Genomic DNA, 72,089 nt, shown 5'->3' on the forward strand with positions numbered 1-72,089 from the left:
GACAGCCCTGACACTGTAATGCTTACACGATGGCAGCAACGCGCGCTACCGCAGCAACAGTGTGGAAACTGCGGATCTCGTTCACATGCTACCAGAGCGCAGAATTGCCCCACGCGCGGCCAAGCCTGTCGCAATTGTGGAAAACAAAATCACTTTGCCAATGTCTGCCGCTCTGCCCCGGTTGCTACAAATGAACACTCTCAGTCCTCAAGCACTATAATTTACAACGTGAGCTCTGGGCCAGTAGTGGCTTTCAAGTCATGCACAATTAACCTGAATGATGTCTGCATCCCGCTGTTGTTGGATACCGGTGCCAGTGTCTCACTGCTGAATGTGGACATATTCAAACATTTTTTCAGCTCCCTGCCACTCTCTGCGCCCTCCACTGCCCTTTGCGGGTATGGTAATTCGAAAATTGGACTAGTGGGCTCAGTCAACCTCACTGTACGCTACGGAACAAAAGTTTTGCCAGATTTTCGTTTTCATGTGGCACGCCAAGGAGCTAACCTGATGGGACTGGATCTTTTCACTGACCTGGGTTTTTCTCTCTTGGACACCGGCGGGTCTGCGATTCTGCACGTCGCCTCACCGTGGCGCCAAACATGGCCAGCACTCTTCGAGGGTCTGGGCTGCCTGACAGTCTTCACCCACCAGCCCATGGTTGACTCCACCGTTACCCCTGTCATTCAGCCACTGCGTCGCATCCCACTTGCTCGCTGTGACGGGGTCACAGCTGAACTAAAGCAGCTACTGGAAGCTGGCATCATCGAACCAGTTGATGCCTCCCCATGGGTCTCCAACCTGGTGGTCGCAACGAAAAAGTCAGGTGGTCTACGCGTCTGTGTCGATCTTCGAGCAGTGAATAAGGCCGCAATCCCTGACAAATATCCACTGCCCACGTCAGAGGAACTCATAGCGCAGTTCTATGGTTCCATCCTTTTCTCAAAACTGGACCTTCGACAGGGCTATCTACAGGTTCCCCTCCACCCCAGCAGCAGGGACCTCACTGATTTTGTGACACATGCTGGCATCTTTTGGTACACCAGGATGCCATTTGGACTTAGCTCTGCACCCAGCTGCTTCCAAAAGGTGATGTCCTCTGTGCTAGCGGGCATTCCTGGGGTGGCCATCTAACTGGATGACATTGTCGTGCATGGGCCCTCGACCTCCACTCACGACGAACGCCTTCACAGAGTTTTCAAGGCTCTAGCAAAACACAAGCTCACACTGAATGGCGAAAAGTGTGCCATTGCTGTTTCAGAGATCGAATTTGTGGGGTTTCGGTTGTCGGCTGACGGTATATCCCCACTCCAGTCAAACGTGGATGCCATTCACAGCATCCCAGAACCCAGCTCTGCAGCACAGGTTGCCTCCTTCCTTGGCATGACTGGGTACTACCTGAAGTTTTTGCCCCAGTACTCAGCCACCACAGCCCCACTGCGCCAGCTCCTGCGAAAGGATGAGCCCTGGGTGTGGTCACAAGCCTATACGGAAGCTGTTCACCTCCTCAAATCACAGCTCACGTCGCCTCCAGTGTTGGCTCACTTTGACGTCGCCAGCCCCACCCTCGTCACCTGCGACGTGTCCGCTGCAGCTTTGGGGGCAGTGTTATCGCAGATACAGAATGGAGTGGAGAAACCAATTGCCTTTGCCTCCCGAGCCCTTAGCCCCACTGAACAGAAATACTCAGTAGGTGAGCGTGAGGCGCTGGCATGCGTCTGGGCATGTGAGCGGTGGCATCTGTACACTTATGGCCGTGCCTTCACCCTGCGAACCGATCACCAGGCTCTCACTGCCCTGCTGTCGACATCCGGCACGGGCCACAGACCACTGCGTCTACACTGCTGGTCTGACCGCCTCCGCCAATACAATTTCAGTCTCCAGTTCACACCAGGACGTGACAATGTTGTTGCAGATCTGCTCTCCTGCACTGTCTCTGCCCCAGCCCCACTCGTTGGGTCCGAACATGTGGAACAGGATATCGTCCAGATGCTGCACACGCCTCTCCAAACCACAGTCTCTCTCCAGGAGCTCAACGAGGCCTCTGAACAGGATCCGGCCCTCTCCCAGCTGTGCACCTTCATCAGAGATGGCTGGCCTCGCAAGGTGCCTGAGGAACTGTCTGCCTTCTCCAGAGTTAAAGAGGAGCTCTCCTGCTGGAATGACTCCTGTGTTGCACGTGGGCTCTGCACTGTGGTCCCAAGTGCCCTTCGTGCGCATGTTTTATCAATGGCGCACGAGGGCCACTTGGGCATAGTGAAGCTCAAACAACGATGCCGAGACCTAGTGTGGTGGCCGGGTATCGACAGGGAAACCGAGGCCCTGGTCAAGGACTGTGCAGCCTGCCTTGTAAGTGGCAAGACTGGCCACCAAGCTCCTCCACTCCTGCAACCCCTTGCCTGGCCCTTTCAGCCGTAGGAGCACCTGCAGCTGGACGTCTGTGGGGAGATCCATGGTGTCCCCCACCATCAACGGTTCCTAGTGGTGACCTATGACCTGCACTCAAAATGGCCAGAGGTCACTGCCGTGGGCTCCGTCACCTCTCGGGTCATCATCGATATCCTTGAGTCCCTCTTCTCCCGCTGGAGGCATCCAAAGGCCATCACCACAGACAATGGCCCCCAAATGGTCTCTTCGGAACTCTCCTCTTACCTTGAGAGCAAGGGCATCCGTCACATCGTACTACCACCCCGAGTCAAATGTGGGGGTGGAGCGTTTTAACCAGACACTGAAAAATGGCCTCAGGGCACACCTATCCCAGGGGTGTGCATTTGACAAGGCCCTCCTCCACACACTGCTGCACTACAGAGCCACCCAGCATTCCACTACAGGGGTCTCACCCGCATCCCTCATGCTAGGCTGTGAGCTCATGCTGCCCCTTGGCAGGCTCCGCCCCTTGCTAGCTCAGAGCCCTGCTCCACGGGCTCAAGCCACAGTCGCTAGACAGCAGGAGAAGATGAAACTCCGCTTCGACCAGTCGAAGAGGGCCAAGGCGCCCAACATCTCAGTCTCCGATTGGGTCAGAGTCCGCAGGCCTCACCGCAATAATAAGATGGCGTCATTCTGGTCCTCCCCTCTCCAAATCAGCCGCCAACTTGGACCAGCCACTTTCTGCCTCACTGACGGCTCTCGGTGGCATGCGAGCTGCCTTCGGAAGGTGCCAGCACCCCCTGATGCGGGATTATACGGACCTAATCCCCAAGCCTTACCCCCAGAGTGGCGGGATGCATATGTGGCTCAGCCAGCCAACCCTCAAGCAGATATTGTGCCTCAGCCTGCCCCTCACCAGTCCCCACTTCGGCCTGCTCTTCACCAGTCCGCACCTCGGCCTGTTCGTACACGTTCTCGTCCTGGCCACCTACAAGACTTTGTCACTACATTTCATGTTTGAAATTCTGTGAGTGGGGAGGAAATGTTATGTCTGACATTGGTGATAGGTACTCGATTGCCTTGGCCGGAGCCCATGGAGTTTGATAGTGCTGTTATTGTTGTATTGTGTCTGACATTGGATATAGGTATTCGATTGCTTTTGCCTGGGAGAGTGTGTTTGGATCAGCCATTAAAAGCAACATGAACTGAGCTCTGCATACGGCCTCTGGATTATCTTTGCAAACGCAACAAGTAGGCCATATGGCCCCTCGAGCCTGCTCTGCCATTCAATAAGATCATGGCTCATTATCGACCTCAACTTCACTTTCCTGCCCGATTCCCATATCACTTGATTCCCCTAGAGTCCAGAAATCTATCTATCTCAACATTAAATATACTCAAAGATTCAGCTTCCACAGCCCTTTGGGGTAGAGAATTCCAAAGATTCACAACCCTCTGAGTGAAGAAATTCCTCCTCATCTCAGTCTTAAATGGCCCACCCCTTATCCTGAAACCATGCCCCCCTAGTTCTAGATTCTCCAGCCAGGGGAAACAACCTCTCAGCATCTACCCTGTCAATCCCCCTCAGAATCTTATATGTTTCAATGAGATCACCTCTCATTCTTCTAAGGAAGTGGCCCTAGAAATAGTAGATGCATTGCTGGTCATCTTCCAAAATTTGATAGATTCTGGAACAGTACCCATGGATTGGCGGGTAGCTAATGTTACCCCACTGTTCAAAAAGGGTGGTAGAGAGAAAACTGGGAATAACAGACCAGTAAGCCTGACATCGGTAGTGGGGAAAATGCTAGAGTCCATTATAAAGGATGTAATAGCAGAGCACTTGGAAAAAAGTGACCGTATCGGACAAAGTCAACATGGCTTTACAAAAGGTAAATCATGCTTGACTAATCTACTGGAATTTTTTGAGGATGTAACTGGTAAAATAGATAAGGGAGAACCAGTGGATGTGGTGTATTTGGATTTTCAAAAGGCTTTCGATAAGGTCCCGCATAAGAGATTAGCGTGTAAAATTAAGGCACATGGGATTGGGGGCAAGGTATTGACTTGGATAGAGAACTGGTTGGCAGACAGAAAGCAAAGAGTTGGAATAAACGGCTCTTTTTCCGAGTGGCAGGCAGTGACTAGTGGGGTACCGCAGGGATCGCTCCTTGGACCCCAGCTATTCACAATATATATTAATGATCTGGACGAGGGAACTAGATGTAATATCTCCAAGTTTGCAGACGACACAAAGCTTGGTGGGCGTGTGTGCTGTGAGGAGGATGCCGAGAAACTCCAGTATGATTTGGACAGGTTGGGTGATTGGGCAGAAGCATGGCAGATGCAATATAACGTGGATAAATGCGAGGTTATCCACTTTGGTGTCAAAAAAAGGAAGGCAGATTATTATCTAAATGGCAATAGATTGGGAGAAGGGGAAGTGCAACGAGACCTGGGCGTCCTTGTGCACCAGTCACTGAAAGTAAGCATGCAGGTGCAGCAGGCGGTTAAGAAGGCAAATGGTATGTTGGCCTTCGTAGCGAGAGGGTTTGAGTACAGGAACAAGGATGTCTTGCTGCAGTTGTACAGGGCCTTGGTGAGGCCACATCTTGAGTATTGTGTGCAGTTTTGGTCGCCTTATCTGAGGAAGAATGTCCTTGCCAAGGAAGAAGTGCAGCCAAGATTCACCAGACTGATACCTGGGATGGCAGGAATGACGTATGAGGAGAGATTGGGTCGATTGGGCTTGTACTCGCTGGAGTTTAGAAGACTGAGAGGGGATCTCATCGAAACTTATAAAATTCTAACAGGACTAGACAGACTAGATGCTGGAAGGATGTTCCCAATGGCCGGGGAGTCCAGAACCAGGGGTCACAGTCTAAGGATAAGGGGTAAGCCATTTAGGACAGAGATGAGGAGGAATTTCTTCACCCAGAGAGTGGTGAACCTGTGGAATTCTCTGCCAGGGAGGGCAGTGGAGGCCAATTCATTGAATATATTCAAGAAGGAGTTGGATATATTTCTTAAGGCTAAAGGGATCAAGGGATATGGAGAGAAGGCAGGAACAGGTTACTGAATTTGGATGGTCAGCCATGATCTCATTGAATGGCGGAGCAGCCTCGAGGGGCTGAATGGCCTACTCCTGCTCTTATCTTCTATATTTCTATGTTTCTATGTAAACCGCAGGGAGTATAGGCCCAATATATACTCAATCTCTCCTCATAGGACAACCCTCTCATCCCAGGGATCAACCTAGTGAACCTTCGTTGCACCGCATCCAAGGAATATATATCCTTTCTCAGATAAGGAGACCAAATCTGTGCACCGAATTCCAGTTGCGGTCTCACTTCACTATTCCAATGTTCTCCTTGCTGACCTTTTGAATCTCATGGTGCAACTCATTCAAAACTCTGCTGCCCGCATCCTCTCTCAAACTAACTCCACCTCCTCTATTATCTCTATCCCTGCTGACCTCCACCAGCTCCCCATTCCTCAATACATTGAATTCAAAATCCTTGTCTACTTGTACAAGTCCCTTTATGACCTCATCTCTTTCTACCTCTGCAACTTCCTCCAGTCCTGTGTGCTAGCATGTGCTTTCTGCTCTTCTGACCCTGACCTCCTTTAATTCCCCAGCCTCAGGTCTACTTTTGGTCACAGAGCCATCTTGGCCTCACACGTTGGAACATCCTGTCTAAACCCCTTCAGCCTTGCTAACTCTCTCTCCTGTTTCAAAAGCCTCTTCAGTACCCACCTCTCTGCTTATGCCTTCAGTCACCTTCCCCTAACTCTCCTCCCTTCACCGCTCAATGCACCTTGGGATATTTTATTACATTAAAGTTGTAATCTAAATGCAAGTATAAAACTAGGTGGTTTGAATGCATATAGAATGTCGCAACATGGAGCAACGAGAGCAGCGCCTCATCTCATCAGCTTGTTAGCAAAAAACAAGAGTTCGAATATTTGATTGAAAGGCGGTTTGTTTATGCCTAAAATAATACTGATTTATGTTAAACTGTTGATTTAAAAAATCTTCGTTACTGATGAAATTACAAAGCCTAGCTACATGAGCAGTTTTAGAAAGGCCATCATTTCTTGATGGACCATTAAAGAATAGGCTGCCATGAAAATGTCTCGCACTCCATAGATTTTTCTTTTGCTCAATTGATTTTCAATGCAATTCATTTGAGCAAAATGCTAGACTCAAGCTTAAATGCACTAACAGCAACATCGTTTAAAAAATAATTCACAGAGTTTTGGCAACTAGTGCTATTATTCTGCATTTGCATAAGTGACGAGTTTTGTCTTTCTAATGTACTACATAGTATATTCAACAGGATAATAGTAATTAGCTTTCAATAAGTGAATTCCTCCTGGATTACTCTTGATACCAGACCTTTTAGTGATGAACTATACACTTAGATCAGTTATCCTTAGGTAGATGAAGGAAAATGGTGGGGAGGCGAGGGGGGGGGAGGTGAGGGGGTGGGATGAAAGGATATGGGAAGAGGGTGAGTAAATATGATTCAGGATCTTTGCTCGTGTGGAGTGTAAATTCTATTACGGACTGGTTGGGGTGAATAGCCTGTGTCCGTATTGTAATTTCTATGTATTTCTTTGAGGGAACCATTATCCACTGTACACTTAGAATCCATTACCAAGACAAGTCACTAATAAATAAAACTCATACACAACTTCCATCAGTCATTCCAAAGCAAAAACTATGGGTTTGTTACAGGAAATAGACTTAATTCTTGTTAACACATTAATCAGAGGTTTTAACATTTATTAACAAATCAATTCCCAGGAACATAAATTTTTAAGTGTTGTTAAGTACACTGAGTTATGTGTCGTAAATCAATGTAAAACTTGTGTCGGTTTTTAAATTTAATTTCATGCTCTCTATATAACAGACAGCAGGGCTCCTGCAATCACTACATCACCTATAACGAATGCACCATAAATTAGGCTGGGGGTCATTTATGCTGGATACCAACCTTAAGTTGTAATTTTCTTTGGCCATTTTGGGGGACGAAACCTCCGCCCGCCCTAAACAGCGGTTACTGATATGGTAAGAGGCAGGCTCAGGTGTTCCTGCACCCCCGGCTCACAAAGGGACCCGGGTGAACCAGGCTGCCAACCTCCAGATGTGAGCTACACTTGAGGGTACAGGGTAGGAGCACGGCCCGGATCCCTGAGGGAAAATAAAAATGATTATGGGCGAGAAATTCGGTATCACCCCGCTTGGGGCGCTAAATTTTGAAAGCTGGAAAAATTAGCGCCAGGCGCTAATCATTCTCAGCTTTCGGTTTTTCAGTGTTAGCGCTTCAGGAAGGATGTGGAGCACTAAATCAAGCGCTGCCACTTCCCCTCTGGAGCGCTAAACCAAGCAGGGGGTGCGGTAGAGGTGCAGCGCTGCACAATGCCCACTGCAACGCTGCCGGGATTCGAGGGCTGCTTCCCTCCCTTAAAGGGAAGGGCCATTGCTGCAGGCTCTACATTTGAACGATCTCCCTCTTCACCGACGACAGCTGGGATCCTCGCCGATCAGCCCCAAGCACTCGAACAGAGTGCAGCGCTGATCAATCGCGCCATTTAAAAATTTTCAAAATGCACCCTAAAGGAAGGAAACACATTTCGACCGAAGACCAGCGGCCTTACCTTTAATGAGCACTCCCGAAGTGCCCGGCCTCCCGAAGCTGTCGGTGTTATCGGCCAGCGATGCTGCAGGGCACAGGAAACAAATTTTGGGTCCTGGACGCTACCGGGGCGCTGTGCAGTTGGATGACGTCACAGTCTCTGGGCGCAGGAGAGCGTGACACTAGAGGTTGTCGCCGCCGCAAACCGCCAGGTGAATTTCGCGGGCGGCGGTACTATCGCCACGCCCGGGCGGTAAGTCATTAGTGCCCTGTTATTGCCCCTCGGAGGCGACAACAGGAGGCGCAGCAGAGGCGAATTTCTATCCCTATATTTTTAAAAGATGCTGTTAATCTGGCCCCTTTTACAAAAGGGGGCCAATGGAGGCACTTGTGGTGACATTATGGCTGGGGTTATGCTCCCCAAAACTGGATGGAGGATGATCGAATTAATACCTGTGGGAGCTGTCAGCTGGCCTAATTGCATTCCTGCTAGTGCAGCCATCTGTCTTTTGATGTTAATTAAGGGACCTCTCCCTGGCCCAGTGAACTTTGGCAGAGTAAGCAGCAGAGGTCCTGTGTGGGTGTAGCCCAGCATTAATACCCCCCACTGCAGAGTGTCAGCCCCACGCAGTGCTGTGATCCTGCTTTTTAATGGAGTTTGATTTCTACCTTTTGACATGTAGATACACTGGTCTAGATTTTCTTCCACCCATCAGTGTGACCTTGTCAAATTTTTCTTGGTCAACCTTATTTTAATATTGCCTGCAGTTTCCGGGGGTAATTGGACTTTGGGCGATAGTGTAAAAAGGGCGATATCGATCCAGCTGCCCGTAATACATCTCTTCCAATCGTCTGAAAACAGGGGCCTCATTTTAATGTTAAAATCAATGCTGTGCTCCCTACAGGTGGCTGCCAGGACTGCCTAAGGAAATCTCAGGACAAATTTATCAGTGCTCTCGGTGGACACGTAAATTGGACGTGGGCTGTGACACTACTAAATTTATCATTGTTGTGTCTGTTTCATGCCTGAATTGCTAAATTTAGACCCCAATCTGTGTTGCAGGTTTTGGCTGAGGGCGAGGAGCCAGGGCACCTTCCTTGCTCTTCCTTCAAATTGTGCCGTGGGATCATTAGCATCTACCTGACCAGGCAGACAGGGCTAGGATTAACATCTTAGCCAAAAGACAGCATTCCCTTGAAGTGCCACCCTAGACTATGGACTCAAATCTTGGTGTGAGCTTGAACCTACAACCTTCTGACTCAGAGGTGAGAGTGCTAAAGATCGAGCCAAGCTGATGCTCGAGTCGAGTATCATTACTTTACATATTACATAGAGATTACAGCGCAAAAACTGGCTGATGTAAGAAAACTACTAAGCACTTGGTTTGAGTATAAAACAAGGCTTTAATCAACTGTTTCACAACCATGAGCTCTCGTTACATCACTAGTTCCTGGTTACAAAAACGTCCTGAGCAAGCTGGGCCCACGCCCGAGTATTTATGCTTTCCTTGTACGGCGCCACCAGCTGGCCACCCAGTGTTATCTCATGAGTCATTTCTACATGAATGGTAAGATTCATGACAATCTTCCCGCCTGAAAGATTTGGAAGTCCCGCGACTTCCTTCTAGCAGATATAATGGACCACGAAGAGCTGCAGTCGTTTCGATTTCTGTTTGTGGCCGGAAGGCACATCTCCTTGGACCGTGTCTTGGTCCCTGGGTCACTTGGTTCGTACCGGTAGGTTGACAGGGCCCGTGTCGCCTTGATCAACCTGAGGGAGACTGGGGAGATTGTGACTCCGGGTGTGGATCCTCACAGGTGCAGAGCTGGCTTCATCTTGCTCGGTAGCCGGTGATTGACCGGCGTCCTGGCTTCGCGTGGCCATCCTGTGGGGAGCACTCTGCTCCCCGAGTTGATTCAGCGGAGTAGCCAGCAGATCCCTTGATGTGCCGGGTAGGGCATCATCCTCAAAGGAGCGCAGAGTATCGGCATCATTACGATGGATCCCTCTATCGGTGGGGTCCGTGGGACCGGTTGGACAGGGAGCCAGATCTCGAGTGAAACGGTGGACTCCCGGCCATCCGGGTACCGCACGTGCGCGTATGTGGGATTAACGTCTGTTAGGTCCACCTCATCGATGAGGGGATCATTCTTGGAAGATCGGATGAATCTTCAGAGCAGCACAGGGCTGGGAGCTGCCAACCATGATGGTAGGGACGTCCCATGAGTGGAGCGACGCTGGAACCCGAAGAATCGTTCAGAAGTGTAACGTTGGTGGATGTGGAAAGAAGAGACCTGATGGAATGCTACACGTCAGGGAGCACCGTTTCCCACTGCTGGTCTGGTAGGTTGCGTGACCTCAGCGCAAGACGAACAGTGTTCCAAATAATAGCGTTGTATCTCTCAACCTGTCCGTTACCAATAGGATGATATGGTGTCATTTTACTTGTGGCGATTCCCCGTTGGGAAAGATAACTTTTGAGTTCGCTTGACATGAAGGAGGGACCCCGATCAGAGTGGATGAAATTGGCCGTACCGCAAAGGGAAAGACCTGATTGAGGCATTTGATCACTGTGGAAGTAAACATATTGGGACAGGGGAAAGCAAAGGGAAGGCATGAATATTCATCCATCATAGTAAGCAAGCAGGTGTTTCGCGTTGAGGAAGGCAATGGCCCTTTAAAGTCAATGCTGAATCACTGCATAGGCTGTATAGCGTGTATGAGCGAGCCATCCGTCGGACGGAAGAATTGCGGTTTTAATTCCGCTCAAATTCTACAAGTGGAGCATGTTCTTTTCACGTCTTCTGTAGAAAATGGGAGATTTTTAGATCGCACAAAGTACAACATACGGGTAACGCCAGGATGGCATAAGTCAGTGGCCTAGAAATTGGGTATAGCCCCGCTTGAGGCGTTAGAAATGGCGCTGCGCAAAGTTTATAGCCAGATGAAACTTATCGCCGCCTGGCGCGATATTGGGTTGCATCGCCCCCAAAGGGGATTGAGGCACGAATTCAGACATTGCACGGGCCTCCTAAGGCGCAAAACTTCCGGCACTACCCAATATCGGCGCGGACGGGCGCAGCGCAGGTGATCTCAATTATCGATAACCACGAGACTTCCAGGCGCCGGCCGGCTCTTAAAGGGGTGGGTCAGTCAGCCTCAGCTTCCACACTCATTGCCCTGTAGGCCTCAGAATCGGCGCTCGCACTTCTCTGGTGCAAAAAACTTGGTCAAGATGGAGAAGGTGAGACAGAGAGCAGAGCGCTTCAGCACTGAGGCTCTGGAGCAGTTGGTGTCCGCAGTGGAGCGCCGTCGAGATGTTCTCTATCCTGACAATGGCAGGAGGCCGAATCAAAAGGAGTACCGCCGAGCTTGGAGGGATGTTTGTCAGAGGGTCAACTCCAGCAGCATGGCGACCAGGAGCCCTGTTCAGTGCAGGAAGAAATTCAACAACCTCACTCGGGTCGTTAGGGTGAGTGTTGTTTATGCAAACTTCTGATTCCCTCCATCTGCACCTGACTTCGCGCACCCTGTAGCCATGATGCCCCAATGGCCATCTGTCAGCAAGCACCCATGGCCCTTTCTGGGCACACACATGCACATTTGACTCAAGGCATCATGTAAGGGCTCTTGCACCTTGGGGGGCATGAGTTGATCACTCAAGGCATCATGTAAGGGCTCTTGCACCATGGGGGGCATGAGATGATCACTCAAGGCATCATGTAAGGGCTCTTGCAACATGGGGGGCATGAGATGCTCTCTCAAGGCATCATGTAATGGCTCTTGCACCATGGGGGGCATGAGATGATCACTCAGGGCATCATGTAACAGAACTTCCCCTTCTTTCCCCTGCAGTCCAAGCTGGCGACGATCCGCAAAGACCAGCTTCGAACCAGTGGAGGACCTCCACAAGTGGTCACTCTCACGGATCTCGAGGAGAGAGTGCACCAGATTCTTGGAGGACGTCTGAGTGGTCCTGTTACCACTGCAGCTGCCGACCCCATTGTCGACAGCGAGGGTAAGGCTCTCACCTTTTTCAGCTGTCTCCTTCCACTTGGTCCCCCCGCCAGCATGCTTTCTCAGTGTGGAGCCATGTCAGAGCCTTGCCGCAATCTGGCATGCCTTGCCGCCAACCTGTCCTTTTGCTAAAGCCACTCTTCCACCTCCCTGCTTTCAGATGCTGCATCACCAACTCGGGATCTGCGCCCTGAAGCTGCCAGTGCCAGCACCTCCGGAGGCGAGGATCAGGAGGAAGCCGGAGCATCCGTTCCAGCCTCAGGGGAGCATACACATCTGCAGACTGGGGATAGTAGTTCCCTGGAGGGGAGGGGTGGGGCTCTGATGAGGAGCCAGTTGCAGGAACAAGCGGCCTGCAGCAACGCGAGGTGGGTAGGCAAGTTCGGCCACCGGCTCCCCGGAGGGCGAGGCAGGGAGCGATGACTGCTGCACAGAGTGCAGAGGAGGTGCGTAGCCTGGCTGAAATGAGCACCCAGGCCCGGCTCAGGCACGCTGAGCTGATGGCTGCAGTGGGGAGGATGCCTCAGTCGATAGAAACACTGGCAAAGAGTGTGCTGGACTTTGGAGCAGCAATGGAGAGGACTGTCCAGGGCTTCGGGGCAGCAATGGAGGGGACTGTCCAGGGCTTCGAGGCTGCTATGGAAAGGACTGTTCAGAACTTCGGACAATCCCTGGAAATGTCTGTCCAGGGCTTGTCCGAGGCAGTGGAATGGACTGCTCCGGCCTTGTCCGAAGCAATGGAAAGAACTGTCCAGGGCTTCTCCGAAGCACTGGCACCTGCCACACAGGTCCTCACTGCTGCCACGCAGTCACTTGCTGGCCTCGTTCACACCCAGATTGAGGCAACGCAAACTCTCACTGCAGCCACCCTATCTGCATCAGCTAGGATCGCCCTGGGCCCTTCCAGTACCATACGAGGCCAGGAATCAGTGGAGCAGTCGATTGTGGCGGATGAGCCGAACCGGTCCCCTCAGAGAGCCAGTGTGTCGTCCGACCATGGTGCAGGTGTCCTCTCTCGGCAGTGACCATTGCTCATGCCACCGCTGGTACGTCTGCAGTGCAGCTGACACCACCTGCAGGGCACACTGCTTCCAGCCATGCCCAGATCAAGCAGCCAGCCTCTGCACCCTCCAAGACCAGAGGTCGTCCAGGCCGTCCCTCAGGGGCTTCTGCGCTTCCACACAGTCAGCAGGCGTCCCCCAGCCTTGACCCCGCCACTGGGGTTCAATTACGTAGGAGCAGCAGGGAGGGAAGGGGCCAACCGCGAAAGAGAAGTCATTCTCCATCAAGGGGCCAGCAGTAGAGGGAGGTGCTGAGACGTTTCTTTGGCCAAATTCAAGGACTCCCTCACCTGTTGTGATTGTTGGAAATGGTTTGTTTAGTTTCGCGGCTTTGCCGAAGAGTTAACTGTTATTTTGTTAGTTATGGTTTCTGTTGTCATGACGTTGTTATGCTGGAAGGAAGGACTTTTTTGATAATAAAGAAAAGTTTTAATTTGCAATGGTACACGTTACTATTTACAGCCATGCTGGCCTTCAGAGGCTTTGAAAGATCCGAAGTGCGCAGGACGAATGACACCCATCATTCCGTCAGAGGGGCCTGGAACCGAGTCCTGATGAGCCTCTGACGGATTGCCCTTCCACTTGCAGGAGCCCTCCCATCTTCCTCCTCCTCCTCCTCCTCCTCGTCCGCATGCTCCTCCTCCTCCTCCTCGTCCGCCTGCTCATCCTCCTCCTCCTCTTCCTCGTCCGCCTGCTCTGCTGGACCTTGAGGGACAGCTGGCATTGGCTGGGTGCGTCGAATGGCCAAGTTGTGGAGCATGCAGCAGACGACGACGATGTGACCCACTTGCTCCGGCAAGTACTGCAGGACTTCCCCCCGAATGGTCTAGACAGTGGAAACGCTGTTTGGGAACACCAATAGTCTGCTCCACAATGTTCCTGGTCGCCTGATGGCTGCTGTTGTACAGCTCTTCTGCTGGGGTGGCGGCCAAACGGAGTGGTGTCATGAGCCATGGGCAGAGAGGATAGCCCTTGTCCCCAAGAAGCCAGCCTCGTGGGTGAGCCGGCCCCTCAAAAAGGTCACAAACTGAGGTCTGCCGCAGGATGAACGCATCGTGGCTGCTCCCTGGGAATTGGGCGTTGACTGCCATGATCATTTGGCGGTGGTCACAGACCAGCTGCACATTGAGGGAGTGGAACCCCTTGCGGTTGCGGAAGTCCTCAGGATTCAGTAATGGCGCCCGCAAAGCCACGTGTGTGCAATCAATCGCCCCCTGCACCATGGGGAAGTCCGCAAAAGCAGCGAAGCCCTGCGCGCGCTCTGCCTGCTTCTCCAGGGTCAGAGGGAAGGTGATGAATTGACGCCTTCTTCTATAAAGGGCAGCTGTCACTTGCCAGATGCAACAATGCACTGCAAACTGAGAGATATTCGCAATGTCCCCAGTGGCTGACTGAAAGGATCCGCTGGCATAGAAATTGAGGGCAACAGTCACTTTGACGGCCACCGACAGAGAGGTCCTGCACCGTAGACGCGGCTGCAGATCCTCAGCAAGCAGGTGGCACAGCTCAGTTACAACCTCCTTACCGAATCGGAGCCTTCGAACACACTGCTCCTCTGACATGGCAAGGTATGACACCTGCTGCCTGAATACCCTCGCAGCATACCCTCCAAAGCAGCTCCCATTCCAGTGCCAGTCGGGCAAAACGCTGTTAGGTGTAGCGCTCCAACTGCTCCGGACAGGTCTGAAGGTCCCAAGTATTCTAAGGCTAAATCCAAAAAAATCTGCTCAACAGTAGCTCACCAACTCTCTCCAGCAACGATCACAATGAACAGGCCAAGTGGCTGCAGCTTTTATACTAGAGCTGTCCCCTTTAAATAGCGCCCCCCGACTCCGAGAAGGGCCTGGTAATGTTCCATCGAACTGTCACTAATAGCGCTAGGCGGAAAGGTTCCGGGCGCCACCGAATATCCGGTCAGGGGGTGCCTAAAAGGCATTGCACACTGAAATGACGTCATGATCTGCCTGCGCATGCGGGCGCGCATTAACAGTTAGCGCAGGCGTTAAATGTACAGTCAATATGGGAGGTGTCGCTATCTTCATTGCGCCCGCCCGAACATTGGGTAAAGCCCCACATTTCGGACTCATTAGGCGCTAATCGCCGGCGCTAACAACCGAATTTCTAGGCCTGTATGAAGATCCACAAGAGCCGAAGTTGACATGGAAGAGCAGAATGCACGAGTGAGGGTATCCGGGGCCACATTCTCTTTGCTGGGTCGATAATGTATGGTGTAGCCAAAGGCGGCCAGTTCCATCCTCCAGAGCTGTATTTTGTTATTCTTGATCTTAGTGCATTTCCGGTTACCCAGCATAAAGGCCACGGAGCGCTGATCGGTTATAAGCGTGAAATGGCGACGAGAGAGAAAATGACTCCATTTACGTACTGCTTCGATGATAGCCGTAGTCTCCTTCTCGACAGGAGGATAATGGAGCTCGCTACCCTGTAAAGTTCTGGACAGAAATGCAACGGGTCGACCACCTTGATTCAAGGTAGCCGAGATCGCCACATCCGATGTATCGCACACCACCATGAAAGGGAGATTTTCATCGATGGAACGAAGCGTGGCTTTTTCTAGTTGTCACTTGAGAAGGTTGAAAGCTGAAATAGCCGTTGCCTCCAACGGAAATGACTTCGCGTGAAGCAGGGGCTGGATCTTATCGGAGAAGTGGGGTATCCACTTTGCATAATAGGCGAACATGCCGAGTGCCCGACGAAGAGAACCGAGATTCGTAGGGGGAGGAAGTTCCTGAAGCGGACGAAGTCACTCTGGATCCAGTTTGATGACACCATTGTCCACCCAGTAGCCAAGGATGTTGACTGATGGTACTGATTTCACAGATTTGGACTCATTTAAGGTTAAGTTGCAACGACGGAGAACGTCAAAAAATTTCTGGAGGTTGGCATCATGCTCCTTCTGGTCACGACCAGCAATGGTGATATTATCCAGATATGGAAAAGTGACGGTTAAGTTCTCCTGTTTGACTAGGCTGTCCATTGCCCATTGAAAGACGGCCACCCCATTGGTGACCCCAAATGGAAGGCGACAAAACTGGTAAAGCTGACCATTATCCTCAAAGGCCGTATACTTTTTGTCAGAGTCTTTTAACGGTAGTTGATGGTACGCGCTCTTTGGGGCCGATTTTCCTGGAGCTGTCAGGCGGACTTTCAGGCGTGTATGGGGGGGAAAAATCGCAAAAATAGGTGGTCGCGAACCCCCCCGCCGCCTGATTCCCCGCCCCGTCCAATTTTCACCCAGGCGTTTCTGTCCGACCCGAATTAGTCCCGCCCGCAGCAGGCGGGAGTGGTCTTCAGGCACCTTAATCACCAATAATTAGCATCTATAATGCCATTTTAAGGGGCCCTTGCTGTTTTCAGCCTTTTCCCACGTTAAACACGTCTGGTGGGAACCCTGCTGATGAAACCTGGCGTGAACAATATCGGATTGCTGACTATCAGCTGCAGGCCAATCAGGAAAGAAGAGATTTAATCAGACATCATTTGTAGGTTGCAGGACCTTGTTGTTTCAGGCTTGGGGTAACTTGTTCCAGGCTTAGGCACAGCTGTGGAAGGTTGGAGCCTCACACACTTCTCCAGTGTGAGCTCCTGGGAAGCCCCTCTCGCCACTCTCACTCAGCGCTTCCTCAACTGAGGCACCTACCAGAAGCATGGGAGGCCTTTTTTTCCTTCCCCTCTTGGCATTAGAGGACCTCCAGCCCCATTCACGAAATGACACATGCCACAACTGCAGAAGTTGCCATTTGAAATTTTATTTACAATAACCAGCTGATGGCATTTTTCAAATAAACACAACATTTCACCCAAGTGACTACCCTTGTGACTATTAGTGCTTTATTTTCCTCTTACGCATGCTCCTATGTAGTGGTTCCCCTGTGGCTTCAGCAGATGTGGAGGCCCCTTGCTCACTTTCCTGCTGCTCCTGTCTCGGCACCTTTGGCGGTCGTCATCTGGGAAGGCGAGCCTGTGAGGGCTCGCCAGCAGTCTGCTGCTCCTGTGGCTGTGCAGGGGTTGAGACCTCTATCTCCGTTGGGTGTGGAGTCTGGCAGGGCTCTGACCGAGGGCTCTGCAGTGGCATGGAAGTGTGAGCGCTTGGAGAGGAGCCCCCACTTCCTTGAGGTCTGCCACCAACCTCTCTCTCATGGGTCAGATCCCCCTCAGTGCCTGCAAGTGGCTTGACAGCAGCTTGCTGCACATCAGGGGGGCCATGGGGACCCGTTTCTACAATGGCAGTCCTACTCAGAGGGCCTGCCATGAAGGTCTGGTTTCTCTGCTCAATAGCTGACCATCGCTCCTCCAGAGATGTCAGTCTATTCTGAACACTCACCATATTTTCAACACTCTGGCGGCTTAGCTCCTCCATGGCCGTAGCCATCCTCTCCTCTACTGTAGCCATCCTTTGCATGGAGGTTGCCATCCTTTCCGTGGTGATGCGTTCATGCGCCAATGACTTCACAAAGGCTCTGCTCATGTTCGCTATGGACTCCTCCATTCGCTCCACACTCGCAGCGACCCTGGAGACAAAACCCGCCAGAGACTCATGCATCTGTGCATGGAGATCCATCACCTCTTTTCTTGCGGATAGACCCAGAGGCAGAGGGTCGACATGCAGCTGAGCTGAGCTGGCAGAGTCCTGCGCCCTCCGACGAGGACTCTCCACTGCTGTCCCTGTCTCCACCATCTGCTGATGTTCACTTGTGAGCTGTGATACACCAGGTGACAACAGTACTCTATCTCGCGATGGTCCCACCGAGGTGTGAGTGTCTGCCCTGGGTGCTGGGTGCGCTGAATTCTGCTGACGCTGTGCCCTCAGAGGTTGAAGCTTCCTCTGAGGCATCTGGCTGCTTAGCCTCTTCCTCCTCCGCAGTGGGGATGGGGGCTCTGGATAGTCCTGTGGGGGAGTAAAGGAAAGAGTTAGAGATGTGATGCCAAGGTTACGTGCACATTGGATTTTGCAGATGGTCATAAGTCCAAATGATGTAGCTTCAGAATCATAACAGTGACTCATATTATGTCAGTGAGAGAGACGGAAAAGTATTCTGTCGCCAGCTTGCGGTACTGCCCCTGTCTCTCCTTCCCCAGCATCCACAGCCACATCAGCCCCGACAATTTCCAGCACTCCTTCCTCCCAGGGGGTCAGGTGAGCTATTGAGGGTGGGCCTCCTCCAGTCCTGGCTCGCTCTCTGTTGTTGTGAGCTCTCTTTTCCTGCAATGAGGGAGACAAGTGGAGTTTGAGTGAGAATGAAGGAGTGAGTGTAGAGATTGCATAGCATAGATACTTAGAGGGAGACAAAGATGGTGTGAGGCTGCAAGACCAAGGGCCCTCCCTGTGTGTTGTCAGTTGTTTTCAAAGCATCAGAGTGAGAGGGAGTGTGAGGGCTGCATGGTGGAATAGTTATGTGACTGTGAGCATAGAGAGAGAGGGAATGGTTAAGGGTGCATGGATGTGACTGTGAAGTGGGATGTGGAGGAAGAGAGTGCTAAAGCTGAGTGCTGGTTGGGAAAGGCAATGGGGATCAGTTTGAGGGTGATGGAAACTTCATACTTACTTTTCCTGTACGGTGAAGGTCATGGAATCGCTTCCAACACTGTATCCAGGTTCTTCTGGTGACACCCAGCGAGTTGACATCTGCTGTCACCTGCATCCATGCAGCCTTGGCCTCAGTGGGAGGCCTCTTCCTCCCTGACCAATAATGCCTGCAGTGAAGCCTCATCGAATTTGAAGGCAGCTCGGGGATCCTGTGTGGTTCATTTGGAAGCCTGCAGAGGTAGCAATGCTTGCTGTGGACCTTAAAAGCACTACGAATGATGACATCATACTGTGTGACTTTCTGACTGGAAATAGTCAATTAGTAAGGGTTCCCACACGTTGGAAATGAATTGGCCAATTGAGGGATGTGGTAAACCACGTTCACTATCGTATCACTGTTAGTAGTTAGCACTGTTCACCACTGTTCGTTATAACTGTATCACTGACCACTATTGTATCACGGTACGAGGTCGCCTCTTGCCACACTGCTATACCTGGGATGACCACTGCCGACTCCGCCTTGGCTCCACCCACCAGGCCAGGTATAAAGGTGAGCGACTGGCTGGTATTCCTCCTGCTTGGATCGGATCACCCACGAGAGTGGGCTCTGTTATTTAGTCAATAAAAACCTTTAGTCACCTTCGTAACTCTTCGCCTTTTATTGGAGGAATTGATAGGTATATCAATTTTATTGACTAAATTTAATGATGTCCGACAACGAGTCACAACCGACGGAGGAGCCACCAGCGCAGCTCCCAGGAGCACAGCCACACCAGCCAGCTTGGCTGCGAGCCCTCAGACCGCCGTACCTGGACCTGAACCCACGAGCAGCAAACTCAGCCGCAGACTTTAAACACTGGCTGGTCTGCTTCGAATCATACCTGAGAGAATCCAGCGTCCCTCAGGCATCCAAACTAAGTGTCCTGCAGGCACAACTGAGCCCGAGAGTATACACTCTCATCGAGGACATGACTACCTACGAGACCGCCATCAACCTGCTGAAACAGAAGTACCGGACCCCGGTAAACTACATGTACGCTAGGCACCTCCTAAGATCACGGCCGCAACAGCCAGGAGAATCAGTAGCCGAATTCTCACAGGCGCTATATGCACTCGCCAGGAACTGTGACTTTAAATCGGTGTCGGCAGCCGAAAATACTGAAGATAATATCCGCGACGCATTCCTGAAAGGCCTACGGTCCGAGTACTCACGGCAAAGACTGCTGGAAGCTAAAGACCTCAGCATGGAAAAAGCTGAAGCCCTCGCTATCTCCCTGGAAGTGGCCCACCAAGATCAGGAAGCATTCACCAGGTACTGCTTGCGACCCTGGGACTCGGGCCCGACCCCTACCACAGCACCCTTCCCAGCGCCGCCCCCGGGACCTACCTCTGCGTCGGCGTCCCGGACCCGACCGGCCCCGCCACCCCCGGCACCGGCCCCGACATCGGGCATCCGCGATCGGGCCGCCGGCTGTTTTTTTTGTGGCCAGGAGAAGCACCCGAGGTCGCGCTGCCCAGCCAAGAACTCCATATGCAAAACCTGCCTGAAGAAAGGCCACTTCTCCAAGGCCTGCAGGAGCGGATCCTCAGAGGCCAGCAGTGCCGCATGCGAACTATGGGGGCGGCCATCTTCGTTTAGGGCAACTGAGGCCAGCATCCCCACACATGAGTCATGGGGGCGGCCATCTTTGTTTAGGGCAACTGAGGCCAGCATCCCCACACATGAGTCATGGGGGTGGCCATCTTTGATTAAGGCAACCGACCCCAATAGTGCCTCATGTGAGCTACGGGGGCAGCCATCTTCTCCGTCATTTTGCCCTACCTCGTGGGAGACGCCATTTTACTCACCACGCCCGACCGCCTCGCCCGCAGATGACAACGACTCGCTCAGCTACACACTAGCTTCCGTCACCCTGGACCAAGCCCGCCCGCACCATCTGTCCAAGTCAATGATGGACATCAAAGTGAACGGCCATGCCACGACCTGCCTGTTCGACAGCGGAAGCACGGAGAGCTTCATCCACCCAGACACGGTGAGCCACTACTCCCTCTCTGTCCTACCAACGCGCAGCCGAATCTCGATGGCATCGAGGTCCCACGCCACGGACATCAGCGGCTACTGTGTCGTGACCCTGTCGGTTAAGGGCACGGAGTATAAAAACTTTAAACTCCTCGTCCTCCCCCATCTCTGCGCTGCCGTCCTACTAGGGCTGGACTTCCAATCCCACCTCCAAAGCGTAACCCTAGCATACGGTGGACCCCTCCCCCCACTCACAGTCAACAACCAGCAAACGTTAAACCGCCCACCGCGTAACACCTGCAGCCTCTCCACCCTCAAGGTCCCGCCACCCTCTCTGTTTGCTAACCTTACCCCTGACTGCAAACCCGTCGCTACCAAGAGCAGGCGGTATAGCGCCGGGGACAGAGCCTTCATTAGCTCTGAGGTGCGGCGCCTCCTGAAAGAGGGCATTATCGAGGGGAGCAGCAGCCCCTGGCGTGCCCAGGTCGTAGTCGTAAAGACCGGCGATAAAAACCGCCTGGTCATCGACTACAGCCAGACCATGAACAGATATACCCAGCTGGACGCATACCCCCTCCCCCGCATATCTGACATGGTCAATCAGATTGCACAGTATAAAGTATTCTCGACCATCGACCTGAAGTCGGCCTACCACCAACTCCCTATCCACCCTGAGGACCGCCAGTATACCGCCTTCGAGGCGAATGGGCGCCTATACCACTTCCTTAGGGTCCCCTTCGGTGTCACTAATGGGGTCTCGGTCTTCCAAAGGGAGATGGACCAGATGGTTGACCAGAACGAACTGCAGGCTACATTCCCCTACCTAGATAACGTCACTATCTGCGGCCACGACCGGCAGGAACATGACGCGAATCTGGAGAAATTCCTCCGTACGGCCCAACGGCTGAACCTCACCTACAATAAGGAGAAATGCGTGTTTAACACCACGCGCCTTGCCATCCTCGGCTGCGTAGTGGAGAACGGAATCATCGGCCCCGACCCAGAAAGAATGCGCCCCCTCATGGAGCTACCCCTCCCCCACTGCCCTAAAGCACTTAGGAGAACCCTGGGGCTTTTCGCCTACTATGCCCAATGGGTACCCAATTACGCGGACAAAGCCAGACCCCTCCTGAAAGCCACTTCCTTCCCCCTCACGGAGGAGGCGTGCGCGGCCTTCTCCCTCATTAAGGGAGACATAGCCAAGGCCACGATGCACGCAGTGGACGAGTCCATCCCCTTCCAGGTGGAGAGCGACACATCCGACTTCGCCTTAGCCGCCACCCTAAACCAGGAGGGGAGGCCAGTGGCCTTCTTCTCAAGGACCCTACAGGGCCCCGAGATCCGACATTCGTCGGTCGAGAAAGAGGCCCAGGCGATCGTGGAGGCAGTACGGCGCTGGAGGCACTACCTGGCAGGCAAACGATTTACCCTCCTCACTGACCAGCGTTCGGTGGCTTTCGTGTTTAATAACAAGCTGAAGGGCAAAATCAAGAATGACAAGATTTTGAGATGGAGAATCGAGCTCTCCACCTACGATTATGAGATCTTGTACCGGCCAGGCAAGCTGAACGAATCCCCTGATGCCCTTTCACGAATGACATGCGCCAGCGCGCATATCGATAGGCTTCAGACCCTCCACGACCAGCTCTGCCACCCCGGAGTCACCAGACTCTACCATTTCATTAAGGCCCGCAACCTGACCTACTCCATCGAGGAGGTCAGGACCATGACCAGGAACTGCCAGACCTGTGCGGAGTGCAAACCGCACTTCTATAGGCCGGACCGAGCAAGCCTGATCAAGGCCACCCGCCCCTTCGAGCGCCTGAGCATCGACTTTAAGGGGCCCCTCCCGTCCTCTGACCGTAATGTGTACTTCCTCAACATCGTTGATGAGTACTCCCGTTTCCCCTTTGCCTTCCCCTGCCCCGACATGACCAGTAGCACGGTCATTAAGTGCCTGAATGCCCTCTTCGCCTTGTTCGGGTTCCCGAACTATATACACAGCGACCGGGGCTCCTCCTTCATGAGCGAGGAACTCCGGCAATACCTCCAAGAGAGAGGTATTGCAGCAAGCAGGACCACCAGCTACAACCCCAGAGGTAACGGTCAGGTGGAAAGAGAGAACGCGACGGTATGGAAGGCCGTCCTCTTAGCCTTAAAGTCTAAGGGCCTCCCAACCTCCCGCTGGCAAGAAGTCCTCCCGACAGCGCTGCACTCCATCCGGTCATTACTTTGCACGGCCACTAACACCACCCCCCATGAACGAATGTTCGTTTTCCCCAGGAAGTCGACTACGGGAACCACTCTACCAACCTGGCTGACCGCCCCGGGGCCGGTCTGGCTGCGGAAACACGTGAGGGCCCATAAAACGGACCCCCTGGTCGAGAGGGTGAACCTCCTGCACGCCAACCCCCAGTACGCCTACGTGGCGTACCCAGACGGGCGGGAGGACACTGTCTCCCTACGAGACCTCGCACCCTCAGCCGATCCGGAAACACCGCCACCACCCCCCCCAACCTCAGCCCGGGTAGACGGCATGCCGGAACCCCACGAGCCCTCGCCGACCACGCAAACACCAGCATCAACACCGGATAAGGCACCAGCACCGGATAAGGCAACACCACCGCTGCGGCGATCGGAGAGGCTTACGAAGCCTCCGGACAGACTGACCTACCAGAATTGGTAGTACACTTCACCCCGCCGGACTTAATTCTAAACAAGGGGTGAATGTGGTAAACCACGTTCACTATCGTATCACTGTTAGTAGTTAGCACTGTTCACCACTGTTCGTTATAACTGTATCACTGACCACTATTGTATCACGGTACGAGGTCGCCTCTTGCCACACTGCTATACCTGGGATGACCACTGCCGACTCCGCCTTGGCTCCACCCACCAGGCCAGGTATAAAGGTGAGCGACTGGCTGGTATTCCTCCTGCTTGGATCGGATCACCCACGAGAGTGGGCTCTGTTATTTAGTCAATAAAAACCTTTAGTCACCTTCGTAACTCTTCGCCTTTTATTGGAGGAATTGATAGGTATATCAAGGGAAAATTGCATCATTCTGGCAGACCCATTTACATTCGTATGGGATCCCCGACATTCGGGGAATCTGACAATTCCCCACACCTGCAGGAAAATCGGCCCCTTTAAGTCAAAAGTTGAAAATACCTTATAGTTGGCAAGGTTATTGACCATGTCATCGATGCGTGGTAGTGGGTAGGCATCCAGGTCGGTATAATGGTTAATAGTTTGCGAGTAATCGATGCAAAGGCATTTCTTGTGTTGCTTCAGAGGATTTTTGACAATGACGACTTGAGCCCGCCAGGGATTTAACATGGCTCAATGATACTGTCAGCTAGAAGGCGAGAGATCTCTGCCTCGATAAAGGATAGATCATCTTGGCTGAAACGTCGTGATTTAGTGACTGTGGGCTTACATCGGGGGGAAAGATTGGCAAACAAGGAGGGCTCGTCGAGCGAAGCCGCCGAAAGCTTACTTACATAAAACGGTTCTTTGGAAATAGTAAGCTCCGGCTTTGACCCTCCAAACTCGAAAGTGAGTCTTATGTGTTGTTTCTGGAAATCCTGACCCAGGAGCACATCACTGCATAGGTTTTTGAGCACCCCGAGCCAGGTGGAGAAGTAAGTGCGGCCATTGAGAATAAGGTCGACAAGACAAAAGCCGAAAGACTTGGTGGTCAGTGTCGTCAGAGCCATTGCAATTTCCCTGTTCGAGGGGTAAATATGCAGTTTTAACTTACTGACAGCCCGCTCACTAATGAAGCTGTCAGAGCTGCATGAGTCGATTAGTGCACTCAAAATGTGTCCATTTACCAAAACCTTCATGGCTGCATGGGACAGACTTTGGGGAAAAACAGCTGTGATGGGAGGAGGAGCAGTTTTACCCTTGACAGCTGTAATCTTAGTAATGGTTCTTGGGGGAGGAGCAGTTTTATCGATAGCAGCTGCAAAACTAACAGGGGCTCTCGACCAGTATACCTTAGAAAAGTGGCCTTACTTACTAGCAGAGGCTCTTGACTGGCATACCTTAGAAAAGTGACCTTTCTTGCTGCAATGATTGCAGGTTGCGTTACGAGCAGGACAAAATTTCCTAAAGTGGAATGCACCTCCACAGAAGAAACACTTCGTTCCAGATTGCCAAGATACCGCTATGGCAGGGTCATCATCAGTGAAGGCTTCAAGGGTAGGGTTGTCATCAGCTAGGTTAGAATCATCATCAGTGAGGGCTTCCGCCCGACGCCTATCGAAGGAGTCACTAAAAGTGATAGCAGCAGCCCATGCACATGGTAAAAGATAGGTATCGGCATTCCTCTTTGCTAAGTCCAGAGAACATGCCTGGTCATAGGCAGCCTGTAACTCGAGGGTTTTATTTTCCAACAGATGCTGGCATATGAAGGGAGATGCAATTCTGTTAATAAAAGAATCATGAATTAACTCCTCCCGGTTCTGCTCAGCTGTGACAGCTTTAAGATTGCAATCCTTTATGAGCCTGCGAAGCTTTTGAAGTAATTTGTCAAGTGATTCCCTTGGTTGTTGTCGAGTTGTGGCCAGTGGATGCCGAGCAAAAATTCCGTTTGGGGCCTTAACATATAGTCACTGTAATATTAGGATAGCGGAGTCATAGTCTACACAGTCTTCGATATAGTCAAACACATGAGGAGATACATAATTGGCAAATATCTCTAATTTATCAGGAACATTCTCACCACACACCCTGAGGAAGTTGCTGAAGGTACGATACCAGTGTTTCCATACCCTAGCAGTTGTAGGTGAATTCAGGTCCAGGTCAAGACGGGCGGGTCTGAGTAGTTTGTCCATGATGGATTGATTACTATGTCAGAGTTCCCTTCTACAGTTGAAGTCGTAGCTGGCTGTTCCCAAAATCACTCAGAGCTTGGAGCCGATACGCAGTTGATTAAATTGACATAAGAAAACTACTAAGCACTTGGTTTGAGTATAAAGCAAGGCTTTAATCAACTGTGTCACAACCAAGAGTTCTAGTTACATCACTAGTTCCTGGTTACAAAAACGTCCTGAGCAAGCTAAGCTGGGCCCACGCCTGAGTATTTATACTTTCCTTGGACGGCGCCACCAGCTGGCCACCCAGTGTTATCTCATGAGTCATTTCTACATGAATGGTAAGATTCATGACATTGGCCATTCAGTCCTATGCCAGAGTTTATGCTCCACATGAGCTTCCTTCCACTCGATTCACCCTATCAACATATCCTTCTATTCTTTTCTCCCTCATGTACTTAACTAGCTTCCTCTTAATGCGTCTATGCTATTCGTCTTAACTATTCCGTGTGGCAGCGAGTTCCACATTCTCACCACTCTGAGTAAAGCAGTTTCTCCTGAATACCCTATTGGATTTATTAGTGACTATTTTATACTTATGGCCCCTAATTTTGGACTCTCCACATTTACTTCATGAAGTTATAATTTCATTTAGAACTACAATTTTAGCTCGTAGCAGTTTGGTATCTCTTCTATGTAATTATTCTTCATATGCGAGCCCAGATAGTGATTACTGGCCGGCTATTTGATTATGGGGGCATTACAGCTAACCTCAATGCTGTTCTCACCCAACATCCACATATGTGCATTTTCCAGATGGGGGTCACTGGATAACAATCAGGAGAGGAAACACTGGCTGATTTTTACCTTACTTAGCCCAAAAGCACTGAGACTGAGCTTCGTGCTCCAGCTGAGATCAACTAACACAGCACACAATTAAATGGGATGTATTGCTTAGTGCTACACCAAACATTGCTTTTACCCATGACATCATCAAGAGAGCTCAAGCCATCCTTTTAGACCAACATGACAGCTGAAATTGTCATAGTGGGCAGAACCAAGTCAAGAGGAAGCAAAATCAGGATGTGAGACCAAGGGCACAAATAGACCAGAATAGGATTTTCAAGGCAAATTTATTTTGAAAATCCAGCAGAATTAATTAACCTTTGAGGCTTTATGACTTAATTAGATCTCTGATAGAATGCTGATTAATGCTATTTTTAGTTATGTTTGGATTTGACCACATAGAGATAGCAGATTGACAATAAGAATAGTGATGATGAGTTCAGATTGCTTAAAATTAATGGATGATGACGCTGGTTGGAATTGAATGCCTGACAGTTGAATAAATAATAACATGTGATCTAATCGGCTTTAAGATGTCCTCTCTATGCATTAGGTATCGACCCAAGGTGTCAAGAATATTAAAAGAAAGACTTGCATTTATATAGCTCCTTTCAAGACCTCCCAAAGTGCTTTACAGGCAATGAAGTATTGTTGAAGTGTAGTCACTGTTGTAATGTAGGAAACGCGACAGCCAATTGCACGCAGCAAGCTCCCAGAAACAGCAATATGATAATGATCAGATTATCTGTCTTTGTTATGTTGGTTGAGGGATAAATATTGGCCAGGGCACTGGGGATAACTCCCTGCTCTTCTTCAAAATAGTGCAATGGGATCTTTTACATCCACCTGAGAGAGCAGACGGTGCCTCAGTTTAACGTCTCATCCAAAAGACGGAACCTCCGACAGTGCAGCACTCCCTCAGACACTGCACTGGCGTGTCAGCCTAATTTTTGTTCTCAAGTCTCTGGAGTGGGACTTGAACCCACAACCTTCTGACTCAGAAGCGAGAAGAAAATGTTTTTTCTAATTGGTACTCTGTATTAACTGCAGTGCTAAGTTCTTTGTTTGCTACTCAGAACTGTTGACATTTCCAAAATTATTTGGTCTACAAGTTAATCTTTATTTTTGATGGTATTGGCCTGGAAATCAGGAGAATCATCTGATCTTCTTCAAATAGTGTCGCGAGATCATTTGCAAAGGTGGGCTTTCAACAGATGAAAGTTCATGAAGGTTTTAACAGCATTTTTATAGATGGTAATATCCTATTAATATTAAAATTAAGCTAATGAATATTTCTTGAATTTTTACTATTAAAATTCTGACTCTCTGTTGGATATCACAGATGGAGAGACTTGAAATAAATGTTTCATTAGAACAGAGGAGATCATGGGGTGGTTTGATAGAAAAGTTTAAAATTATAAAGAGATGAGACAAACAGATTGAAATAAACAGTAGAAGAGGATAGCATGCCAAAAATCCCAAAGAAACTAATATTGAATAGAGGACAGGGACTAAATAAAATTAACATAAGTAAAATAACAATAAAGAAGAAAAAAATGGCACTAAAGATTGACAAATCCCTAGGACCAAATGGTTTTCATCCCAGGGTTTTAAAGGAAGTAGGTGAGCACATTGCAGATATCCTAACTATAATCTTCCAAAGTTCTCTAGATTCAGGAAGCATCCCTTTTGATTGGAAAATTGTGCATGTCACTCCATTATTTAGGAATGGCAAGAGAGGGAAACCAAGGAATTATAGATCAGTTAGCCTAACATGTTGTCGGGAAATTGCTAGAGTCTATAATTACAGATAGGGTGACTGAACACCTCAAAAATTTCCAGTTGATCAGAGAGAGCCAGCATGGATTTGAGAAAGGTAGGGTGAGTATGGCCAGGGAGTATTTATACTACTCTATAGTTTGACAGTTAAGGTTCATAGTTTATAAAGTTTAGAAGGTCTTAATATTTTTGTGGTTATAGTTTCTAGTACTAGTAAACAAGGGCACTTGAGTATATCATTTAATTGTAGTGTATATGGTGGTATTGATTTGATTTAAATTAATTTAAATTAATTGAAGGGTAAGTCATGGCAGGACAGCTCTGTGCTCCTCCTGCACTATGTGGGAAATCAGGGACACCTCCTGTGTCTCTGACGACCATGTGTGCGGGAAGTGTATCCAGCTGCAGCTACTTGCAGACCGCATTGCGGCGCTGGAGCTGTGAATGGATACATACTGGAGCATTTGCAAGGCTGAGGACGTCATGGATAGCACGTTTAGGGAGCTGGTCACACCGCAGGTAAAGGCTGCACAGGCAGGAAGGGAATGGGTGACCGCCAGGCAGTGTAGTAGGCGCAGGCAGGTAGTGCAGGGGTCCCCTGTGGCCATCCCCCTCTCAAACAGATATACCGCTTTGGATATTGTTGGGGGGGGGATGGCTTATCGGGAGAAGACAACAGCAGCCAACTTCCTGGCACCGTGGGTGGTTCTGCTGCACAGGATAGGAGGAAAAAGAGTGGGAGAGCTATAGTAATAGGGGATTCTATTGTAAGGGGAATAGATAGGCATGTCTGCGGCTGCAAACGAGACTCCAGGATGGTATGTTGCCTCCCTGGTGCAAGGGTCAAGGATGTCTCGGAGCAGCTGCAGAGCATTCTGGAGGGGGAGGGTGAGCAGACAGTTATCATGGTGCATATAGGTACCAATGATATAGGTAAAAACTGGGACGAGGTCCTAAAAGCTGAATATAGAGAGTTAGGAGGTACATTAAAAAATAGGACCTCAAAGGTAGTAATCTCAGGATTGCTACCAGTGCCACGTGCTAGTCCGAGTAGAAATATAAGGATATTTCAGATGAATACATGGCTAGAGGAATGGTGCAAGGGGGAGAGATTCAAATTCCTGGGACATTGGAACCGGTTCAGGGGAAGGTGGGACCAGTACAAACTGGACGGTTTGCACCTGGGCAGGACCGGGACCGATGTCCTAGGGGGAGTGTTTGCTAGTGCTGTTGGGGAGGGTTTAAACTAAAATGGCAGGGGGTTGGGAACCTGTGCAGGGAGACACAGGAATGGGAAACAATGATAGAAGCAAAAGACAGGAAGGAGGAAAGCAAAAGTGGCAGGCAGAGAAGTCAAGGGTTTAAAGCAAACATGGCCACAGTAAATAATAGTTCTAAAAGATCTAAGAGTGTTAAAAAAACAAGCCTGAAGGCTTTGTGTCTTAATACGAGGAGCATTCGTAATAAGGTGGATGAATTAGCTGCACAAATAGATGTAAATGGATAAGATATGATTGGGATTACGGAAACATGGCTCCAGGGTGACCAAGGCTGGGAACTCAACATCCAGCGGTATTCAATACTCAGGAAAGACAGGCAAAAATGAAAAGGAGGTGGGGTAGCATCACTGGTTAAAGAGGAGATTAACACAATAGTAAGGAAGGATATTAGCTCTGATAATGTAGAATCTGTATGGGTAGAGCTGAGAAATACCAAGGGACAGAAAACGTTAGTGGGAGTTATATACAGACCCCCAAACAGTAATGCTGAGGTTGGGGATTGCATTAAATGGGAAATTAGAGACACATGCAATAAGGGCACAGCAGTTATCATGGGTGACTTTAATCTACATATAGATTGGGCTAACCAAATAAGTAACAGTACTGTGGAGGAGGAATTCCTGGAGTGTATACGGGATGGTTTCCTGGACCAATATGTCGAGGAACCAACCAGTGATCAGGCCATCTTAGACTGGGTATTATGTAATGAGAAAGGATTAATTAGCAATCTTGTTGTGTGAGGCCCCTTGGGGCGGAGTGATCATAATATGATAGAATTCTTCATTAAGATGGAGAGTGAAGTATTTGACTCAGAGACTAGGGTCCTGAATTTAAATAAAGGAAACTATGATGGTATGAAGCGCGAGTTGGGTAGGATGGATTGGGGAATGTTACTTAAAGGGTTGACGGTGGATAGGCAATGGCAAACATTTAGAGATCGCATTGATGAACTACAGAATTTGTTCATCCCTGTTTGGCATGAAAATAAAACAAAAAAGGTGACTCAACCATGGCTAACAAGGGAAATTAGGGATAGCATAAGATCCAAGGAGAGTACTAATAAATTGTTCTGAAAAAGCAGCAAACCTGAGGATTGGGAGCAGTTTAGGATTCAACAAAGGAGGACAAAGGGATTATTTAAGAGGGGGGAAATAGAATATGAGAGTAAACTTGCAGGGAACATAAAAGCTGACTGTAAAAGCTTCTATAGATATGTGAAGAGAAAAAGATTGGTGAAGTCAAGCATAGGTCCCTTGCAGTCAGAATCAGGGGAATTTATAATGGGGAACAAAGAAATGGCAGACCAATTAAATACATAGTTTGGTTCTGTCTTCACGAAGGAGGACACAAATAACCTCCCAGAGATGTCGGGGAACATAGGGTCTACTGAGAGGGAGGAACTGAATGAAATCAATATTTGTAGGGAAATGCTGTTAAGGAAATTGACGGGATTGAAGGCCGATAAATCCTGAGGGCCTGATAATCTACATCCTAGGGTACTTAAGGAAGTGGCCCTAGAAATAATAGATGCATTGCTGGTCATCTTCCAAAATTCTATAGATTCTGGAACAGTTCCCATGGATTGGAGGGTAGCTAATGTTACCCCACAATTCAAAAAAGGTGGTAGAGAGAAACAAGGGAATTATAGACCGGTAAGCCTCACATCGGTAGTGGCAAAAATGCTAGAGTCCATTATAAAAGATGTAATAGCAGAGCACTTGGAAAACAATGACAGGATCGGACAAAGTCAACATGGATTTACAAAAGGTAAATCATGCTTGACTAACCTTCTGGAACTTTTTGAGGATGTAACTGGTAGAATAGATAAGGGAGAACCAGTGGATGTGGTGTATTTGGACTTTCAGAAGGCTTTCGATAAGGTCCCGCATAAGAGATTAATGTGTAAAGTTAAAGCACTCGGGATTGTGGGCAAGGTACTAACTTGGATAGAGACCTGGCTGGCAGACAGGAAGCAAAGAGTTGGAATAAACGGCTCTTTTTCCGAGTGGCAGGCAGTGACTAGTGGGGTACTGCAGGGATCGGTGCCAGGACCCCAGCTATTCACAATATATATTAATGATCTTGACGAGGGAACTAGATGTAATATCTCCAAGTTTGCAGACGACACAAAGCTGGATGGGCGTGTGTGCTATGAGAAGGATGCCGAGAAACTCCAGTATGATTTGGACAGGTTGGGTGATTGGGCAGATGTATGGCAGATGCAGTATAATGTGGATAAATGCGGGGTTATCCACTTTGGTGGCAAAAACAGGAAGGCAGATTAATATCTGAATGGCAATAGATTGGAAGAAGGAGAAGTGCAACGAGACCTGGGTGTCCTTGTGCACCAGTCACTGAATGTAAGCATGCAGGTGCAGCAGGTGGTTAAGAAGGCAAATGGTATGTTGGCCTTCGTAGCGAGAGGATTCGAGTACAGGGACAAGGATGTCTTGCTGCAGTTGTACAGGGCCTTGGTGAGACCACACCTTGAGTATTGTGTGCAATTTTGGTTGCCTTATCGGATATTCTTGCCATGGAGGGAGTGCAGTAAAGATTCACCAGACTGATACCTGGGATGGTAGGAATGACGTATGAGGAGAGATTGGGTCAATTGGGCTTATACTCGCTGGAGTTTAGACGATTGAGAGGGGATCTCATTGAAACTTGTAAAATTCTAACAGGACTTGACAGACTAGATGCAGGAAGGATGTTCCCAATGGTGGGGGAGTCCAGAACCAAGCGGGCTCAACAAGGTCAATCAAGTGAAAATCGCGTGGGTTGGCTAGAACTCGACGGAGGCGGGACTACAACCCCAAAAGTTGCAGTCCCTCCTCCTACCCGACTTCTCAATGAAAATCCAGCCCTTTGACTCCGTGTTCTAGATTCCTCAGCCAGGGGAAACAATTTCTCAGCATTAACCCTGTCAAGCCCCTTAAGAATTTTGTATATTTTAATTAGATCAGCTCTCATTCTTCTAAACTCTAGGGAATATAGGCCTTGTCTACTCAATCTCTCCTCATAAGGCAATCCCCTCATCCCAGGAACCAGTCCAGTGAACCTTGGTTGTATTCCCTCTAAGGCAAGTATGTCTTTCCTTATGTAAGGAGACCAGAACTGTACACAGTACTCCAGGCGTGACCTCACCAATGCCCTGTATAATTGTAGTAAGACTTCTTTACTCTTCTACTCTAATCCCTTTGTAACAAAAGCTAACATACCATTTGCTTTCCTAATTCTTGCTATACCTGCATGCTAACTTTCTGTGATTCATGTACAAGGACACCCAGGTCCCTCTGAATGCAAACATTTCCCAGTCTCTCACCATTCAAAACATATTCTGCTTTTTTGTTTTTCCTACAAAAGTGGATAACTTCACATTTCTCCACATTATATTCCATTTGCCACATTCTTGCCCACTCAGTCAACCTGTCTATATCTCTCTGCAGGCCCTTTGCATCCTCCTCACAGCTTACTTTCCCACCTAACTTTGTATCATCAGCAAACTTGGATATGTTACACTCAGCCCCTTCATCTAAGTCATTAATATAGATTGTAAGTAGCTGAGGCCCAAGCACCGATCCTTGCGGTACCCCCACTAGTTAAAGCCTGTCAACTCGAAAACGTCCTATTTATTCCTACTCTCTGTTTTCTGTCCATTAACCAATCCTCAATCCATGCTAATATATTACCCCCAATCTCATGAGTCCTAATTTTGTGTAATAATCTCTTGTGTGGCACCTTATCAAATGCTTTTTGAAAATCCAAATACATTACATTCACTGGTTCCCCCTTATCCATTCAACTAGTTACATCTTCAAAAATCTCTAACAGATTTGTCACACACAATTTCCCTTTCATAAAACCATGTTGACGCTACCTAATCATATTATGCTTTTCTAAGTGTCCTGTTACCACGTCCCTAATAATAGGTTCTAGCATTTTGCCTACTACTGATGTCAGGCTAACTGGCCTATAGTTACCCGTTTTTTCTCTTCCTCCTTTCTTAAATAGCGAGGTTATGTTTGCTACCTTCCAATCCTTGGGGACTGTTCTAGAACCTAAGGAATTCTAGAAGATTAATACCAATTCATCCACTATCTCTGCAGCTACCTCTTTTAAAACCCTAGGATGTAGGTCGTCATGTCCAGGGGATTTGTCGCCACTTAGTCCCATTAATTTCTCCAGTACTATGTCTTTACTCATACTGATTTCTTTAAGTTCCTCATTCTCTCTAGACCCTTGGTTCCACATTATTTCCGGAATGTTTTTTGTGTCTTCTACCGTGAAGACAGATTCAAAGGCCGCAATTTTATCAATGGAGGCTGGTTGGGTGCGAATCAGGTGGTTTCTGGCTTCCTGTCCTGCTCCCAACTGCATCCGGCCCACAGACGGGATTTTGCCTTGATTAATTTGGTAAGCCCGCCCTGACGGTCAGATGACATCATTTGATGACACGTCATCTGCTGGTTTCCTTAAAGGGACCACGCACAATTTTTTTTTGACAGTTGATTTCTCAGTGCTTGACAGCATTGAGGTGCTGCAAACACTAACAATCACTGCACATAGGTGACCTCTTGCACCCAGGCTGTCTAATGACTCTCTCCATAGCTGGAATAGATGGCAGCTGCAGGTGAGGTGACAGAAGCGATCTGTCACTAATGCGAGAGGTTCTCCCAATGAGGTGGCACTGAACATGGATTTAAAAACTTGTAACGTAAAGAAAAGTGTAAGGGGGAAAAATTCAGTTGCTTTGTGCCTCGCGTTAGCACCCTAAGAGGGTGCTAATGGGGCAAAAAGTAACTAGAACCCAGGCGCGGCGATGTTTGCGTCGTTCGTGAAATTGACCAGACATTTTGCAGCAGTGCTAACCACTACCACCACGATCTCCTGCGCCCGCAGATCATGATGGCAGTTGAGCATGCAACGCCCCGGTAGCGCCACAGACCGGATATTGCGCGGCGCCACCTGCCTTACTGCCGGCTGCTAGCAACGACAGGTTGAGGGGAGCGTTTTGCAGTCAGGAAGGGACTGGGGGAGTGCTATTTAAAGGCGGCCGTTTCCTGAGTTTTTTTGTCACCGGCATTTTTGCACCACGCATTCTGAGAGAGAGAGAGACTTCTGGAGAGATTCAATGCTGTGTGAAGGCATTTTGGGTACTGAGCAGCACTCTGCAGGTTCATTTTGATTTGACCTTCCTTGTATCAATTTAGAAGAGACTGTGGGGGCTGCACTCTGAGCTCTTTCCCTGGGCCTCTCCATTGTTCTTTCCAGCAGAATTGATGTACAGGTCTCTCCAGGCCGAGATTCAAGGCTGCAAATTGCAGGGTGTGTATGGAAAGCAAGATTGACCCTCCCCTTTAAGAACTGGCTGGTGCCAGTGTGTCTGTGTTCCATTGCTTCGATGGAGCTTCGCCAGCGCTCTGAGGTAACAGCTCGCTCCTCGGCGTTAGTGCCTTAAGAGAGGTGTGTAGCGCCTGATTTAGCGCTCCAATCACCGCATAGGGCGATAGAAGTAAAGTGTGCTGTCGTGAAGGGTTAATTACTGTCCTAGTCCTTTTGGGCTAACCCAGATCAGGCATATTCCCCAGACGTTCACCCTCAACTTAAGTTAGAGATAGCCGAATTCCATAAAATGCTTAAATGGGTCTAAAGGTTCAGGCTATCTCTCCCTAAAGGAAAGGAATGACTAAAGATGTTACCGTCCTCCAGATAGTACTTTTAATAAGTTGAACTAGACTCTAAGCTTCCAGATATTATGAGGGTCTGGAATACCCCCCAGAATTCTGCAACTCCTTACATAAGAGTGTACAGAATTTGTGGGTTTGCGAGTTTATACAGATTTTCTCTTTGAGACAATTCTAAAAATATATCGTTTTATTTAAGAGCCGACATTCAGTTGACATCTGTTGAATCTGTCTCAACATTAACAATTCAAAATACAATTAGCTTACATTTCTTATTTCTCAGAGATCCTTATTCTCCAATCTTTACTTCGTTACATTTCTTATTTCTTACTTATTTCTAAATCCAGAACATCCACCATAATCATTCACTTTGACTTCCCGAGACTCATAGTTAAAGACTTACAGAGATGCCTCTGAAGAGCTGAGAAACGCTTTGCCCATTCAGCGAGTTCTGACTTTTCTGTTAAAAAGGTCTTATTTTTATACCCTTTTGGCAGTGGTTTCTTCTTTGATGTTCTCTGCTGATGTCAGCTAATTGTCTTTATTGATACCTCTTTCAAATGCTTTCTATCTTAGTATCAATTCAACTATTGCATGCATAATTATTTCTCTACATTTAGGTGTCCCAAAGCCATCATAAAAACAATGACAGCTATGGTTTCTGTTTGATGTCATTCCTACCGAAGATTCTTTATTCAATTCTTAATATTGGCTTTACTGGTTTTTAGCAGACACTTTGACTCCGTGGTGATCCAAGTTTAATACAAACACAATGCAATTGCTTAGTGTCTCTATTGAAGTCATATTTTCAATGCCTTCTTGTTGGTAATATATTTACAATATGTAAATCAAAACCATTTTAACTGTGTCTTTACTTGTTTTCTAGCTATCTCAATTGGTTGCATATTTAATCTTATGGTTCCTGTTTTCCAAGTTTAACATAAAACTATTTGACCAGCAGGTATCTTTACTTGATGTCATGTTTCAAAGGCACATGCCTCTTTTAATGTTTGTATTTCTGTTTTATGTGTTAGCTCTTCACACTTTAAACTGGGCATTTTCATTGTGTTCGTTGCAAACCATAGACTTTTCGGAAGCGCCAATGTTTTGCTTCAATCTTTCATTGTTTTAGTATATTTAACTAATTCCCATTTCAAAGCTTGTTTACAGCTTTGTTATCAACTGATCTTTTCTCAGAAGCCTGTATTCTGTTTGGAGCCTTGTCTGCTGAGACTTGTGTTTATGGAGACATTTTAAAAAAGATGCTTGCCATTCGGCTGGTTAATATGTATTTGAACTGTTCTTTCGTTAATAACAGACTATATTTGAACAGGTTTTTTCCACTTCAGTCTTAAACCAGGTTTCTGCTCGAACTTCTTTTCCTGTACCCATTCTCTTACTATGGGTTGCCATACGTTATTTCAATTTTTTCTGCCTATTTGCTTCCCTTATCCTCTGATCAATTCGATGAATCTCCTTTCTTACTTTTTTTTTCTAACTGTCACTGTCGGGTCAAGGACTCAGTGTGTGTAGAGGCAATAAAAGAACTATGGGTAAGCAATGTATGCATCTCAGCCCCATACATCAGATAATATGGAGTTTGTTAGGAGACACTGTCCCTGATGCAGATGTAGGCATATTATTGAGTGATAGCTGTACTTGCGGAATGCTGGCGGTCCACTTATTTCCCTGATTCTCAACAGTTTGACCAATAACTTTATTACTTCCCGATTTTTTATATTCCACCAGCCCCGCTGATTGCGGATGACGTGCGTGCTGTGCTCTAACCCAATCCCCCTTTGTAGCAATAGTCTTTGAAGACCTTAGAAACAAAGGCTCCGCCTTTAAGAATGTAAGATTTTGAGTGCACCAGCTACAGTATTTATATCAGAAATAGCCCTGGTGAATGTGTTTTCCAAAACAGTTTGTGGGGACCAGTCAGCAAAAGGAAGTGCATCCATCCACATAAACGAGAACATGTCTATATCCCAAAAATGGGGGAAGTGGTCAAATAAAGTTAATAAGGAATTTTCCCATTTGCTCATTAGCTTTCACAGGAGCCAATGGTGGTGCTTTAATTTAGTGATGACTTATTGGTAGAATAGCATGGCTCACAATTTGCCACCTATGTTTAAACATGCCTGGCCACCAATATAAGAGGGTCAATTTGCAGAATGTTATTCTGGCACTACAATATGATTGACTTATGCCCTTGTGAACTTTTTTTACAAGCTGTTCTCGTTTGTGGTTCGGGGGTACTTCTTGGTTTCCTTTGGGCAACTTAACTAGTACAATACCTGTCGGGGCTTCCGAGTAAAAGTACCTTGGTGGACATTCTGGTGGATTCTCTGTTATTGGGTCTAATAGCTGAATCAGTTCCTCATCCTGATTAGCTGCCCATTCTGCCCTAGTGATTACACTAACATTAGCAGGCCCCTCTTGAGGGGGTGTCATGCAGACCGAACATTTTGCTTGTTCATCTGTAAGGCTGTTTCCTTTTGAGTGCACTGTTCCAGTGGTATGCCCGTTTATATGAATCACCTGACACTTCTTTTTCTCCATTCTCGAATGGAGAATTTCTTCCCACAGTGTGGGTTTAATAAAATCTGCTTTCTTTAAAACATACCATAATGCTGTGGCTTCAGCTTATTGTGCTGTCTTATGGCCAAAGGGTATAGACTGTAATTCTTTTGGATATAAAGAATAGGAATTTCAAAGTCCCTACTACTATCCCCATCCTAGCTGAGGATTGTTGGGGTGTCTCTTTTTTAATCGTCATTGATGTTCCATCAACTTGATGGTATTCTGTAAGCGGTCTCATAAGTATTTGTCTGATTCTCTCTTCCGCATTATCATCCTCCATGATGGAGAGATATTCTATCTTTCCACATTAATTTTGGATGGCTTGTAGTTAAAGATAGTGGCCTAGAAATTCATTATAGCCACTTTTGGGGCGGTAAAGTTGGGCGGCCGCTAAAGTTTGCGCCTGGCGCAAATTCGAGGCCACTTCTCCGATATTCATTAGCTTCGCCCTAAGAGTTTGCTCGAGCGCTAAAACTGGCGATGCACGCCTCTCTTTAGGCGCTAAGCCGGCGGCCCGGGCGCTAACACCGGAAGTTGGGCACAGGGCAGGTGCGGCGAGCTGCTGATTGACGGCAGACACTCTGGCTCCGGTGAGCTCTTAAAGGGGGAGGGTGGATTTGGTTTTTTGAAAGGCCGAGACTGCTGTATTTGTGTTGTTGGGGAGGGCTTCTCTCCATCAGTTTGTTATGTGGTACCTGTGGTGTATGTAACCGTTCCACCTTTAAGAGAACTATTTTAAGAGATGCACTACTTTATCTTGGCTGCTGTATACTGTAATACCGGTGGTGGCCACACCGGTATGTAAGTGCTGTGTAATGATTTATTGGGCAGTTCAGCCTGACCTCCGACTAGTAAAGACCTGTTGAATTTACTCTTGTGGTCTGTGTGCAGTGATTCTTATTAACAATAACTAGAACACACAGACTTAACAGTGGCGACGATGACGATCTTACCCTGCGGCAGAGATATATCCAAGGCAGTTTAACAGGCGTCGAGAAGAGGCATCCGCCCTCATCATCCTGCTGAGAAAAGACTCGGGTCTGAAGAGCAAGGAAGAATCCTGACACGAAGCCTTCCATCAGCAACAGGCAGTGACCATCCCTTCTATCACGGTGGTGGATAAGCCGATCAGCGACGAGCAGCAAGTCGGCCACGTTGGCTGTGAAGTAGGGGAGGGAAAAACGGAGGATATAAGGGCGGAGAACTCGACCACGGCCGGGGAAAAGAGCCGGACAGAAGTCGGGGCCAGAGGCGCTGAGACTGGGGCAGCGTAAGGCACGGGAGCCTCGGTGAATGCAAACGCAGCTGGTGTAAAAGACCGGGCTGCAAGCGGGCTGGGAGACGCAACAGCGTCGAGAGAGAGCTCGACCGCGACCGGGGAAAAAGGCCGGGCAGCTACCGAGGCCGCGAGGCGCGGGATAAAATTAAAAAAAAAAAAAAACGCGGAGAACTCAGCCGCAGCCGGGGAAAAGGACCGGACTGCAAGAGGGGCTGGGAGGCACGATTTGAGAACCGCTGGGGAGGGCGAATGCAGCAATACGGCAATCGCCATTACAGCCAGCGGGGGAGAAAGGCAAACGTGGGAAGCCACCATTTTTGTAGGCGGGGGAAGAAGACAAGCGCAGGAAACCGACATTTTGAAAAAAAAAAAAAAAAAATTCTTTTTGTTTCTCAAGAAGATTGCGAGGATGCCTAAGCGTGGTAACATCAACGATTTCGATCCTGATGTTGAACATTGGGCCACGTATGTCGAACGCATAGAGATTTATTGTAAGGCAAATAAAATATCAGATGAAGATAAAGCACTAACCTTACTAAACTCAATGGGTGCGAAGACATACGGGCTATTGAAGCATCTTCTATCACCAGCTAAACCGGCGGATCAGGCTTTCGCTAATATTGTTGCTGTCCTGAGAAATCATTTGAACCCCACACCGCTGATGTTAGCGGAACGATTTAAATTTTATGCGAGAACGCAACTGAAAGAGGAAAGCAACGCGGAGTATTTAATTGAACTGCGTAAGCTAGCGAAATACTGTCAGTTTGGGGAAAGACTGACAGAGGCACTGAGAGACAAATTCGTGTGTGGATTGTCGAAAGAAGGAACACAAAAGCGGCTGCTTGAAGAGAATGATCTTACACTTGATAAGGCTGTCACTATTGCAGCATCGCACGAAGCCGCAGCGAGAGGCACTGCGGAAATGCAGCTGAAGGCAGCGGTACTCAGCGTAGATCAAATGGCTTTGGGTACAGCGAAATGTTATCGTTGTGGAAAGACAACACACGATCAGAACCAATGCTGGTTTAAAAATCAGGAATGTAGAAAATGTGGCAAGCTTGGTCACATAGCTAAAGTATGCCGGTCAGGAAAGAAGACCAGCAACAAAAAGTCACCGCAGGAAAAGTGCAGAAAGGTACATAAGGTGGCTGAGAAGAGTTCGGATGAACAGAATTCGGATTCAGACTCCAACAGCAAGGAACTGGGTAGTCTGAGAATTCACAATGTGAGTAAGGAAGCTGACCTACAAACTATCTGGGTCACACTTCAGATAGCAGGAGTCCAAGTGAAGATGGAATTGAACACCGGATCGGCGTTGACGGTCATGAATAAGCAAGATTACAAAAGGTTATTCACACATATTCCCCTACGGGATACGGAGATAGTATTGCAGACATACACGGGGCAAAGAGTATACCCCATCGGAAAGATAAAAGTCAAGGTGGTACACAAGGGCAAAGAACACCAAGGAATGGACTTATATGTACTACCTGAGGGAGGTCCACCACTTCTGGGACGGGAGTGGATCAGGAAAATAAATATGGACTGGCACTCCCTAAAAGCAATAACGGTAGATTCCGGAAAAAAAGATGTCAAACCTGAACGATTGTCCAGAATATTGGATGAGGTTAAAGAGGTGTTCCAACAGGGACTGGGAACACTGAGAGGAATTACGGCAAAAATCAAGATTGCAGAACATGCAAACCCAAAATTTTTCAAAGCCAGACCGGTACCTTATGCGATACGACCTGCTGTGGAAGCTGAGCTGGAAGGGCTAGAATGTTCAGGAGTACTGTCTAAGGTGGACTGGAGTGAGTGGGCCACGCCCATTGTTCCCGTCATGAAGCGTTCATCGAGTAACAAGCCAGGGGAACCGGGGAAGGTCCGCATCTGTGGAGACTTCAAGATCACGGTTAATCCGGTGCTTCACACGGTGCAATATCCGCTTCCGCGGATTGAGGATATCTTTGCTTCATTGTCTGGTGGGAAACACTTCACCAAGATAGACCTGGCGCAAGCGTACTTACAGATGGAAGTTGAGGAAGAGTCGCGCCAGTATCTCACAATCAACACGCACAGAGGCTTGTATCGATATAATAGACTGGTTTTTGGAGTGGCTTCGGCTCCAGCAATTTGGCAGAGGGCCATGGAGCAGGTATTACAGGGAATTCCAAGCGCTCAATGTTACTTGGATGATATCCTGATTACAGGAAATGACGATGAGGAACACCTTGCAAATTTGAAACTGGTGCTCACCAGATTGAAGGAATATGGACTTCGAGTTAATCACCAGAAATGTGAGTTCTTTCAGAAACGGATCTCGTACTGTGGTCATGTCATTGACCAGGAGGGGCTGCACAAGTCACCTGACAAGATCGAAGCTGTTGTGAAGGCTCCCGCTCCGGAAAATGTATCCCAGTTGAGGTCGTTCCTAGGGTTGATTAACTATTACCATAAGTTTCTGCCAAATCTATCCACGGTGCTGCACCCGCTGAAGGCTCTTTTGCAGAAAGAAGTACCATGGAAGTGGAGCGAGGACTGTAAGAAGGCCTTTCGCAAAAGCAAGGCATTGATCACCTCAGAGGAAGTGTTGGCTCACTTCAACCCAACGCTACCTATTCGTGTAGCTTGTGATGCTTCTCCTTATGGTATTGGAGCAGTACTCTCACACAAGTTGCCAAATGGCTTGGAAAGGCCAGTCGCATTTGCATCCAGATCATTGACCTCCGCTGAGCGCAACTATGCTCAGATAGATAGGGAGGCTCTCAGCCTTGTGTGGGGAGTAAAAAAGTTTAATCATTACCTGCAGGGCCAGAAGTTTACACTGCTGACAGACCACCAGCCGTTGGTATCCATTTTTAACCCTAAGAAGGGTGTTTCGGTGATGACAGCACAGAGGCTCCAGAGATGGTCCCTTTTCCTAGGGGCACATCAATATCAGATAGAATTCAAAGGTACAAAGGAGCATGGTAATGCTGATGGGCTGTCGCGCCTGCCACTACCTACTGAGGAGGAGGCACCGACGGTTGACCCGGTGGAGTTATTTCACTCGACCATCAATGCAAATATTGAAAGGGAGACTAGGAATGACCCGACACTGTCCCGGGTCTACGAATTGACAGTAAAGGGATGGCCAGCCCATGGTGATCCACTGTTACCGGCATTCTCAGCAAGACGAGAACAGCTGTCCATCTGTCAGGGAACATTGATGTATGGAACAAGGGTGATTATCCCTCCTAAGTTAAGAGAGTAAAAGAACTCCATGAAGGTCATCTGGGGGGAGTCAAGATGAAAAGCCTTGCTAGGGCTTATGTGTGGTGGCCGGGTATCGACCAACAGATAGAGGATCTGACGAAAAGCTGCTCAGGGTGCCAAAAAGTCCAAAATGCACCTCCAATTGCACCGCTGCATCCATGGGAATGGCCTTCAACCCCATGGCAATGTGTACATATTGACTTTGCTGGTCCATTCATGGACTCCATGTTTTTAATTGCAGTGGACGCACATTCTAAATGGCCAGAAGTGATTAAAATGACTACCACTACCTCGGAGAAGACGATCGCAGTGCTAAGAACGATATTTGCAAGAAATGGATTGCCAGAGCAAATATGTTCAGACAACGGACCACAGTTCGTGTCAGAGGAATTCCAGAAATTCCTGAAGAAGAATGGGGTGAAACATTATACCTCTGCCCCATATCATCCAGCTACGAATGGGCTGGCCGAGAGGTTTGTACAGACGTTCAAAAAGGCAATAAAGGCCATGAGCGAAGATCAGATTCCACTGCAACACAAGGTGGACAATTTCCTACTGGCATATCGAAACGCCACCCATGCAACAACAAACCAAAGTCCTGCCATGATGTTCTATAACAGGAGGTTGCGGTCCAGGTTGGACTTGTTAAAACCAAATGTGCGGAGGGAAGTCGAAAACAAACAGTTCCAGCATATCAATAACAAGCCCACTCGGAGTTTTGAAATAGGACAACCGGTGTTAGCCAGGGACTATAAAAACGAGAAATGGCAATCTGGAACAATTCGGGCCAGACAAGGACCCCTGATGTACACGGTAGATGTTGGTGAAAATGTAATGCGACGTCATGCTGACCAACTGGTGGGATCGAGAACAAGGGTCGAACCCATGGTTACGACAGAGACAACCGTGGAGGAAGTTAGTGAACCTGAAGCATCTACCTCAGAAGTGAATATACCTGATGATGATGTCCTATCCATAGGGGATCAACTAGATGAGTCACCCCAGCAACGAGAACCAGAGACCCCTGAAAGGCGTTATCCGTCTCGGATCAGGAGGCCTCCTCAGAGACTGAATCTGTGAACTGTTTTTACATGAAGTTGTGTATATATGTTATTATGTTATGTTTAATGGGGAATATATACTGTTAAGCTAAAAAGGGAGGATTGTGGTGTATGTAACCGTTCCACCTTTAAGAGAACTATTTTAAGAGATGCACTACTTTATCTTGGCTGCTGTATACTGTAATACCGGTGGTGACCACACCGGTATATAAGTGCTGTATAATGATTTATTGGGCAGTTCAGCCTGACCTCCGACTAGTAAAGACCTGTTGAATTTACTCTTGTGGTCTGTGTGCAGTGATTCTTATTAACAATAACTAGAACACACAGACTTAACAGTACCGGCACACCAATCCCAATCCTAATCCCAATCTCCTCCTCCTCCTCCTCCTCCTCCTCCTCCTCCTCCTCCTCTTCCTCCTCCTCCTCCTCCATCATCTCTCACAAAGTGTTGTAAAACGGCTGCCTTTTCTACTGCAGGAGTGCCCTTTAATTTGCGCTCCCCGCGGCCCGCCTCGGCCGTGTACCGTTCCACTTCACAGTCGTTCGGGCCGCCAGGCGCACAATGGGGCGGCGCGAGTGAAGTTCCAGTTCCGGGCGCACAAAGGGCGTTGCACGACGAAATGACGTCATGATCTGCGCGCGCAGCTAAGCGCGCGCAAAGACTTTGCGCCGGCGCTAAATGTCTACTGAAGTTGGGGCGAGGTGCAGATCGCGCTGCGCCCGGGCGCTAAGCGCCTAGCGCTCGAGATCTACTCCTCCTAAGGCGCTAACGGCTGGCGCGCCCAACTGAATTTCTAGGCCAGTATTTATTAATTAGTTTCTCGAGGAAGTCTTTGCCTCCCCCTTCTGGACAAGTTTAATCAAGCTGTGTTCATTTGTGGGCAAGGTTGCCAAGGCATAGGGGAATTCAAAAGGTCCTGGCTGGGTGCCAGGCCTTCAATGCTAGGATTGATCATCTTCAAGATGCTGAGGTTCATTTACGGCTTTATCTTTAATTATTTTAACTGATTTTTGTTCCTGCTTCTTGGGGATTTCATGTTTTCCAGATCCCTGATGGGGTTTATTGGAGCGTTTACTTTCTTGACGATCCTCCTGTTGAGGTGGATGCTGGTTCTGCTGGGAATCTTTTTGATCCCAATTTTGGTTTTCTCGGTACCCTCCCATGGCTCTTTGAAAACTTTAGCCAGTATAAAAGCTGTCCCCATAGGGAGTCCAGTGTCCTTCGCTTTCCTTTTGAGGTTTAGCCCCTCGTCTATCCCATCTTTCTGGAGAAAAATCTGTCTATATTGTGGGCGGGTTGGGGGTGTAAACCTTTTTGAATACCCTCTTGGGGGTCCTGAGTCATGAGTTTGTGTCTGGACAGGGTGGACTTGAGACTTGGGTCTATACAGTCCTTCTTTCTGAGTACCAAAGGTACCCTCTTCATTTTTTTTATCCCTAGTTTCTGATCTCATTATAGGTTTAGTTTGGGGTAGACCTAAGAGGTCATGATTTAATTGGATAATGCGATTGACATTATACCATCTTTGTTGGTTATCTCGATAATCGTTTAGAGCACCCTCACAGGCAAGTTTGAGGGCTGTATTTTGATTTTGATTGGTCAGGCAACCATGAACAGTGTCCCAATTATCCCGTGTAACTACTTTGCCTAATCTGGAGGCAGCTACCAGCCCTTTAGTCGTGGCTGTATTTGCGAGTATTTCCTTGATTGAACCCATTACATGCCCGCCCTGAGTTGCCATGAGAACATAAGCATATCTTTGAACCCAGTTGTTGCACTGGTTTAATGGGGGAATGAAGTCTGAATTTAGTATCATTTGCAATAGTTGCCTCAGGTGTTGAGCATTCCAATTTTGGCAACAGGTTTTCAATTAATCAAGGTTAGTTAGAATCCAGCAGGTTTTTCCTGGCTGGTGTTTCCTGATTTACCACACATTGTGTAGATCGAGCTAAGGTTTACTTGACCTAGGGGCGCAATTTGCAGTTGCTGGGGTTGGTTTACTGGACCATTAATCATTGTGCCTCCAGCATTTAGATAAGAGTGAGCTAGTGCCTGTCGGCATTGATTATAATGGATTCTAAGCTGTCTATAGTTTTCTCAAAGATTGTTTTCATTTATTTCATCATGAGTTTGCCACCTTAACCGGAATCCATGGCCCCCAGGAGCATAGGCTGCTCTGGGTCCTGCTATTCGACCATGGTTGCCACCACCTTGTTGGGCACCGTTCATTACGCCTCCCAATTGCGGAGGTGTGCACCTTATCATTAAGGAATTTATTGGATTTGAAGTATTCGTTTGATTCTCCCACAGGATATTCTGCATCCCCTAGTTCTGGGTATCAACATTAATCATGTCATGAGTTCTAACAGCTCCTTCGGCATCAAAGCATTCTATTTCAAAAAATATCACTTGGTTTTGTGGAGGTACAGGGATAGGATTATTTCCCCTAATAAAGCAATCTTTTAAATTTTCTAATTAAAAATGTTGGGCAGTTCCAACAGGATTTGCCATTTCTTCAAGACCTAACCTCGGTTAGGGTTTAATATGTTGTCAGGACCTAACCTCGGTTAGGAGTTAATATGAACTCTATAAGAAGCTTCTAGACCCCAATGGTATTTTGAGGAAGTTCGGATTTAAGCTCACCAAGGCCTGATCAGAGACTTGTCGTCCCTAGAGACTTAAACCTGGGTCGTAGAACCACTGTCGGTAAACACTCCTTCTATACTTAATGATCTACAACCTGGATATAGATATTAATATAAGTATAGGTTCTGTATCAACTTGTTAACACACTCGTTGGGTGCCATCTGAAGGGATAATTACAGTCCTAGCCCTTTTGGGCTATCCCAGCTCAGGTGTATTCCCCAGACATTCACCCTCAACTTAAGTTAGAGATAGCCAAATTCCATAAGATGCTTAAATGGGTCTAAAGGTTCAGGCTATCTCTCCCTAAAGGAAAGGAATGACTAAAGTTGTTACCATCCTCCAGATAGTACTTTTAATAAGTTGAACTAGACTGTAACCTTCCAGATATTATGAGGGTCCAGAATACCCCCCAGAATTCTGCTACTCCTTACAAAAGAGTGTACAGAATTTGTGGGTTTGCGAGTTTATACAGATTTTCTCTTTGAGACAATTCTAAAAATATAGGGCTAGAAATTCAATAGGCTTTGCGCCCAGTTTTCGCCCAAAGAGGGCTTTTGCACCACTTGCTGAGCTTTCGCCGATATTCAGCGCTGCGGTAATGGCGGCATTAGCCAGTAGCGCTGCGCCGCCACCGATGACATCATCGGTGTGCGCAGTGCCCCGCTACCGCCCCGCTACCGGCCCGACCGCGATATTTAGTTGCGGCCGCCTCTTCCGCAGCGGCCGCAAACAGCGATCAGAAAACGGGGCCGTCCTGTAGCGTTAGTGGGGCGAGTTAAGGCGGAGGTGCGGTCGGCCGCTTTTTCGGCGGCCGCCTGCCCGCACCTCCTTCCCCGGCCTCCTCCACCCACCCCCGCGGCATTGCCGGCTGTTTTCCGGGAACCCGGCACTTCTCCGTGGTGCCGGGCTCATTTGCCGGCACTAGTGAGCGGCGATCTCGCTGTTGCAGGCACCTCCCCCTTAAGAGAGGGAGGAAGGCCTGCAGTACCGCAGCCTGCCGCTCCGCAGTGGGTGGTGCTGCGGCACCTAGCGCGCCGATATTCAGTTTCAGCGCCCCAAGCGGGGGCGCCGAAACCCTTGAATAGCGGCCGCCTTCGAGTTGGGGCGCTGAAACTGAATTTCTGGCGGGCGCAAGTGGCTCCGCGCGCAGCTGTACTTTCTGGGCGCGAGCGAGCTGGCCACCCCAAACTGAATTTCTAGGCCATATAGTTTTATTTAAGAGCCGACATTCAGTTACATCTGTTGAATCAATCGCAACATTAACAATTCAAAATACAATTAGCTTACATTTCTTATTTCTCAGAGATCCTTATTCTCAAATCTTTACTTCATTACATTTCTTATTTCTTACTTATTTCTAAATCCAGAACACCCACCAAAATCAATCACTTTGACTTCCCGAGACTCTTAGTTAAAGACTTACACAGATGCTTCTGAAGAGTTGAGAAATGCTTTGCCCATTCAGCGAGTTCTGACTTTTCTGTTAAAAAGGTCTTATTTTTATACCCTTTTGGCAGTGGTTTCTTCTTTGATGTTCTCTGCTGATGTCAGCTAATTGTCTTTATTGATACCTCTTTCGAATGCTTTCTATCTTACTATCAATTCAACTATTGCATGCATAATTATTTCTCTACCTTTAGGTGTTCCAGAAACCATCATTAAAAGAAATGACAGCTATGGTTTCTGTTTCATGTCATTCCTACCGAAGATTCTACATTCAATTCTTAATATTGGCTTTATTGGTTTTTAGCAGACATTTTGACTCCATGGTGATCCAAGTTTAATACAAATAAAATACAATTGCTTGGTGTCTCTATTGAAGTCATATTTTCAAAGCCTTCTTGTTGGTATTATATTTACAATATGTAAATAAAACCACTTTAACTCTGTGTTTACTTGTTTTCTAGCTATCTCAATTGATTGCATATTTAATCTTATGGTTCCTGTTTTCCAAGTTTAACATAAAACTATTTGACCAGCAGGTTTCTTTACTTGATGTCATGTTTCAAAGGCACATGCCTCTTTTAATGTTTGTATTTCTGTTTTACGTGTTAGCTCTTCACACTTTAAATTGGGCATTTTCATTGTGTTGGTTGCAAACCGTAGACTTTTCAGAAGCGCCAATGGTTTGCTTCAATCTTTCATTGTTTTAGTATATTTAACTAATTCCCATTTCAAAGCTTGTTTACAATTTTGTTATCAACTGATCTTTTCTCAGAAGCCTGTATTCTGTTTGGAGCCTTGTCTGCAGAGATTTGTGTCTTTTAAACCCAGTATGTCTTTTATGAATAATATTAGAAATTTGTTCATGGTATCGTGTATTTCTCTGGATCATGGCTATTCCTTCACAGTCAGAGGCGATAATTAGTGCCAGGCACTAAACTTTGCGCCCGGCTGAAAATTGCACCCCAAATGGGGCGATACCGAATTTCTCCCCCTAAATGTATTAAAAATGCAGTTCCCAACATTTTCTTTCCTCTGAGACTCACCAGTGCAACATTGAATCTTTCACACCACCTTTGCAGCTGTCATCAATCCATAAACATTACAGCAGACTCAAACACGCTACACTTACCTGGCGTGGTGTCCAGACTTCAGGAAACCCAAGCCAGAAGTGACAAAATTCAATAGTAGCCTGTCAACTACTGGAAATTACCCGTTAATGGGCAGGTAATTGCCTTTAATCCTCTTCCTGTAGCTAGGTATCGGGTCCATTCACAAATCGGGGACCCAATACTTGGGAAAATTGTTTGGATCGCAACCCTCTGTCAATCGAAATGATTTTAACCTTTGACCCGCCCTCTAAGCGCTGGCAAAATCCAGCCCAAAGTCTCTGCCATTTCCTTATTGCCCATTATAATTTCTCCTGTCTCTGCCTCTAATGGGCCCACGTTTGCTTTCACTAATCTCTTCCTATTTACATACCTGTAGAAACGTTTACAATCTGCTTTTATGTCTCTTGCTAATTTACTCTCATATTCTTTTTTCTCTTTCCTTATCAATTTTTTGGTCCTCCTTTGCTGAATTCTAAAATCCTCCCAATCCTCAGGCTTACTACTTTTTTGGCAACTTTATAAGCCTCTTCCTTTGCTCTCATACTATCTTTAAATTCTCTTGTTAGCCATGGTTGGACCACTTTTCCTGTGGGGTTTTTATGCCTTATGGAATGTAGATTTGTTGTAAATTATGTGTTAATTCGTTAAATGCTCGATTCTACTGTCATACCTTTTAATGCAGTTTCCCAATTTACCTTGGTCAACTCGCCCCTCATACCTATGTAGTTTGCTTTGTTTAGGTTTAAGACCCTAGTTTCAGACTTAACTAAATCACTTTCAATCTCAATATAAAATTCCAACATGTTATGGTCACTCTTCCCTAAAGGCCCCTTTACTACAAGGTTATTAATTAACCCGTTCTCATTGCACAATACTAGATCTAAAATAGCCTGTTCCCTAGTTGGTTCCTCAACATACTGATCCAGAAAACTATCTAGTGTACATTCCATGAACTTGTCCTCCACACTGTTACTGCAAATTTGGTTTGCCCAGTCTGTACGCTGATTAAAGTCCCCCATGATTATTGTATTACCCTTGTTACATGCGCTTCTAACTTCCTGATTTATACTCTGCCCTACATTACAACTACTGTTTGGGGGCCTATAAACAATTCCCACCAATGTTTTCTGCCCCTTGCTGTTTCTTAGCTCCACCCAAACTGATTCTACTTCTTGTTGGCATATGATGGTTTAGAAAGTCATATATCCAAATTTGCTGATGATACAAAGATAGGTGGCATTGTAGGCAGTGTAGATGAAAGCATAAAATTACAAAGGAATATTGATAAATTAAGTGAATGGGCAAAACTGCGACAAATGGATTTCAATGTAAGCAAATGTGAGGTCATCCACTTTGGACCTAAAAAGGAGAGAACAGGGTACTTTCTAAATGGTGAAAAGCTAAAAACAGTGGATGTCCAAAGAGACTTGGAGGTCCAGGTACATAGATCATTAAAATGTCATGAACAGGTACAGAAAATAATCAAAAAGGCTAATGGAATGCTGGCCTTTATATCTAGAGGACTAGAATACAAGGAGGTAGAAGTTATGCTGCAGCTATACAAAGCCCTGGTTAGACCACACTTGGAATACTGAGAGCAGTTCTAGGCACCACACCATAGGAAGGATATATTGGCCTTGGAGGGAGTGCAGTGTAGGTTTACCAGAATGATACACAGACTTCAAGGGTTTAGTTACGAGAAGAGATTACACCAATTAGGGTTGTAGTCCCTAGAATTTTGAAGGTTACAGGGTGATCTGATCGAAGTTTCAGGATATTAAGGGGAACAGATAGGGTAGATAGAGAGAAACTATTTTCTGCTGGTTGGGGATTCTAGGACTAGCGGGCATAGTCTAAAAATTAGAGCCAGACCTTTCAGGAGTGAAATTAGGAAACACTTCTACACACAAAGGGTGGCAGAAATTTGGAACTGTCTTCCACAAACGGCAATTGATACTGGATCAATTGTTAATTTTAAATTGGAGATTGATAGCTTTTTATTAAGCAATGATATTAAGGGATATGGGCCAAGGGTGGGTATATAGAGTTAAGTTGCAGATCAGCCATGATCTCATTGAATGGTGGAACAGGCTCGAGGGGCTGAATGGCCTACTCCTGTTCCTATGTAAACAATTTCCAGTAATTGAGAGGTCTAGTACAAGGGGACATAGATATGATGAAATGTAAGTAATTTAGGACAGAGAGCAGGAAACACTTTGTTTACAAAGGGCTGTGAGCAATGTTCCCTCTAAATTTATTTTTGTGCGTGGTACCATTAAGCTTGCTGCATGGCCGCGCAGTATCTTTCGGGGAACAGCTTGTGAGTGGCCTGCGCAGTATCTTCCCAATTGCTGCATGGCCACACCCTCGCGCAGCTTAGAGGGAACATTGGTTGTGAGGCTGTGGACTGCTCTACCAAAGTTAGTGATTGCAGCAGGGACCATGTCAACTTTTCAGAATAGGTTCTAAAGGTGACTGAATTAAAGAGGGATATGGGAACAGGGCCGGTACATGAGATTAGAGCTATTGCTTGTGTGGAAGATAAACACCAGCACTGACTGGTTGGGCCGAACAGCCTGTTTCTGTGTTGTAATTTCTATGTAATTCCATGGATGAGAAAAAGTAATTAAGAAAATGCCTCTCGAGCTGGAAAAAAAATCTTCATTCCTGGACAGCAAATTTTAAACATCCCAGGCAATCATTTCTGGACAGAGAGGAACAATTCAGATGACATAATCTTAGTTTATATTCATCCTCCTGAAAAGGATTAAAATAAAGCTTAAATTTATGGGTTCTTTAAAAACTAATTCAAATCCCATTTATCATTCAGTGGAATGTGCAATTTCTTCTCTATCTGAAGTGGAAGACCTTCTTTGCACTTCCTGATTTGTCTTTCATGTGCTATCAAACCTTTCCCTGGAATAATCCCAACGATATGCTCTTCACTGTATCAACCAGCAAGTTGGAGTTTTAACGCTTTAGCTATGCAGATCTAAAGGATTCTATTGAATGAGCAGATTTTTAAAAATATGTGCTACCTAGTTGAGCTATTAGAATACAGAAGACTGGACGACCAACTTGGAGTTGCAATTTTAGTATTAGCTGGCGATTGTGTTCGTACAGCTCCCACAGAATGGATCTCAGGGAGGTCATCAATGAGAAAAGGAAAAGTCAAACTGGGGAGAAGGGACTCTGAACCCCATGTCCTTTTTAGCTGCCTGATCAAAGCATGACATTGATTGATTGTGTCCATCAATCATCGGAGGTCATTTTAACCTTCTGGCGGTAATGCAAAACAGGCAATATCAGATCGGCCGCTTGTTATGCACCTCTCCTGATTTACCTTTCCACTGAAGTCAATGGAAAGGAAAATCGACTGAGATGTATAACAGGCTGCCAATCTAACGTCGCCTGTTTTGCACTATCGCCGGGAGGTAAAATACCCTCCATCAAGTCTTCCTAATGAGGAAAATATGATAGCATGGATTGCTTTATTGCAGGTCATGTATTCCTTGTTCAAAAAAGGGTGTAAGGATAAACCCAGCAACTGCAGGCCAGTCAGTTTAACCTCAGTAGTGGGGAAGCTTTTAGAAACAATAATCCGGGACAATATTAACAGCCACTTGGACAAGTATGGATTAATTAAGGAAAGCCAGCACGGATTTGTTGAAGGCAAATCATGTTCAACTAACTTGATTGAGTTTTTCGATGCTGTAACAGAGAGGGTTTATGAGGCCAATGCGGTTGACGTGGTGTACATGGATTTCCAAAAGGCGTTTGATAAAATGCCACATAATAGGCTTGCCAGCAAAGTGGATTCCATGGAATAAAAGGGAAAGTGGCAGCATGGGTATGAAATTGGCTAAGTGATAGGAAACAAAGAGTAGTGGTGAACAGTTGTTTTTCGGACTGGAGGGAGGTATACAGTGGTGTTCCCTAGGGGTCAGTACTAGGACCACTGCTTTTTTGATATATATTAATGACTTAGACTTGGGTGTAGAGGGCACAATTGCAAAATTTGCAGATGCCACAAAACTTGGAAGTATAGTGAACAGTGAGGGGGATAGTAATAGACTTCAAGAAGACATAGACAGGCTGGTGGAATGGGCGGTCAAGTGACAAATGAAATGTAATGCAAAAAAGTGCGAAGTGATACATTTTGGTAGGAAGAACGAGGAGAGGCAAAATAAACTGAAGAGTACAATCCTAAAGCTGCTGCATGAACAGAGAGACCTGGGGGTATATGTGCACAAATCGTTGAAGGTGGCAGGGCAGGTTGAGAAAGTGGTTGAAAAAGCATACGGGATCCTGGGCTTCATAAATAGAGGTGTAATACCCACTGGAAATGTTATGTATGCTAAGTATGGTTATCAATCTTTAACTTAGACACTGTATTATCATTGTTATAAATCCCTGGGTTAAAGTTGCCCATGTGAAGGTACGGCAAGAACTTTTAAGGACACAATGTGACTAAGAGCAGACTTTCCATAATTCTGCACCAGTATCAACTGTTGCAGAGAGTGAGGCTGCGCAGTCTCCAGGCAGAAACCCCAGGAGGAAGGGGTGGAGTCGGGGTTTTCGAGCGGGAAAAAGGAGCGACTGGAAAAAAAGAGGGCAGGAGCTCTGAAAAGAGGGCTCAGGAGGCAAATGGCTGCCGCATCCCATCCCGGGTTTCCAAACTCGGCCGCCACCCTTCGTATTAGTAGCTCTGCATCCAGAACTCAAAGTGGGATTCAGTGATCGTGAAGAGAATTCAACGAAGGGGTTCGGAGTCGTAAGTCTTGCAGACATTATACATACCATGAGCTCCAACTTAAGCACGCCAACGAAAGAGTGCACTCGAATTTGGGCACAGGGACAGATTCTCCTTTGAATCCATGTAAATGGAGAATGTATGTTTATTATGTCTAGATTCATTCTAATGTATGCAAATGTCTAATTTAGTTCATTGACCTGTAATCTCCTTATACTGTCTGACGTTAAAACTATAGTGTAAGATAATTAGAATTAAGCCATTGTAGTAGTGATCTCCTTACTGGACTATAGAATACTGTCTACAACAGAGACCACATCTCACATATATCTAGAGAACCGTGAAGGGGTTACATTTTGGGGGCTCGTCCGGGATCGTGGTCTATTTATGTCAGTAAACTAACAGTATTGAATGCTCATTGCTAAGAGAGTGGTTTGTGGTTTCTACTGGGCTGTTTGAGCATAAAAGATGGATGTTATTGAGGTTGAAGCTTGGTGCAAACGGAAGCAGATAGCTACTACCCATGCCATTGTGCTGAATGGTGTTGCTAACGATGACCCTGATGATGTCTTGCTAAGGGCTCTGAATTGTGTCAAAGCCTTTGGAAAGGTTAGGATAGTTCAGCGCTGCTTGGATACAGCTACCAAGAAGCAGTTTGTGTTGATCCAGACATCAGAGAACCTGAGAGGTCATGGTTTACCTGAGGCAGTTGGGCTTTCTGAAGAGGCTGGTGCCTGGCCAGTTCAGTTTGTCCCTATTACTACTAAGGAAGAAGAAGGGTTTCAGACCAAGTTGTTGTCATTCTTGAGACAAGAAGGAAAGACTGTTGCTGATGTCAAAGGTCTGATAGGTCCTTCAGCCCTAGATATGAACACTCAGTTGGTCAGTGCCATTAGTTCTCTGGTGGATAAATGCACCAATCTGCCCTTCGAGGCTCAGGGATACCGTAAGCTCCGTATGTTCTCAGGAGTGAGACCAACTCCCAGTGGGGAAGAGGAGTACGATGCCTGGGCTGAGCAGACCCTGCCTCTGCTAGAGGAATGGCAGTGCAGTGACAATGTGAAGAGGCAGAGAATAGTAGAAAGCCTTAAGGGTCCTGCTGCTGACATTGTAAGATTCTTAAAGGCGCAGAACACCTCTGCTACTTCCTTTGACTACATGCAGGCTCTAGAAACTGCCTTTGGAACTACTGAAACCATTTCAGATTTGATGGTCAGATTCAGAAGCACATTCCAGTGTGAGGGAGAGAAGCTGTCCAGTTATCTGCTGAGAATAGACAAACTGCTGCATTGTATGTTACGGAAAAGAGGGATTGAGTTGCCTGAAATGAATCGGTTCCGCATTGAACAGGTTGTGCGAGGTGCATTGCTCGAAGACGTGACTGCTCTTCGCATACGCATGACCCATAAGTTGCGAGATCCACCTACCTTCACTGAGCTGCTAAGGGAAGTCAGAGAGGAGGAGGATATGCTTCAGGCCCAGAATGTAGCAAAGAGTGCTGTGATGTCCAAGTTTGTGACTCCTGTTACAGTTCCTACTCCTAAGGGTGATGTCAACCCTGAGATGGAACAGCTGAAGAAGGAAATAAATGTCATGAGAGCCGAGATGGCATACTTTCGGTCTAAGCCCAACACAGAAAGGGATGACGCACGGGTGCAAAAGGTTGAACACCCTGCGAAGTCTAACAGCAAAATGAATGATTCCTCTAAAGGATATCCCCATGAAGGAGATAGACCTGGAGTCTTTTGTTATAACTGTGGAAAGGATGGACATTTCAAGCGAGAATGTAGAGGTGAGGAAAATCTAAAAAAAGTAAATGACCGTCTCATAAAACTTACCAAGAAGTCGGGAAACTACAAAGGGGCACAGTAACGGAACGGCCTGCTGTCCCTGTAGTTAAGACACGTTCCGCTAAGTGCAATAATAGACGAGGGGATATGAAAGACATCATACCTGAAGGTTTAGTAGGGCCGAGTTCTGCTGTATCAATACAGATTGAAGGCATTTATACTAAAGTTATCCTCGACACGGGTTCTCAGGTTACCATACTGTACAGATCCTTCTATGACCGATACCTGACGCATTTGCCGTTAACCCCAATCAGTCTTCTGCAGATCTGGGGCCTTAGTCCTGCTGATTACCCATATGATGGCTATTTGTCGCTGAGGTTGGAGTTCTTGGCTTCCATACTGGTTGGCAGTAATACACCCATAGTGAGACGACTCCTGACAAGCTGCAAAGAGCAGGGAGGTGAAAACTTCTTGAGCACCAGACACATTCACCCTGTTTTCAAAAAGGCTTTTGAGAAACTGCCTGAACTTTCTTCCGACGTCGATGATAGCAAAAGAGGAACTGTGTGGTACGTTCGAGCCAAACCTATCACCCTGCGTCCTGGAGGAGTGGCTAGAATCCCTGGGATACCAAAATTCCCTGGAACTCCAGGTACTGAAGCCATTCTGATAGAGTCACCTGATGATCCTGCAGAAGAGTCACGGTTTCCAAATGAGCTTCTGGTGAGACCAGAGTTGCAGACCCCGACAGCTGTGATGTCAAGGAGAGTTACAGTGACCATGAGGAATATGTCAGGCAAAGGAATCACATTGAGGAAAGGAATGCCGATTGCGCATCTGTTTCCTGTAAAGGTACTGTCGTCACATGTGAAGGAAGAGTCCAAAGTTAACTCAACCGGGGATCTGACACCCTCCTCCTTCAACTTTGGAGATTCATTCGTTCCTAAAGAATGGAAGGACCGATTAGTCAGGAAGATGATGGAGCAGAGAGGAGTTTTCTCTACTCATGAGTTTGATGTTGGTTGTAGTAAGAGTACTCGCCATTCTATCAGAATTACCGTGGATAAACCCTTTCGGGAGAGGTCTCGGCGGCTGGCACCAGCTGACATCGAAGCAGTGAGACAGCACCTGTCGCAGTTAAAAGAAGCTGAGATCATTACTGAGTCCAGGAGTCCTTATGCATCTCCTATAGTGGTGGTGAGGAAAAAGAACGGAAAGATTCGGATGTGTGTGGACTTTAGGACGCTTAACAGACGTACTATTCCCGACCAATACACCGTTCCAAGAATTGAGGATGCACTGGCTTGTCTTAATGGAAGCAAGTGGTTCAGTGTGTTGGATCTCAGAAGTGGATACTACCAAATACCGATGAGTGAATCAGACAAAGAAAAGACAGCCTTTATATGTCCAGTTGGGTTCTACCAATTTGAAAGGATGCCACAGGGAGTTTCAGGCGCTCCAGCAACTTTTCAAAGAATAATGGAACAAACAGTTGGGGACATGAACTTGCTCGAAGTATTGGTGTACTTGGACGATATCATTGTGTTTGGGGCAACCCTTGAAGAACACGAAGCTCGGTTGCTGAAAGTGCTTGGTCGCCTCGAGGATGAAGGCCTCAAGCTATCATTGGACAAGTGTCAGTTTTGCCAAACATCCGTGTCCTATGTGGGACATATTGTATCACAGGATGGAGTAGCCACAGATCCATCCAAGATCAAAGCTGTTACCACATGGCCCAAACCGAACACAGTGACTGCCTTGCAGTCATTTCTTGGGTTCTGCGGATATTACAGGCGCTTTGTGCAGGATTACTCCAAAGTGGCCCATCCTCTGAATCAGCTGCTGGCTGGTTACCTCCCACCAGCCGAGAGGAAGAAAAAGGCTAAAGGTAAAGAGAACAAGGACTACTTCAAACCCTCTGAGCCTTTTGGTGTTAGATGGGATGAGAAATGCGAAGAGGCCTTCCACACCTTAAAGCAAAGTCTTACTCAAGCCCCAGTGTTGGCTTTTGCAAACCCACAGCTGCCATATGTGCTACACGTGGATGCCAGTCAAGAACGGTTGGGTGGTGTGTTGTATCAGGACCAAGGAGCAGGGCTGAGACCCGTAGCGTTCATCAGTCGCAGTCTTACGCCATCAGAGTGTAACTACCCAGCTCATAAGCTAGAATTCTTGGCGTTGAAGTGGGGGGTGGTGGATAAGCTGCAGGATTATCTGTATGGAGTGAAGTTTGAAGTGAGGACAGACAATAATCCATTAACCTATGTGTTGACTTCGGCAAAATTGATGTCACCGGCCACCGCTGGCTTGCTGCACTATCTGCTTACGACTTTAGTCTCAGGTACAGACCTGGGAACCAGAACATTGACGCAGATGCTCTGTCTCATCGCCCACACTACCAGAAACCAGAGTGGAAAGATGTTGCTTCAGCAGATGTGAAAGTAATGTGTCAGATGTCCGTGGTATCTGGACCAAAGAATTCATTTCATGCCCGAGAGATTGACCACTTGGGAGTGTCAATGCATGCTGTTCCCCAGGCATTTTGCAACCTTTCCAGTTTGGATGTACAAAACTTACCCATGTTGTGTTCATCTGAAATATCCAAAGCACAACAGGAGGATCCCTGTATTCATGAGGTGTTTTCAGCTCTCCGTCTGGGTGATATTACACAGATCGACAAATCAAAACATCCTGACTGTCGTCTGCTCCTAAGAGAATGGGACCACTTGGAAATTAAAGAGGGAGTGTTGTGTAGAATCACTCACCCACCCACTAAACCATGTCATTCACAGTTGGTCCTGCCTGATAAGTACAGGGAAATAGTGATGAAGTCTTTGCATGATGATACAGGTCATCTGGGAGTAGATAAGACCTATGGGTTGGTCAAGGACAGATTCTATTGGCCGCGTATGAAGTCTGCGGTTGAGGAGTTCTGCAAGTCCTGTGCACGTTGTGTCCAGAGAAAGACTTTACCTAAAAGAGTTGCTCCTCTGTTTCACATGCAAAGTGATGGACCTCTAGACCTTGTCTGTATGGATTTTCTGTCCACTGAACCTGATTCCAGCAATACCGCAAATGTCTTGGTCATTACAGATCATTATACTCGCTACGCCCAAGCTTTTCCCACAAAGGATCAGAAAGCATCCACCGCTGCCAAAGTGTTGTGGGAGAAATACTTCATCCACTATGGACTGCCAAAGCGAATACACAGTGATCAAGGTAGAGACTTTGAAAGTAGACTTATACATGAGTTGTTGTCCATGCTCGGGATTGAGAAGTCAAGAACAACTCCATACCATCCTCAGGGAGATCCTCAACCTGAGCGGTTTAACCGTACTTTGTTAGACATGCTTGGAATGCTGGATTCAAAGCGAAAGAACAAGTGGAGTCGGCACATTGAACATCTTGTTCATTCTTATAATTGTACCCGAAATGACGCTACTGGTTTTTCACCGTACTACCTCATGTTTGGACGTGAAGCGAGGATGCCAGTGGATTTGTGTTTCGGAGTATCCAGTGATGGCACATCACAGAGAACTTACCTCAAGTATGTATCTGACATGAGAAAGGAATTGCAAGCTGCTTATGAACTTGCTGAGTCTGTTTCTGCCAAACAGAATAAAGGAAATAAGCAGAGGTATGACCAGAAGATCCGTTTTTCCCAACTCATGCCTGGTGACCGAGTTCTCATACGGAACCTAGGACTTCAAGGGAAACATAAGTTAGCAGACCGCTGGGCTTCTACACCTTACATTGTTGAAAGTCAAATGTCACAACTACCTGTGTTTCGGCTAAAACCTGCAGGTGGGAATGGACCCATAAAAATACTGCACCGGAATCATATCCTGCCATTGGGACAGCAAGTGCGTCTGGATCCGCCAGCGGATAATGAGCCGACACCTAGTAGGAGAACCCTGCAGAGAAGAAGAAGGAAAAAAACGAGAAACCAGGAAAACTTTGTTCCAGATGACAGAAAACCCATGACACAGTGTGCGGATCATGAGGAACCTGATGAGTCGGAAGATGAAGAATGGGATCTATGGTATGACCTCCCAGAAAGACACATAAGACAGAATCTGGATGAATTGTCTGAACCATTTAGCTCAGACTTGGACATGGTCTGTGAAGAACCAGATGCTTCCGGGAAGGAGATAAAAGAGACTGAAAGGCATGATAACAAAGGAACCAACGCCTCCAATGTAGTTGAAGGAGCTGAAGACCGGGTATCTGAAATAAGGAGCTCACAGCGAGTTAAGAAGGTTCCTGAAAGATTGACATACAGTACACTAGGAGTGCCAAGTGTAATGATAGCCCCTACGGTTCGATATGTTACCTCCCTTTATACATGGTTGGGAAGCATGCAACCACTTATGTGTAAAGTTCATTAGTCATGGGGACATGCCTATATTTGGTAGGGGGGGAGTGTAATACCCACTGGAAATGTTATGTACACTAAGTATGGTTATCAATCTTTAACTTAGACACTGTATTATCATTGTTATAAATCCCTGGGTTAAAGTTGCCCATGTGAAGGTACGGCAAGAACTTTTAAGGACACAATGTGACTCAGAGCACACTTTCCATAATTCTGCACCAGTATCAACTGTTGCAGACAGTGAGGCTGCGCAGTCTCCAGGCAGAAACCCCAGGAGGAAGGGGTGGAGTCGGGGTTTTCGAGCGGGAAAAAGGAGCGACTGGAAAAAAAGAGGGCAGGAGCTCTGAAAAAAGGGCTCAGGAGGCAAATGGCTGCCGCATCCCGTCCCGGGTTTCCAAACTCGGCCGCCGCCCTTCGTATTAGTAGCTCTGCATCCAGAACTCAAAGTGGGATTCAGTGATCGTGAAGAGAATTCAACGAAGGGGTTCGGAGTCGTAAGTCTTGCAGACATTATACATACCATGAGCTCCAACTTAAGTGCGCCAACGAAAGAGTGCACTCGAATTTGGACACAGGGACAGATTCTCCTTTGAATCCATGTAAATGGAGAATGTATGTTTATTATGTCTAGATTCATTCTAATGTATGCAAATGTCTAATTTAGTTCATTGACCTGTAATCTTCTTATACTGTCTGACGTTAAAACTATAAAGTAAGATAATTAGAATTAAGCCATTGTAGTAGTGATCTCCTTACTGGACTATAGAATACTGTCTACAACAGAGACCACATCTCACATATATCTAGAGAACCGTGAAGGGGTTACAGAGGCATAGAGTACAAAAGCAAGGAAGTTATGATGAAATTTATAAAACACTTGTTCGGCCTCAACTGGAGTTTTGTGTTCTATTTTGGGCACCGCACTTTAAGAAGGATGTGAAAGCCTTAGAGAGGGTGCAGAAGAGATTTACAAGCATGGTTAGAGCAGAGAAGGTTGAGAGGAGATTTGACAGAGGTGTTCAAAATCATGAGTGGTCTAGACAGAGTAGATAGAGAGAAACTGTTCCCATTGGCAGATGGGTCGAGAACCAGAGGACACAGGTTTAAGGCATATGACAGAAGAACCAAAGACGACATGAGGAAAAACTTTTTGCGCAGCGAGTGGTTAGGATATGGAATGCACTACCTGAAAGGGCAGTGGAGGCAGATTTAATTGTGGTTTTCAAAAGGGAATTGGATGAGTACCTGCAGGAAAACAATTTGCTGGGCTGTAGGGAAAGGGCAGGGGGGAGTGGGACTAGCTGACGTGCTCCTGCAGAGAGCCGGCAAGAGCTTGGTGGGCTGAATGGCCTCCTTCTATGCTGTAACCATTGTATGATTCTATGGGCTAAAAATTGAGTAGCGCCCCATTTAGTGCTACTTTTAGCACCCCGGAAAAACTAGCACCCCCGTGCCGGAAATTGGGTGGTTGCACCCCAAGAGGGAAGCGGGGTGCGACTGGAGCACTGTGAGTCAATATCGCGGTGCTATATTGTGAAGGAATAACCATGATTCAGAGAAATACACAATACTATGAACAGATTTCTAATATTATTAATAAAAGACATACTAGGTTTAAAAGACACAAGTCTCAGCAGACAGGCTGTGAACAGAATACAGGCTTCTGAGAAAAGATCAGTTGATAACAAAGCTGTAAACAAGCTTTGAAATGGGAATTCGTTAAATATTCTAAAACAATGAAAGATTGAAGCAAACCATTGGTGCTTCTGAAGAGTCTAGAGTTTGGGTGTAACACAATGGAAGAACCAAGTGAAGTGTGAAGAGCTGACATGATAAAACAGAAATACAAACATTAAAAGAGGTATGTGCCTTTGAAACATGACATCAAGAAAAGAAACATCTGCTAGTCAAATAGTTTTATGTTAAACTAGGAAAACAGGAACCATAAGATTAAAATGCAAACAATTGAGATAACTAGGAAACAAGTAAATACACAGTTAAAGTAGTTTTGATTTATATATAGTAAAAACCGTACTAACAAGAATTTGAAGATATAACTTCAATAGAGACACCAAGCAATTGCATTGTGTTTGTATTGAACATGGAGAATAAGGAAAGACACAATGGCCTCGATTTTCATTGAGCCGTGGAGTCGGGATTGGAGGCGTGTGGGGGGTTAAATTCCCGAAATCGGGGGTCCCGACGCCATCCCTCCCCCAACCCACCTCCAAGCCAGTTTCAAAGGAGGCGGGTACCCGCCCCGCACTGGGATCCGCCTCCCCGAGGCGGGAAGCGATTAATGCCAATTAACTGCAGTTTTTAGCCTAATCCCTATTTTAAAGCTTGAACTGTGGGATTCCCGACGGCTCCAAACCACGCCAAGTTGGAGGAGTCGGGCTGTCAGGTTGAAGGGCTTGGAGGGGTCGAGATGTCAGTGTTCAGGTGAGTGATGTGTGCATGAGTGCAAAGGTAAGTGTGTTTGGTGTGTCTAAAGTGATTACAGAAGTGTAAGTTACCTTTTCTTACCTTTTCAGCCTTCCTTCCTTTAGGTTCAGGGAGTCCCTCATCTCATCGGCACAGAAAGCAGAATGGCTGCGATCTGTCAAAAGTGACAGCCTGCAGCTTTCTGTGCAGGAGAGATTTCTAACTAAGTCTGTGGAGAAGGACTCATGTTAGAAGTAAGGCTTCAAACAGCTGTCAAACGCTGATATTTCATCTGTCAAAAGCTCTTGACAGATGAAATTTCAGTCTGTGACGTCACCTGTTGCCGGGTGGCCCTTAATTGGCCTGCTGAGCCCGCTGGGCGGGCTCAACAAGGTCAATCAAGTTAAAATCGTGTGGATTGGCCGCATCTTGATGGAGGCGGGACTACAGCCCCGAAAGTTCTAGTCTCGCCTCTTTCCCGACTTCTGAATGAAAATCACCCCCAATGTCTGCAAAAAAGCAGTTAAGCCAAAATTAAGAATTGAATGAAGAATCTTCGGTAAGAATGAATCAGACAGAAACCATAGCTGTCATTGTTATTATGATGGTTTTTGAACACCAAAAAGTAGAGAAATAATTATGCATGCAATAGTTGAATTGATAGTAACATAGAAAGCATTCAAACAGAGGGATCAATAAAGACAATTAGCTGACATCAGCAGAGAACATCAAAGAAGAAACCAAAGCCAAAACGGTATAAAAATAAAACCTTTTTTTGACAGAAAGTCAGAACACGCTGAACGGGCAGGGTGTTTCTCAGCCTTCCACAGGCATCTCTGTAAGTTTTTAACTATGAGTCTTGGGAAGTTAAAGTATTGATTTTTGGTGGATGTTCTGGATTTAGAAATAAGAAATAAGAAATGTTCTGGATTTAGAAATAAGAAATAAGAAATATAACGAAGTAAAGATTTGAGAATAAGGATCTCTGAGAAATAAGAAATGTAAGCTAATTGTCCTTTGAATTGTTAATGTTGCGACTGATTCAACAGATGATAACTGTTGGGGGTGGCGTGTGCCCAGTCAGCTCTGCCCCTGACTGCCTCTGAACGGTTCGAATCACTCCCACACCCCTGGGTTCTAGACACCGGACTTAGGTACAGGTGGCGATAAAGAAAATAGAGTAGACAACTGGTTTGGTACAAGAAAACCGTAATTTTTATTAAAGGCACAATACAGTCACAACACTGAGGGCAAGGTGTTGACTTGGATAGAGAACTGGTTGGTGGATAGAAAGCAGAGAGTTGGAATAAACGGGTCATTTTCCAACTGCCTGGCAGTGACTGGTGGGGTGCCGCAAGAATCGGTCCTAGGACCCCAGCTGTTCACAATATACATTAATGATCTGGACGAGGGAATTAGATGTAATATCTCCAAATTTGCAGATGACACAAAGCTGGGTGGGAGGGTATGCTGTGAGGAGGATGTCGTGAAACTCCAGTACGATTTGAACAGGTTGGGTGATTGGGCAGAAAGATGGCAAATGCACTATAATGTGGATAAATGTGAGGTTATCCACTTTGGTGGCAAAAACAGGAAGGCAGATTATTATTTGAATGGCAATAGATTGGGAGAAGGGGAAGTGCAAAGAGATCTGGGTGCTCTTGTGCACCAGTCGCTGAAGGTAAGCATGCAGGTGCAGCAGGCGGTTAAGAAGGCAAATGGTATGTTGGTCTTCGTAGCAAGAGGGTTCGAGTACAGGAACAAGGATGTCTTGCTGCAGTTGTACAGGGCCTTGGTGAGACCGCACCTTGAGTATTCTGTACAGTTTTGGTCGCCTTATCTGAGGAAGGACGTTCTTGCCATGGAAGGAGTGCAGCGAAGATTCACCAGGCTGATACCTGGGATGGCAGGAATGACGTATGAGGAGAGATTGTGTTGATTGGGCTTATACTCACTGGAGTTTAGAAGATTGAGAGGGGATCTCATCGAAACCTATAAAATTCTGTCAGGCCTGGACAGACTAGATGCAGGAAGGATGTTTCCGATGGTCGGGGAATCCTGAACCAGGGGTCATAGTCTAAGGATAAGTGGTAAGCCATTTAGGACTGCAGTGAGGAGGAATTTCTTCACCCAGCGTGGTGAACCTGTGGAATTCTCTGCCATAGAGGGCGGTGGAGGCCAGTTCATTAAATATATTCAAGAAGGAGTTGGATATATTTCTTAAGGCTAAAGGGATCAAGGGATATGGGGAGAAGGCAGGGACATGGTACTGAATTTGGATGATCAGCCATGATCTCATTGAATGGCGGAGCAGGCTCGAAGGGCCGAATGGCCTACTCCTGCTCCTATCTTCTATGTTTCTATGAATTACTGGAATAATTATAGGCATATAAAATTGCACTTATTTGGGAATGGGGAACACATGGCACATCGAGGGAACAAACACATTAAAAAGCCCCCTTACCCTTATCCCACCCCCGATACCTAACTAGATTAAGCTACGAGGGGCCAGGGATTCATGCTCACCAATGGGGTTTCCTTGACAGTTCGAAACCTGTCGATTAAGCCGGTTATGGTTTTGGGGTTTGCTCTTGTTGTCCTTTGGAGCCTGCCGCCGTCACGTGGTCACAGGGCGCGGCGAGGGAGTCGTCTGTGTGAAGTACCCTCCTTTTCCTTCGTTAGAAAAATAGGGAGTAAAGTCTTTTGTTGGGTATTTCACCTTGCAGGAATGGTTGTTCTTCTGGTGGTGGTTTGGTCGCCGACGGTTTTGTTGCGGTTGGGGTTCGGTTGGCGGTTTATAGTGTTAGCTTGATTTTCCTACCCATGCTTCAAACACCAGCTTATAACTGGACCGGGGTGTGTGCCAGCTCATCCCCAATGCTTCTTTTCGCTGCCCTTCTCTGCTTATTGGTTTTTGCCGTTCGTCTCATCTCGCCTGCCCATTTACGGTCCCGTGTGTCATGTGCCTGTTCGAATTCGGGTCCCGTTCTCCTCCCGCGTTTGGCCCCCGGTGTTGTAATGGGCGCCCTCGGTGTCGAGCAGCGTGGGGAGGGAGGAAAGGAAGAAGAGAGCCAGCGAAGAGGCAAGCGGCACGAGACCTTGGCTACCTGTGGGCCTACAATTATACCCGGTTCTTCACCCCTTATCTGCGCGCCAAATCAGGTCAGTTCTTTGTTTAATTTTGGCGGGCTCGTCTAAAATGATTACAGTCATCCACTTTAACTGTTTTTGGGGCGGTTGTCTCCTTGTTTAATGGCTTCAATATCCTGGCTGTTTGTTATTTATGAAATTTAATCGTCTTTCCTGGCTTGGTAGCTACCTGTGAGCTGTTACCGATTATTTATGCAAAAGGTTAATGGCCTCAAGATTAGGTCCATCCTGACTTGATCTGTTCCAAGGTGAAGAATGTATATTCTGTGTTTACCTAGCTGTCTGGGTTTAGAAAAGGACAAAGTCTTTCACAGGTCCATGCATGTTAGGTTTCGTTTCAGGATTTAAATGGGCCTGTCTTCTGCAGGGCCTTGCTTTTAAAATCCTGCAAGCCTTGGTCACGAGGTTTCAGAAGCCATTTTCTTTTGGGTACCCTTTTTAATAACTCGTCCATTCAGGGTCCCTTTATCCATAACTTTTGGGGAATGTGGGAATTTTGAGAACCCTACAATAACTGAATGCCAGCTCTTAAATAAAACTATATATTTCTAGAATTGTCTCAAAGAGTGAATCTGTATAGACTCGCGAACCCACAAATTCTGTACACTCTTTTGTAAGGAGCTGCAGAAATCTGGGGCGTATTCTGGACCCTCATAACATCTGGAAGGTTACAGTCTAGTTCAACTTATTAAAAGTACTATCCGGAGGACGGTAACATCTTTAGTTGTTCCTTTCCTTTAGGGAGAGATAGCCTGAACCTTTAGACCCATTTAAGCGTCTTATGGAATTCGGCTATCTCTAACTTAAGTTGAAGGTGAATGTCTGGGGAATACGCCAAATCTGGAATAGCCCAAAAGGGCTAGGTCTCTAATTAACCCTTCAATATGCCGCGGTATTGCAGGCCTTCCTCCCCTTCTTAAAGGAGAGGGGCCTTGCGCAGCTGGGCCCCCGGAGATCGGGAGAGCTGGCAAAAGAGCCCGGCACTCAAGAGAAGTGCCGGGCTCTTGGAGCGCAGCCAGCACTCAGTGGGGGGCGGGGGTCCATTCAGGAGGCCGTGGACTTGAGCGGAGGCAGGTGCTGGCAGGCGGCCAGCAACAAAAATGGCCACCCTGCACCTCGAGTTTAAATTGCGTCTCCCCAGCCGCAGGTAGGCCCCCCCTGACCCCATCGGACATAGCATCTGGCGGTAAGTCAGGGGACGCTACTGAAGATCGCGGCTGCGGCGCGAGCGGGGTGCTGTGCATGGCGATGACGTCATTGCCGGTGGCGCAGTGTTGCGGGGCGCTACCAGTTAGCGCTGCCGCTAACCTCCCGCTGAATTTGGCAGGAGGTGTGGGTGGCGCCGCACCCGGGCGCTAGTTGCTTTGCGCTCCATTAATACGCTCTTAGGACGCTAACGGGAGGCACAAAGCAACCCAATTTTTCCCTCAATGATTCTAAGAAACACAGGACTTCCTAAAAGGATGTAGCACTGTTAATTAGTTGCATGGACAAGCCAATGGGGTAGAAATTCGATGGTGCCGCGCCCGTCTTTCGGGCACTTATCGGGTGCCTAAGCCTCCAATTGGTTGGGCTGGAAATGCACTGCCGACCATATTGGTATAGGCCTGAAATAGGTGTTGATGGCCCATGCTTGAAACAGGTGTTAGAACTTTTGCATATGCAAATAAAGGGCCTAATGCCTGTTTGAGGCCTCCTGTGTAAGATTGGGAAAATTAGGTCTAAAGAGACCACTGCAGGCAGCCACCATAAAGGTAAGTTTTTTAAATATATGTGGAGCCAGGAAATGCAGGTCTGCACCTTCAAATCATGGGCCACTGTCGACGACCACCCACCATCCCATGGCTCGCAACCTCGATCACCCCAATCACGACCTCGACCCCACCCAATCGTGACCACCACTCCCCTCCCGGTCGCCCCTCTTTCGATTGACCCTTCTCTCTTTGTCGTCCCTCCCCTGATTGGCCCCTCTCCCGGTCGTGCCCCCCGCATCCCCCGCCACCCCCCCGATCGCCTTCCCCTTTCATCACTTACCTGAGGGCCTGTTTGCCGGCGGGTTGCCCGAGGTCGCCCAGCAGCTGTCTGCAGCTCGCGGGTGTCATTTAAATGAGACCCGAGGCCCAACATTGGGTGTGTCACGGGCCTAACCGCTCAGACGCAGGGATCAATATTATATACCCTTACGACTCGTAGGTTGGATAATTAATAGAACAAAAGAAGAAAGCATTTCCAAGGCCCTGTTCATAGAACAAATAGAATGCTTAAATGTACAATCACGCTTAATATTGCATGAGTGGTGCAGGCAGCTCCGAGTTAGGAATTGCTTAATTTCCATAATTACCATCCAGACATGTATATTGTTTGTATCATCGCCTGGCAGCTTTGTGTTTTTTTAAATATTAATGCTAGTTGCTTTTTTGATGAAGGTTTTGCAATTCTTATGGTGTCCTGCATTATGTGCAGGAAACCTTGTTGGTTTTGATCTTTATAGTCTGTTTGATGACATTGTGACTCCAAATTTTTGCATCAAGAAGCTCTGTCACAGAAAAAGAAAAGGGACATCAGAATAGCACAGCTGGTTCATTGCACTACAATGCAACTAAACTTTTAGCCATCCCCCCCCAATCTCTTCTTCTTTGATTCAGTGTCAATTTTTGTCTGATAATGTGGCTGTGCAGTTCTTTGGGATGTTTTCTGATGTTAAAGGTGCTACATAAATGCAAGTTAATGTTGTTGTTAGTGGGGTCACTAATTACACAGTAAGACAGGGAAGGCATTGCCCATTTTTTGCTGAGAGAAAATTTACCTCCAAAGAGAGTATATGACTTCATTAAAAGGTACCTATAATATAGAAAAAGAATAGTCAGAGCAGAGCAGTGGGATGCATAGGGAGGTAGAAAAAAACCAAGAGCAGTGGCAATGAGAGAGGGGTAGACCAAAGGAAAGATATACTATGCACGCTCTGGGTGGGGGACTTCAATGTCCATCACAAGAGTGGTTCGGTAGCACCACTACCAACCAAGCTGGCTGAATCCTGAAGGACACAGCTGCCAGACTGGGCCTGCGGAAGCTGATGAGAGAACCAATGCGAGAGAAAAACCTACTTGACCTCTTCCTCACCAATCTACATGTCACGATTGCATCTGTCCATGACAGTATTGGTAGGAGTGACCACCGAACAGTCCTTGTGGAGACAAAGTCCATCGTGTTGTGTGGCACTGCCACCGTGCTAAATGGGATAGATTCAGAATGGATCATCAGCAGCAGATGGGCCATCAGCAGCAGCAAATTTGTATTCCACCACAATCTGTAACCCCATGGCCCTGCATATCCCTCACTCTACCGTTACCATCAAGTGAGGCGGTCAAACCTGGTTCAATGAGGAGTGTAGAAGAGCATGCCAAGAGCAGCAATAGGTGTACCTGAAAATGAGGTGCCAACATGTGAAGCTACAACACAGGACTACATGCATGCTAAACAGCAGAAGCAGCATGCTGTAGACAAAGCCAAGTGATTTCACAATCAATGGATCAGATCAAAGCTCTGCAGACCTGCCACATTGAGTCATGAATGGTGGTGGACAATTCAGCAACTAACAGGAGGAGAAGGCTCCAAGAACATTCCCATTCTCAATGTTGGTGGAGCCCAGCACGTGAGTGCATAAGACAAGGTTGAAGCATTCACAATCATCTTCAGCTAGAAGTGCCGAGTGGATGATCCATATCGGCCTCCTCCTGAGGTCCCCAGCATCAAAGATGCCAGTCTTCAGCCAATTTGATTCACTCCACGTGATATCAAGAAGCAGCTAAGCACACTGGATACAGCAAAGGGAATAGGCCTCGACAACATTCCGGCTGTAGTGCTGAAGACTTGTGCTCCAGAACTAGCCGCATCTCTATCCAAGCTCTTCCAGTACAGGGTCAACACTGGTATCTACCCAACAATGTGGAAAATTCTCCAGGTATGTCCTGCCCACAAAAAGCAGAACAAATACAATTACCGCCCCATCAGTCTACTCTCAATCATCAGCAAAGTGATTGAAGGTATCGGCGACAGTGCTATCAAGCGGCACTTACTCACCAATAACATGCTCACTAATGGTCAGTTTGGACCACTCGGCTCCAGACCTCATTACAGCCTTGGTCCAAATATGAATAAAAGAGCTGAATTCCAGAGGTGAGCTCAGAGTGACTGCCCTTGACATCAATCTAGCGTTGCACCAAGAAGCCCTAGTAAAATTGAAGTCACTGGGATTCAGAGGGAAAAATCTCCACTGGCTGGAGTCACATAAAAACAAAGGAAAATGGATGTGTTTGTTGGAGGCCAATCATCTTAGCCCTAGGACATCACTGCAGGAGTTCCTCAGGGCAGTGTCCTAGGCCTAAACATCTTCAGCTGCTTCATCAATGACCTTCCCTCCATCATAAGGTCAGACGTGGGGATCTTCGCTAATGATTGCACAGTGTTCAGTTCAAATTGCAATTCCTCAGCTAGTGAAGCAGTCCATACCTGCATGCAGCAAGACCTGGACAACACCCAGACTTGGGCTGATAAGTGGCAAGTAACATTCGTGCCACACAAGTGCCAGGCAATGACTATCTCCAACAAGAGAGATTCTACCCACCTCCCCTTGACATTCAATGGCATTACCATCATCAAATCCCCCAGCATCAACATCCTGGGGGGTCACCATTGACCAGAAACTTAACTGGACCAGCCACATAAATACTATGGCTACAGGAGCCGAATAGAGGCTGGATATTCTGCGACGAGTGAATCATCCCCTGACTCCCCAGAGCCTTTCCACCACCTACAAGGCCCAATCAGGATTGTGATGGAATACTCTCCACGCGCAGCTCGAACAACACTCAACAAGCTCGACACCATCCAGGACAAAGTAGTCCACTTGATCGGCACTCCATCCATCACCTTAAACTTTCACTCCCTCCACCACCGATACAACATGGCTGTAATGTGTACCATCTACAAGATGCACTGCAGCAACTCGCCAAGGCTTCTTTGACAACATCTCCCAAACCTGCGACCTCTACCACCTAGAAGGACAAGGGCAGCAGGCACATGGGAACCTGAAAGGTCCCCGCCAAGTCATACACCATCCTGTCTTGGAAATATATCGCTATTTATTTTGCAAAATCCTGGAACTCCCTCCCTAACAGCACTATGGGAGTACCTTCACCACACCGACTGCAGCGTTTCAAGAAGATGGCCCACCCCCTTCTCAAGGGCAATAAGGGATGGGCAATAAATGCTAGCTTTGCAACAAATTGTCAACTGCTGCCAAGGACTTGCTGATTATTTGTCCTAATTTTTGAAGATGTGAACACAACTGGATAGACCGCACGCTCCACCACCCTGGTAATGCACACAGTTCCAAGACCTCTGCTCCCACCCACGCTGTCACCAAGATCTTTTCCTTGTGCTTTCTTTATGCGCTACTCCTTATGCTTTTGAGATCATCCTTTTTATTCATCTCGAATCAGTTCCCTGGGTGTCTTAATGTCTCAAAAACTAATATCAGCTGCTACCCCCACTCCTTGCTCACTCCCAACACACCTTAATTTTATCTACTATTTCTGGTGGCCCTCCATTGCCATTGCCAATCTTTCTAGGTCTCATTGTTGAGCCAGGCAGGCGTGCTTTGGTATCATTCTCAACGTCACTTCAATGTCAAGATATACTCACTATCATACTGTGTTCCAGTTTTGTAACAGTGAGACTGAAGCACCCTGATAGCTAGCCTGTAAAAGTGATGTCTGGCTTAGTACTAAGGCATAAAGACCATAAAGTGTCAAGTTTGATTCCATCAATGTGTGCTGACTTAACTCATCTTGGCTATGTGGTGGTGCTATAGTTGGCCTCAGTTCCTTTAGATCAGGAAGTGTAAAAATCAGCCAATGTTCGTGTTGTTGGCCAATGTTGGCACGCATTGCTGGAACGTGCACTTGTGTGATTTTTGGGTGAGAACAGGTTTGGACTCAACTGTAACATCCTGCATGATCACATAGCTTGCAGATAATCACTGCCTGGGATCCCACGTTGGCAAGGTATTAAATGACTGCAACATGTAACCATACCTGAAAGACATGCAGGATGGAAAGGGGGAAAATTTGAAGAGTGAGGCTGTCAGTGACTGGTAGCACCAGCGTAGTGAGGAAGCAGAATCGAAGGGTTTTGAGGCCAGCAAGGAGCAAATTGGACAGGTAGCAGGGAGGACAGGTGAGAAATCAGAACAGGCAAAGAGAAGTTAATTTAACATGTGAATGAGCAGAAAGATGGAAGTCTGAATTTTTTGTCAACTGGATATCTGATAAATGTGAAACCCATCACCATGGTTAAGAACTAAACTACTGAGAAGTCTACATACGTTGAATTTCTGATAGAATTGGAATGCACAACTTTCTCCCACCTTAAGGACAATTCCCACTTACCTAAAGGCAGACTACTTAGGTGCAGACTGATAGATCCAAGGCTTAGAAACCCCAATTATGTGCAAAAGGTTCTTCTGGAAATTAACCATCTAAAATTGTGCCGCTTACCAGTGCAGCAAATGAGTAAACTTCTCATTGCATGTCCAGAGATAACTACCTTATCTGTTTGGACTTTGGCTTGCAAGGTTATCCGGAGCGGAGTGGAGCAGGTCCCAATGACAGGTCTACCCCTCCTGGTTGCATTAGTGAGCCAGACTTGCTGGTTAATCAACAGAGCCCTGCGGTACAGCAGACCTGCCTGGTTTAGGTATTGGATTATCATGCCTACCACAGAAGATTGACCTAGTTCTGAACTTCCATTACAGCTATTTTATCTTGAAGCCATTTCAAACCCAAAGAGGCACAAATACCTTTCTGTCCCCAAGGAGTATAGTCACAAGTTGGTTGTTTGGAAATGACAAATGCAAGTTTGAGCCCCCACTGTTGCAGATACCAGAAGATCCTCACAAATGGCATGGTGGACACCAGAACTGACCATAAAATGTGAGAGTTAATACTTCTGACCACAACATGGACACAGATCATGCCACCAGGCAGATGTACAGAGTGTTAGCAACACCTGCAACCCAGTGGTGGTTGTACAGAGCCCTGGGTATATGAGAACATGTTCCGATGTGCAGCCTCCATGTAATGCCTTCC

This window comes from Somniosus microcephalus, chromosome 9 (genome assembly GCF_052327205.1).
Source record: "Somniosus microcephalus isolate GS21.2 chromosome 9, FLI_Smic_1.0, whole genome shotgun sequence".
Lineage (NCBI taxonomy): Eukaryota > Metazoa > Chordata > Chondrichthyes > Squaliformes > Somniosidae > Somniosus > Somniosus microcephalus.